Here is a 72,089-nt window from a genome sequence, read left to right as displayed (position 1 = left end):
GATTCCCATACATGATGTCTTTCAATCAATTGGCCATGGTATTGCTTTCTTCCATGCGTTTACAAGTTGTGATGTAGTGTCAGGTTTCCGGGTAAAAAGAATGTTTGGCAAACTTGGAATGTTTGTCCAGAAGTGACAGATGTCATTAAGAACATATGTGTATATTGGCCAGTGATATCTTATGAGGACAAGAGTTGGTGAGAAGGGAGGTGGGGGGGGGGGGGCTTGAAAAGCTTATCATCTTTAAGCATGACAGGTCAAGTGCTAAAGCAAATATTTATGGCGTCAGACTGGATATGTTTGCCCGAACACATAGACCATATAATGCTCTTCCCCTAACTCAAGAAGCCCTTGCCAAACACACAAAGCGTGCTGCATACCGAGCTGGTGGTATATGGGGACAGGCACTATTTTGCCAAATGGAAATCGTGAATCCTGCTGAATGTGGATGGGAGAAAGAAGATGACCTTTTGCAGATACACTAGACAACACTTCCGCCAATTGCAGATAGCTGTAAAGAACTGATCAAATGTGCATTTAAAACAGAATGTTGCGGAAGGTGTAAATGCTATTGTTTTGGACTCCCGTATACAGATGCATGCAGCTGCAAATGGGGCAACTAATTGGCCAAAATATAAAGTCTTAAGACATGCCTTCCGGATGAAACAGTTACAGTAAATCTGCATTGGTTTACTTATGACACAAAGCAGGTCTTTTATTTATCAAAATTGATATGTCTGCGTGAATCGTTACATGCAATTTAATCATAAAAATGTCCGCGGTTTATAAAGTTTGACCACAAGTTCAATCAAGCAGTGAGGGCCATAAAGGGATATACCGGTTATTAACAAAATTTCATGCAGAGACACGAAAACTTTATGTTGAAATTTCTTATTCATAAAAGGGGATAATTTTGTGAAAATTCATGTCAGAGTTATGAAACGTGTCCCGGTGCAGCGCCTAATGGCCACAAAGTCATGTGTGAAGTTTCATTCTAATAAAGTTGAATAAACGTAGTAGCTTATGAGAAAAAGACCTAATACGAAAAATTAACGTTGAAATGTCTTAGTTAAAAGGGGAATAATTTGGTAAAATGTATGTCAAAGTTATTGATCTTGGCCAGATACAGCGACTTAAAACCACAAAGGTATATGTGAAGTTTCAATCCAATAACCTTAGTAGTTTCTGATAAAAGACTTAACATGAAAACTTAACGTTGACGCCACCGCCGCTATCGTCATCGCCGTCGCTGCCTAAAAAGCTACACCTTGGTCCGCCGTCTGTTCCTTTAGTCGCATGCGAGACAAAAGCAGTCCTTCAGCACTCTAAATATGTTATTTCAAAATAACATTAACTAGGAACGTGTGTAAATGGCAAATTAGTACTTTTTACATGAAATGGCGACCATCTTGAAAAAAGACGCCATATTGGATTTTGAAACCAGTATTTTTGTGTATCAAAAATAGGTTTTTCAAACTCAAGACATCTTAAAAGATACCTTTACCTCAAAATTGACAGAAAAGACTCGATTTTGGTCTGTTCAAGTCAAAACTCAACTGCCTGTGGCGGCCATCTTGAAAAATGGCCGCCATTTTGAATTTTTTAGTGGCTAACCGGCTTTTTGTAAATAGTATGCTCAGACGAATACACATGCCAAATTTCATACTTGCATCACCAAATGCAGTATTTTCCCGAATAAACGACTTAATCTGTTTAGCTATATAAGAATATCCTTTGAAAGAATATAATGCAAGCAAGTAGAAAAATAGCAGATTTGTCGATAAAACATCACTTTTATAGTTATTGTTATGAGTCGCCACTCTTTGCTGTGTGTTACTGGAAGAAATGCGACATTAAAAATATTCATCTCTTGTATAAGTTTTATAATGTAAATGAATGTTAGAAATATCGTGGTCGGAGAGGAATATTTGGAACGAGTGTCTTTCCGAATAAGTTATACTTGTTACTAAATTAGTATTTCGACATTTATAAACACCAAGGAACGAATAGTGTAATTCATGAATTTTAACTTTTCACTTGAAAGATTAAATCACTGAAGATATGATCTTACTCCGTCGGCGTTCTTGGGGTCATATGAGGTAGAGAGCTGCTGCGGTATGTAAAAAACTTGATGGTACCTGTCAGAGTATTCAATAAATCCATTTAAGCACGTTCATTATTATTAAGGTTTTATGTTGTAGAGTATCTATTAGCCTATTTATTTTTTTATGTAAAGGTATTACTGGTCATAGATAAAATTTCTGATACGAATTCGGATGAGAAAAATATTCCATCCTCATTATGATTACTAACGATTTCATAATAATCGTAAGTAAACAATTTGAATTAAATTTGCAATAGTCTTTTAATAAATAACATTTTGGAGAACCTGAATAATGCTTTAGTTGGACAGGAGTTTTCAGCAGTTAAAACATTTAATTATACAAAGTCATATGAATTGCTACAGTTCAGTAACGTTTGATCTACCCTTTAGATATGGAACATTTTATCCTTGATACGTACATAATGTAATAAATTAGCCGACAAGATAGGGGGCTCTCTGCGTTTGACAAAAGATTGGGAAAATTTATATATACTTTGAGGACTTTGATAACACGAAGGGGAATTTATCCGATATTTAGAACAGGAAGACAATATTTGATTGGCTGAATAATCTTCATTACAGAATATTACTTTCATTGTGCACGACCTAATGGAATGTTACTGAACATAAATATTGTAACAAAACTTCGATTTTCCAATATCAATATTTACACTTTAAAAAAACTTTATGTTTAGATTTAACAATCAAATACATTATCATTTCAGGAAGACGAAAAAAAAAACAAGCAAAAAGCAGAAAGCAAAGAGTGTTGAAGTGTCCTTGTGACACCATTAATTTTATCTTACCCATCCGACAACGAATCATTAAAGATAATATCGAGGGTTCAACGCAATAACGTCGTATCTACATATAGTTATTATATGTAGATACGCCCTTATTGCGTTGAACCCTCGATATATGCACATTTTTACTACGATATTTTGAAGTTTTGGATACCGTACAAAATGTCAACACTTCTCCCAACTGCGAATGAATGAATGAGTTGGGTTTTACGGCGAATCGACACAAAAAAGGTCATATATCGCCGATAAAAAGTTAAATTGATAACGTTAATTGTAAAGCATATCTAAAACTATTAAAGTAAAAACTATATACATATATAGTGTTAAAATTCAGTAACAAACATAAAATGTTGCAAAACTTGTGAATAAAAATTGGAAAAAGGTTCAGATCTTATAATATAAGCCTATCTGTTTCAAAAATGGTCAAACAACACTTTTAATGAATCAACTTCATAGTATGAATTGCGCTGTGGACTAAAGTCTACACAGTCGATCAAAATATGTCTAATAGTAAGTGGTGTTTGGCATGGTACACATTCGGGTTGAATGAATGAATGAATGAGTTGGGTTTTACGGCGAACCGACACAAAACTTTGATATATCGCCGAGAAAAAGTTAAATGAATTACATTAATTGTAAAACATGTATAAAATTATTAAAATAAAAAGGTATACGAGGGCTCTTCAAAAATAACATATACTTTTTCTCTAGCTTTTATATACTTTAATGAAGCAAAACAAGAAATATACCATCATGATTTGCAGTCTTTCTACTAACTGCATTGCAAATTTGACGTGATTATGATCATGCATTCAGGAGTTACGCTTCCTCGAAAACAGTCACTTACACGGACCCTGCGCACGGCGATCATATTTCAACGACGTTACCGACATCGTGCCTTCATTGTGATGCTTTCATTAAGTTTGCATTAATTCATATTTATAAAAAAATTATAAATTTTCATGAGCAATACTTAAGTCAAAACAAGTTGTTTGGTTAGAATACTAAATATGTATGAACACTTACGACAAGCATCTCAGACAGTGTACTCAACGTGAGTACTTGGTCTTTATCTACGGCGTCATACATTGGCGTTAACGTCCATTCGCAGTTTTTCCGTTTTCTCCCTCGATCTCCGCTGTTTTTAAGCAATTCCGGACCATTTGAGAATCGTTTATACCACTTTAAAATAAAGACACAGATGACTGAACATTGCTGTTGCGTCTGCTTCATTGAATTATGATTTGCAGTTGCTGTTCGCGATAACTAAGCAACTGTCTTATCATCCATGTTAGTCGATGACGACATTACATGCATTATAAACAGTAATACTCACTTAGCTCAAACGTTGTTTTCTCCGTCTCCCACGTCGGAATGACGCCATACTATAAGTACATGTTGCCCTTACGTGTTGCTGCACTTTGGCGTATTTTGGGGCAAAACGTGTACTTTTAGCTGCGAACATTAGCGATCGAATTCAAATCGCGACAGATCAAAAAGCGACTGCGCCGGTAATGCATAGCTATGGTAATAAAAACGTTCGACGCGCTTCGCCTATCAGCAAAAATGTTACAAAAAATATATGACCAAATTACAGAGATTCCGAATTACAAGGATATATTTTACATTATTATTTACACAATAAGCAACATTTGACAGCAAAAGTCTACTTTATTTTTGAACAGCCCTCGTATATAGTGTAAAAAGATAGTTGCAAACATAAAAATGTAAAAAATGTGAATAAAAATCAAATAAGGTTCAGATTTTATGATATATGCCTATTTGTTTCAAAAATTGCAAACTTTTGTCGGCAGTAATTTGTTCAAACAACTCTTTTTTTACGGTTCAACATTATAGTATGAATTGCGCTGTGGATCGAAGCCAACACAGCTGATTAAAATATTTTTAATAGAAAGCGGTGTTTGACAAGGTACACATTCGGGTTGATCCTCATTGTTCAAAAGATACGAATGAGTCAACCGAGTATGACCTATTCGACAACGAGAAAGAACAACTTCTTCCCTGCGAACAGATCTATTTCCTTGATGCCATTTACCTAGAGTAGGTTTAATATCATGAAGTTTATTGAACGAAGCATTGTTCCATGATGATTGCCATATTGTTAAGATGTATTTGTTGATATTTGGTCTTAAATCAGTATAGGGTAATTTCAATTTAGATTGTTGTAATGAAAGCGATTTCTTTCCTGCAGTATCAGCATCCTCATTTCCATAAATACCAACATGACTAGGAATCCAACAAAATATGATGGATTTTTCATGAACCCTAAGAGGAATATTTTGAATGAAAGTAGTTTCCATATTTCAGTTGTGAATTGATTGTAATACTAAAAGAGAGTTGGAAAAGATGATAAACTTTTTTTCATTATATTTTGAAATAAAATTTAGGGCCATATCGATAGCTTTTGCCTCAGCTGTAAAAATTGTAGCGTTATTTCGCAACCGTAATTTTGATTGGTGTAGGTGGCTAACGCCGGCACATCCAACCTTTGAATCATCTTTTGAACCATCCGTGTAAATTTGAAAACGATCTTTGTAAGTCGACTTGATTTCATTATATTTGGATTTGAATATTTCAGGGTTTGTTTCAGACTTTTTCAAGGCGGTTTTCATATCAAAAAGACCTGTAGGAGAATTAAGAGTTTATGGTGGTTTATTCGGAACTAAATTTTCTTTTATATCATCGAATTCAAAATCAGTATCCTTCATAGAATTGTTGATGCGAAATCCAAAAGGTTTAATTTGTTTTGGTTTTCTGTCATACGAATCGTGATACTTAGGTTTGAATATGACTTTATGAGCAAGATTGGATTTGTTGGCAGCTACCCTTAGAGCATATTGCAATGACAGTTTCTCACGTCTCATGTAAAGGGAAGGTTCTTTTGCTTCAACATATAAACTTCTAACAGGCGATGTTCTGAATGCGCCAAGAGCAATACGAAGACCTTGATTATGGTTTGTATCTAACATTTGTAAATACGATTTCCTGGCGAGCCATAAACAACACAACCATAATCTAGCTTGCATCTAATCAAAGCTCTATAAAGTCTTAACAAAACCTTGCGATCTGCACCCCAATCAGTATTTGGAAATACCTTTAAAAGATTCAATGATTTCAAACATTTGGTTTTCAGGTATTTTATATGTGGTATAAAAGAAAGCATTTTATCAAAAATAACACCAAGACATTTTGCTTCCGTCAACAACTGGTATTTTTGTACCATTTAGTAAAAGCTCAGGGTCACAATGATGTTTCCGTAATTGACAAAAGTGAACACACTGAGTTTTTGATTAGGAAAATTTAAAACCATTTTCCATGGCTCAAGTTTGAACTTTATTCAAACACTGCTGTAGTTGGCGTTCAATCGTACGCATATTTTTTGAACGGTAACATATCAGAAAATCATCAACATATAATGAACAATCTGTCCAAGGTAACAAACATTTCACAATATTATTAATTTTGATGCTAAAAAGTGTAACAGATAAAATAGAACCTTGTAGAACTCCCTGTTCCTGCTAAAAAGAGTCAGAAAGGGTGGCACCAACACGTACTTTAAAATTGTGATCAGATAAAAATTGTGATATAAATATTAGAAGACGACCTTTTAAACCTCAGTCGTTAAGATCGTTCATAATACCATATTTCCATGTAGTGTCATAACCTAAAGAGTTTTCTAAATCGAAAAAGACAGACACTAGATGCTCTTTTTAACAAATGCATCACGAATAAAATTTTCCAGTCGAACAAGATGATCAGTTGTGCTGCGCTGCTTGCGAAAACCGCTTTGAAAGTTAGTAATTAGGCCTTGCGATTCAAGATAACAAACTAGCCTTCAATTGGTCATACGTTCTAGAGTTTTACATAAACAACTAGTAAGGGCAATCGGTCTATAATTACTGGGGTTCATGCTATCTTTCCCGGGTTTTGGTATTGGGATAACTATAGCTTCTCTCCAGGAATCTGGAAAAATGCCAGTTTTCCATGTAATATTGTAAATTTCAAGGAGAAGGTCTAATGATTCTTGTGGTAAATGTTTTAATAGTTGATAATGAATTTTGTCTGGACCAGCTGCAGTATCATGACATTTATCTAAAGAGTCAAGCAATTATGTGAGCGAAAAGGGTTTATTATAATCTTCATCATTATTTGAATCAAAATTTGAAGGTTTACTTTCTTTAGTCGATTTAATATTTTGAAACCTTTTATCATAATTGTTTGATGAAGAGTTGTTCGAAAAAGTTTCACCAAGTGCATTGCCAATGTCCTCCTTGGTAGACGCAATAGACTGGTCTGATTTTGTTAGATGGGAAACATTCGAAGTTTTTCCTTTTCCACTTATTTTACGAATCATTTCCCAGACCTTTTTAACCGATGACCTAGAATTAAGTTTGGAAACGTATGAATGTCAGGATCTTTTCTTAGCTTGTTTTATAGTTCTACTAGCGTTTGCTCTCAGAATCTTAACTGATTGTAAATTGTCTTTTGTGGGCCGTAGACTGAATTTTTTAATGGCTGCCCTACGTTTTCGAACAGCGGTCTTACATTCATTGTTATACCATGGCTTATTTTTATGTTTACCATTTCTTGAAGTTTTAGGAATGCACTTGTCAGCAATATCAGACAGAAGAACAGGAAACCGATCAACAGGATCATAAAAATTTGTGAAGTTCTCCAAAGTCAAATCATTTTTACATAAAGACTGATAATGTTGCCAGTCAGCTTTATTAAATTTAAAATAAGAGGGATCATCTGATGTTTGTTGGACGATACTTGATAAGATAATAGGAAAATGATCACTTCCATGTAGGCCATTTAGTACTCTCCATTCTAGGTGAAGAAAAAGGCTTGGTTGGCAAATTGATAAATCGAGAGACGAGTAGTGTCCTGTTGCAGGATGAAGGTATATTTTGGATTTATCATTTAGTAAACAGAGAGAATTTCTCTCTGTGAAGGTTTCAATAATTTGACCTCTTGTATTGCTATCAGAACAGCCCCAAAATTCATGATGACCATTGAAATCTCCCAACAGAATAAAAGGTTGCGGTAGTTGATTGATAAGGTGGTCAAGCTCTTCAAGATTAAGTTTGTATTTTGGAGGTATATATATTGAACAAAATGTAATTGGTCGATGCATTGTAACATGTAATGCAACTGACAGAATATTAGTATCCAAAAGAATTTCTCTATGCGGACATGCATTATTTATTAAAATTGATGCTCCACCAGAAGCCCTTTCTCAATTTTTATTTATAAAGTTATACATTGAATAATTTTTAAAGGAAGTGTTGTCATTTTCTTTCAAAAATGTTTCACTAAAACATATCAAAGAGGGATGTTTATACTTTGACAGAAGAAGGAAAATTTCGTTATAATTAGCTTTAAGACCACGACAGTTCTATTGGATTATCTTATTCGACATAAAATGTTTTATCTGGAAATATGGTGTTTATATTAATCCGTCTTCTCAGAAGAAGGGATCTTAGTAATCCTTTTCTCCGTCGAATGTTTGGGAGGTATGTCTGGAGGTTTGGATGAGCGTGCATCCTCCCCCCCCCCCCCCCCCCCCCCCCACCCCCTCCACACACACACACACACACACACTCCATGTCTACATCTAATGCTAGATGTTCAAACCGGTTGTAGCGGTTAATGGGATCATTAGATCCCTTCCCCACTCTACCGGTATTCAGTTCAATTTTTTGTTTAGCTGTTTTATTCACCTTTGCCGATGTTGAATTACTTGTTGAATTGTTTGTTACATTGTTTATACGTTGTGGTTGTGGCTTGTAGTTGGGAATGTTTTGTATTGCAGCTGGTGTTTTTACTTGGAGAGGTTTCTGTACATTTGTTGGTTGTTTACTGGGTACCGAAGTTCGAGTTGGATTTTGTTGGAACAGTCATTGAATCTGTTTGAGTAAAGGCATCAATGCACTGTGTTGTTTTGCAAGAGACAGATTTAGTTATTGACGAATAAGTTTGTGCGAGTGTTGGAGATGTAAATTTGCCATTGGCAATTTGTCTTGCTTCTGGAAATCCAATGCCTTGTGTGAATTTGACATGAAGAACCTTCTTTTCGATTTTCCATGTCTTCCAATCACGAGACTTGGCTGAATGTGGCTCGCTGCAGTTCACACAACGCAACGGACGACTACAGGCGACGTGGTCATGAGAATGTCCATCCTGGCCGCATTTTGGGCAAGTGTAATCGCCTTTGCAGTTTTTCTCATTGTGCCCGAACTTAAAGCAATAATAGCATTGGAGAGGATTAGGAATATATGTTGTAATTTTTGTAATGAGATATCCAACTTTTACGACTGAAGGAAGAAACGGAGTGCCAAAGGAAAGAATAATAGTGTTTGTGTGAATTTCTTTTCCTAATCGCTTGATTTTTATACGTCTAGCAGCAGTGACATGCTGATCTGAAAGGCCTTGCACAATCTCCGTCTCCGAAACTCCAGCAAGGTCAGGACAACGAATGACCCCACTTGAGGAGTTCAAAGTACGGTGTGCAATGCACTTACATGGCCGGTTGTAAAATGAAGTTAAGGAAAGTAAATTGCGAGCATGTGAGGCTTTCTCAACTTCAACAAGCAGATCACCTGTGCGCAGTTTCTTGACTGACTTCGGTACACCAGCAATACTTTCGATCATTTTTTCAATTATAAATGGAGAGAGGCTTGACATTTTGAAAATTTCGTCTGTTGATTGGATTAAAAGAAATCGTGGAAATGCCATGTTGGATGTGTATGGTCGGTGAGGATTCTCACCTTCCATGCAGTCAGAATCTGTTTCGGTATGCGGTCGTTTTTTATTTTGGTTTTCCATATTAAATGTTTAAAATTCGTCACTCGCAGCCCCCACCCGCCGCGGAGTCCAACAAGGGAACATGAAAACAGAGCGGATATCCAGCTCATACATGTTAGGGATACTGTAGTGATATACTCGGCCAGGTATTTTGCAGTCTTGTTTATGTCTCCAGCTGTATTACAAAAAAAATGCAATAGGGGACTCCAGGGATTGCTACTTTACCCAACCAATTGACCCTAAGCCACCGCCTTCTAGGAAATAGAAATTAAAATACATATTACAATGAAGTGTTCAATAACTGTGTGAACGTACTATGAAGCTTGCTGAAAGCAGTAAAATATGAAAATAGAAAGGAAGACATTAGGTTTTGTATAACGTAAATTTGCAAAAAAAAAACAAGAATATTGTGCAATATAAAAATGAAAACAAATAAATGCAGTTCTAAATGAAGAATAGAAGATGTAAGCTTAATTAAAGTGAGATTTCCTAGGGCTTGGCATGACTAGCCGATTGATCGTATCGGGCCAATACGACCGCCAAAACGTCTAGACCGAATAAGAGGCAAATGAAGTGTATTGGCACCCACATCCCGAAAAGAGGATGCACACATGTAAACAAGTATGCATCACCTCCCCGGAATGCTATGGGGGCACCTCAACATCCAGGACCCTCCTCTCCGGCTTACGGGCCGCCACCCACGGCAAACGGGCGGTTCCATTTTCGGGGGAGTCGTACCCCACTGCATGGAGATACAGCCGGCATTTTTTATCCCCCCGCCGGCAAGGGGCTTTGAATGAATGAATGACGATCTAAGTCATAATACTGATTGACAGTGAATGCTAATGACTTCGTGTGTTGCAGAAAGGTATTTAGTTTGTAACTGTAATTTCTTATCAGTTGAAATCCTCTCGAAACTTTTAAAATGATAGCTTAAGTTTGGATAAAGCTCCCTGTCTTTGCCGTTCGTTTGCAGCTGCTAAAAGGGCAAATATAAAAAAATTCGAGCAGTGTAAGATATTTTTCACTAGTAGTACCAGTTAGTAAGTTCATACTCAAAGGAACACGTCAGAGAAATTTAGGCAGTTTTGACCGATTAAAATGTTGGCAAAGTTAGATTATATTTTTTACACGAAAGTTTCCGTTATGCAACAAAGCGGATACGCCGATAATCCGGAATACACCGAACATGAATTTGTTCAAACTTGTTCCAATTCACGTAATGTAGTCAGAAAGAGAATAGGTGTGCGCTTAATCTGCCTAGCTATAGCTACTGCTGTTATAGGGAAGTGGTAGAGTGGCTGCCTTAGATGTGAGCGGTCCTGGCTTTGAGTCCCGGTCAATGTTTACACATTTTAATATTTGTCTTTTTAAACTGAAAATCTTAATTTTGAAGAAATACATTTTATTTTTCTATTCTGATTCTTTTTGTTTTTCACAATCTGTGGAGCTTTAACCTTCTTATTGCCATCGTTACTAAAGTTCTACATTCTACCTCGAAAATGTTTAAACTTTAAGTTCTTCTTTTTTTTCTTGAAAAACACCAAATGAAAGTAAAGTTCAGAGTATAATTATATCGCAAAAAGAACACAACTGATGTGTATTCGTTTTTTGTTGAATTATTTAAGAAGACATTAGCATTCATTTCATCTTGTTATTCATAATTTTCTTATGAGAGCCTTTCTATTTTCTCTGTAGAATTTAAAAAGTTATTATCATGATTAAATTTGTTCAAAGTAATTGAATAAAAGTTGTAAACTATAACAAGTCTTGAATAATTTGTTTTGTTGGGTTTAGCTTCCCACTGTCACATAGGTCATATGGTGACACCGAGCTTTTCAAGATATAATTCAAGAAATATGCAAAAAATGTGCACAATAATGCACATTCTGTGAAAAGTATGAAATTTGGCATGATTGTAGTTGGATGTATTGTGCTTCATTTAAGCCTGAGAAAAAAGCTTGTAAATATTCAAAATTGCCGCCAAAGTTCTAGAGGGCCGCCATAATTTTTGTAAAGTAATGCTCTAGCATTGTCTATGTGGTGAAAGAAAAAAGAAAGAAAGATAGCATTATAGCAGAAAATAATATAAGCTAGAAATGTGCTCTTTATGCAACCAGAAAAAAGTCCAATATGGCGGCCTAAATCCAATATGACCGCCATAAAATACTTTTACCATTCATACTGCTCGAAAATTACGAAACGTTGCATGTTAGTACATATAATTGTAAAATACAACTTTTTATTTTACACGTACGTTGGATAAATAAATTCAATATGGAAAGCAAAATTCAAACTGGCGGCCGCAAAATTTTTTTTCCATGAAAATTATGCGCCACTTAGTAATATTGTGTAAAAAGCGTTAAATGTAGCATGATGGTAAATATATTTGTAAAATATGCTCCTAAAACTCCTATGATAGTACTTACAAAGTCAGTGAATATGACCATTAAAATACAAAATGGCCAAAATCTAAAGGTATGGATTTATTTCGGAAATGCCCGCCTGATCTCGTATATCTACAACAGTTCATGAGCTGGAAGAAAGAATAAGATAAATCTTATGCACTGCAAGTGAGCTTTAACATTATCTTTGTTTTCCATTTTTATGAATCAATGGTTAGACAAAACATCCAAATGTATATATTGATTAAGACGCAGTTATGCACCAGTTGTTATTGAGCTGATGGAGAGTATACGAGAGATGTCTTTAGGAAATGTTTCAATGTGTCTATGGTAAAACACGCGCGTTTCCGGGTTAGCCGAAATGCTGGGTCCGTATACACTGACCCCCTATACAAGGACCATCCAGTGGGGCCCCGGGTTCTTCTATGGTTACGACCACCAATCTACAGCTTCAGGCAAAAAGGGTTTTGAAGTATTCCTTGCCAAACATATCAAGCCACCCTTGTTCGAAAACAAGAGGTTTCCCAGGATTGCTTATATTTGGTCGTGGATATCCGCTCGGCGCCGAATTTGATGCCCTCAGAATAATACAATAACAAATCTAAGGGATATACCCTGTAGTAATAACTTCTATTTACACTAACCTGTAACATTGAAATATTACGGAATATCAGTATTTATAGCAATGGAATGTTATTAGTTCCTTTCATTCTAACTGATATTTTTTCAAAAGGATTTAATTGTTTTCACTATCTGGAATATGATTAGATAAAGAGAAGCAATATTATCATTGATATGAGTGATATCCTTCTTGAGCTCTTGAATACTCAAGATGACCCTAAGCCATAAGCAGAAGTACCCCAGCAGAATTGAGAAGCGCCAAGAAACTTGACAGAAGATCGGAAGCCAAGGATCAACTGGCCAAAGACTTCTGACAAGCAGGCCTGGAAAGACCTAGATCCAGATTTAGATATCATTCTGACGTCAGCACTTCAGATAGCAGCAGACCGAAAGCTTATATCCAGACAATCCTAGTTTACACTGACAGCAAGGAGAGTTTCGAAATAGTCGAACAGAAACAAACCAAGACTTCGAAACAACCTAACAGACAGCCAATGATCAAGGGTATCAGGAAAGAACTACAGTCTCTCAGTAAGGCATACAAGAAGGCCGGTGAGGAGGAGAGAATCTCCAAGAACTCACAGACGTTCAGAGAAGCCAGCTGCTTTCACTAAGAATGGCAGAGCAGGCAAACAACAGAAGAAAACTGAAGGCAAGAAAGAGGGCTGCTTTTGTGGCTAACCCATGCAAGTTCTCAAAGTCACTCTTCGACAAAGAGAAATCTGGCAAGCTCCAGAGCAGTATAGAGAAGATACAGCAATACCTTAGGGGTATTCACACCGATCCTTAGAGAGAAGAACCTTTAGATCATTGCTCAAGACTAGAAGCACAACCATTACCTACCCCGCCACTAGACACCAAGGAACTGACGTTCCCAGAAGTGAAAACAGACCAGAGCCGGTTCACCACCAGGACCTAATGGAATACCGTACAAGGTGTACAAAATGTGCCCGTACCTATTGCCCAGATTGTGGTCACTACTCAGAGGCATTTGGAGAAAGGTAAAGGTTCCTGATTGTTGGCAACAAGCAAAGGGTATTTTCATACCCAAGGAGAAGGACGCCAGACAACCAGGTCAGAACAATATCACTGCTGAACGTTGAAGGATATGTTTTTGCTATCCGATCAAGACGACTGACTGCTTACCTAAACGTCAACAAGTATATTTATATGTCAGTTCAGAAAGGAGGAGTGCCAGAATTGTCCGGATCTGTTGAACATACCAGTGCTATAAACCAACTGATCCGAGAAGCAAAGGTGAACACCAGCGGCTTAACAGAGGTTTCGCGAGAACTCGCAAACGCCTATGATTGAGGAAGCCATGAAGCAGTACTACATTCCTGAACACATACAAAGAATCTTCAACGGATACTTCAATGGCGTACAGCTGCGCTTTGCAGTGGGCAGCAGAATGACATCTTGGCTTAAGCTAGACAGGTTGTACCATCTCCGTCGTCTTGTTTGTAAATAGAATTAACCTCATTATCAACACAGCCAAGAGGGAAACCCTAAAAGGTCCTAAAACTGCATCCGGGGTGTACCTACCAGTAAGCAGAGGTCACTGCGGGGAATCACATGATCAAAATAATCTCTAAACCAAAATAAAAATATGAATAATATGGGATAATATTGAAGAATCTTTTGCTGTAAATTTAAAATATAGCCTATTATATGCCAACATACATGTATCCTAAAACTACATAGATTTCAATCACAATAACCTTTTCATTTTCTGGAACACTTCAAGAAACTGATACTTATTATTTTCCTTAGTGTTTGTAATTACAGGATATCTATCTTTATTGTCACCTATATGAAAATTTAACAATTTTCATTAGGCTATGTTTAAATTTCTTATCTTATCATGACAGGAAATTTATTCATGTTCTTCAAAATATAACTTTGGTTTAGAGATTATTTTGATCATGTGATTCCCCACAGTGAGAGGTTTCATGGGTGACTTGACGATATCAACAAAGACTCATATCCAGGCGAGAGGGGAGCTATCTGCACTGGATGAGGCTGCCACATGGGCAAGAATTTCAAGGCAACGAAAACGAGGACATGTCATTAAAAGGGGCAGACCACAAAGAAGTTCAACCTCCAGGTTCAAAGAGAGGAGATACCATTCATTGTAGACAGTCCAGTTAAAATAAGTGCCTGGGCAAATGGTATGATGCAAGCATGAAGGATGCTAACAACATACAGCGCATCAAAAAACGGCAGGAAGGGTTAAATTAGATTGACCAGACTGGCCTGCCTGGGAAGTGTAAGGCATGGCTTTTCCAGCATGGGCTGCTACTAAGATTGATGTGGCCCTTAATGCTTTACAAAATAGCAACATCAACAGCAGAAGGCTTGGACGAACGGTCAGCAGATACCTGCGTCGATGGCTAGGGGTCCCACCCAGCTTCAACAACATTTGTCTCTACAATAAACTAATCAACTGCAGCTCCCACTCTCGTCATTAGTGGAGAAGTTCAGGTTGCAAAGACTAGAGGTCAACAAAGATATAATCAGAACTATTGCTGTTGGTCGTCAAGGGCTCGTTATAATATGAAGCCAGAGATGGGACTCCGCGGATGGTATCACGAGGAGGTAGATGATACAGAACGAAGTACGCTTGGTAAAGGAGGAAGAAAGAAGGACAAGAGCAGTTTCCAGGGGACCCAAGGCATTTAGACGAAGTGGTATACCACAGACAGAAAGCTGACATCGGCAGAAATCTGGTCAGACTGAGCTTCTTGCTAAGATCTGTTTATCATCTGCTTCCGTCACCTTCTAACTTACACCGATGGGAACTACAAGACAACATAAAATGTTCATTGTGCGACAAAGTAGGAACCTTGGAGCATGTGTTGCCAGCATGCGCCTCATCGCTAACCAAAGGCAGATACAGGGGGAGACACACGGCAGTGTACTCAGAGAACTTGCAGAAACCTTGAAACGCGAGAGAACCAAGAAGAGGACAAAGCAGAATCCACAGATGATACAATTCGTCAAAGAAGTCCAGACTGCATCAAAGAAGAAAGCAGCAAGAAGATCCCTCCTTGATGAATCAGACAAGTGGGGAATGGCAGTTGACCTCAGAAGGAAATTGATCTTCCTTGGCATCGTACAGACCAAACTGAGACCAGACATTGTCATCTGGTCCAGGAAGGACAAACGTCTGGCGATGATAGAGTTAACAGTTCCTTGGGAGTTCGCTGTGAAGAGGCTTATGCGGAAGCAGGCCAAGTACACAAAGCTCCAAGAGCAGTGCAGAGAACGAGGATGGTTGGCAGGGCTATTCCCTGTTGAAATTGGCAAGTCATTGTCGAGAATGTTCAGCGCCATCGACATCACAGGGGTGGATACTGAGGAAAACGCCATTGTAAGGCTTAGTCTTGCTGCTGAAAGGGCATCCAGCTGGTTGTGGCTGAAGAGATAGGAGAAGAGTTCGAAGCTAACCACTGACTCGTAGTGCATGATCAACAGTACGGACCCGTCGCCTAGAAAGTTTCCTGGGATTAAAGGGTCGAAACGCTTGACGTCGGGCGATTCCTGGCTGAGGATGTCAGTGGCTGAAGTGGTACAGAACGGTATTAAACACACGTTCTTGAGTATGCTTTGCAATTGGAATTAACTTTTAACAATTTGGAAGATACAAAAAACGTAGACTAAATGAAGAAATGAAATAATTGGTGAGATTCAAGTCGGATTTAATTTGCACTTCGATCTGAAATATATGTATTTATTATATACCTATATAAATTCTGTAAAAAAAGTCGGCTTGTATTTCACAGTTAAATATGAAGAGACAGACAAAAAACCGTATTGTACCTTTTAAATTCCGTATTGTACCTTCCGTATTGTATGCTGCCGGACTATTATCATTAGTATGCATGACCCGACACATTTCTATATATAGCGCACATAAAAACATCACTAAGTTCCATTTAATATCGATAAACATAGAAGATTTTGTTCAAGAACAAAACAAGAATCAAAATGGTAAAGGTATATAATAAAAGGGTCATTATAACAGTAGCTAGATCTGGGACTTTGTATTCGGCTCTCGTGGATTTTGCAAAGTCGGATCACACTCGGCGCTTGCGCGCCTCGTGAGATCCGATCTGACAAAATCCACTCGAGCCAAATACTGCATCCCAGATCAAGCTACTGTTATAATAACCCTATTATATAGAAATGGAATATAATATGTGATAATCGTGTTTCATTCTTATTATCAATACTAGTACGTATTCAAATAAAATTTTTAGTTGAAGACGTTTGGAATATACCTAGATTTAGTGAAAGAATGTAATAAAAAGATTTTTAAATCGGATTTATGTGCAATTTTATTTTGAACATACAAAGATACAGTATAGAAATATAGTTATTGGTGAGTACGTTTTATCCTACTTATCAGACATAAAATACCATTTATTTATCACTATCTATACATTGCATAGACGTGAATATAAAATTGCGAAAACCTTTGCGGAATTTAAGTACCGGGACAATTCTTAAAGGTAACCAACAGTCCAGAAAATATTCTGCTCGTAAAATTTTATTCTACTTAATATCTCTGCCCTAGAAAGATGGTATAACTCTTGATTTCTAGATAAATGATTAACTCTCCTTTAGGTTATGACACATAAATATACCATTCAGCTAAGCTTCAAAAATGGACCTGTTATTTCTCACTTGCATTCGCCAAAAATGCTTTAACACATGCAAGATGAATGCAAATTGACAGTATTTCTTTACTTAATTATACTATACTTAAAAACCTTAAACATTTTTTTTTTCATTTTAGCTTAAAATTATTTACTTTAGCTTGATTGTGATGAAAGTTTCAAGCTTATTTGAACCATTCTCGAGTCCGCTTTCTGGAAAAACCAGTACTGGTGTCATATGAGAAGTCATGGTCGTGTCCACAGCGGGGCTCGAACCAAAGACCCCCGATTCAGCGGCCGACACTTTATCCACTAGATCACCGCTCCTTTTTTTTATTTTTATATCACTTTCAGATTCTAAATTATAGCATTATTCATCTACTTGCCCTTGTGTATTTTACTGCTTGCACATGTTTCCGAATTAATTTTCGCCAGCTGACAAAGTCATTTCCTCGAATCAAAATCAAATCAGCTGCCATAACTAAGTGAACATGATAAAGGACTTAAATGGAAAAAAATATACAATCATGGAGACTTAGTTTAAAGTGTGTCCTAAATTACCAGAGAATGCATTTTTATGTTTTGGCTTTATACTTGGCTCGAAATATTCTGTGATTTGCATTACCTTCGAGCTTTTACTTCATATAATTCTAGACAGATTAGAAAAAAAGGTTTAAAATGTCTTTGAGCTTAAACTGGACTGCTCTAAAATGATTGACAACACGAACAGTGCTACTCTCTTTCGTATGATTAGTTACATCGTAAAAGCGTATAAAATATGTTCGCATTTTAATGTATTGAATTTGACATTAAAGATACTACGCAGTACCTATTGGCATTTTAAAAAACCGTTACACAACACTTTCATTGTTTTTATTTTAAAAGAATGCTGACTGATGAGTACTAAAAGTTTTCACTTAATTTAATAGCTATTACTTTTGACTCATTTCTACTAAAGAAAGTAAAATGTATGTATGGAAAGAGCTATGCGTTTGAAAGTATTCATCGGCAGTGTGTAAGTTTTGTATCGTGTGTATGGACACATACTAAATCAATACGCACGAACAATTGCACACTGGCCATAGCTTTATCAGATCAAGTGGTTCCTACGTTTTTTTAACGGTGAGTTTTTCAAAGAACAGATGGAGAAATATAGCCGATTGTATAAATTTCCGGTCTTGTAAGTATGATTAAAAGGAATTTTATTCCGTTGTATAACGAATTGAATGAAATACGATGGGTGCACCCGGAGTGAAAATGTCTCCGTTTCTTGCTAAATTTGTGCCGTTTATTTAAACACTTCTGTACAGTCCGGGAGGGAATGAATTTTTTGTCAGTTTTTGACAATATCGCATCATATATAGTCTCTGTCCGGAACAAGAAATTATCCAAACACTTCTTATCTAAAGGACTACCTCTTAAAACAAAGCATGTGTATTTGCATAAATTTGTTCTGGTTTGTATTAGGAAAATCGGCCAAAAACCTAACGCAACGCAGTTTCGAGTGGGTTGCTACGCAACGCAATCGAGTAGATATCGTTCTGTGTCTTACTTGCAGAGTTATCCGTCATAAAAAGTCATTAGAACCTCAACAATGAATAACGTTAGAATAGTTCTATATCATTATACTGATCCCGCCATTTCTAATATATTACACTTCTACATTTTAATGTTCGCTTAACATTAGACATATTTTTGCGGACATTGAATATCGAACAATATCATCTACTTAATATTATTTAATAAAAACAATAACAAGTTAATGAGTGTAACACCACCACGTACTCCTCGTTTAAATGGGTCAACAGTGTTATTTTACTTACAAAATAGACTGGCCCGGTTTATAGGTTAGTCAGATACGTTATGTATGTTTTCATTATTTTTTAGCATAGATCGGTGGTGTAATGCTTCTACCCTTCAGTTTAGAAGCGTTCATGTTTACAAACACGTTTGTTTATTTTATGAGGAGTATGGTACTGAACAGCGAACCAAAACAATCACAAGCGGGTTAACTCTTTAGATCAGTATAGTTACATTTCACTCATTTTACTCCCTTAAAACAATGTCTTGCTATTTCATTACTGATACATTTGCATTTAAGCTGTTCGTACAAAATAAATCAAATCTGATCAATGGTAAAAAGTATTAATCAGTTGTCGGTATATGTTTTCATTCATATGCCTGATGTAGCGTTCATCTATTTTCAGAGAGATAAATCACAGAGAAATAAAACACAAGACTTTACTTGTCCGTAATCTTACGTACTTTGCCAAAAACATGAACACAATTGCCTCGTTTCAAAAATTATTTCAAAATTGGACGCCCAAACTTTAAAAAAGAACTTATACATTTAACTATTTTTTCTGACGTCAAAGATATCAATTGAGTCGACACGACTATATATATTTTCGCTGGAGTTAAAAGTATTTTAAATAAAAACCAGGATCTGTATTTTTATCAGAAGGCGAATTATAGTTAAACATGGGTGACTGTTCTGTTATAAGATGACAAAAAGATTGATATCTTAACATTTATTTTGATTTTCTGATACTCTTGAAAAGCAAATCGGTTATTTTTGTAGCAAGCTGTCGTAAAATGTAAATTAAGAATGGAATGCTTTTTTTTTGTGTGCGTTTATATGGGTATGAACTACAATGGAAAGCTTCTTGCTAATCATCCAAGAATCGCTAGCGCAATTCATGAATTTGCAAGAAGTCCCAGTGTGGTTTATACCCGTATAAACGCACAGAAAATAGCATTAAATTCTTAAATAAAGTACACATGTGTGCATACGTGTTACAACAGAATATATGCAAACTACCTAGTAGTAAATACTCTAAACTGCATAAGAACTGATCAGACTGCTGAGGACAAACTTTGACTTATGCATAGTTTCAAAACAGACAAAATGATGCAGCTATTTCAACAGATTCTTTTTTCATTCTTCATGTACATTTCGGTAAATTCTCTTTTAAATACTGTAGTTATAGGAAAATGTTGTATTCATTATACTGATTTCTAGACCAATGTAATTGCTAATAGTCATTGTTTGCCACCTGTTGCATGTTTGCATTGTGAATGCTGTATGTTGCATTTTAATATCACAATTGTCCTTGCCATAAACATTGATTTTAAAAACTTACAATTTTCATGAATTGTATCTCTATAATCTTAGAAATCAATGAAATGAGTCGCGCCATGAGAAAACCAACATAGTGCGTTTGCGACCAGCATAGATCCAGACCAGCCTGCTTATCCGCGCAGTCTGGTCAAGATCCATGCTGTTCGCTAACGGCTTCTCTAATTGCAATAGGCTTTGAAAGCGAACAGCATGGATCCTGACCAGACTGGTCGCAAAGGCGCTATGTTGGTTTTCTCATGGCGCGGCTCAAATGATGATACAGAGACAAGTCTTGTGACAGATGTTTAGGCTGAAATATAAAATTTAAATTCAGGAAACAATAATAAAGGAAATTTGTAGACGACATCAGTAATTAAATATTTGCTGGTTATGAGCATTTATTACATATGTGGATTCTAGGTTAAGAAAAATCAAGGTACGTATATTACAGTATTTCAAGGTATTGAGGTGTAGGAAGTGTAATTATTTCGTGCGTTAAATAATTTTGATTGATGTATTTTCCGGCAATAATGTTTTTGAAATGGGTGTCAAGGCATAAGAAGAAGGTAAGTGGTGTTGAAACTTGGTTTCTTTATACTGTCAGTGAAGCGGTCTTGAGTAGGTGCCTCGCAGCAAAATGACTCGGAAAGTATGTTCATAATCGTAAGTTTTCCATGTAGAACATTTATATGACTGAAATTCAGTGTTATACTATGGCAATGCGGATGACAAAGCCTAAATATTAATTTATGAATCTGTTCTTTTCGTTCCCGTTGATTCTCTTTTGATTATGGGATAGATGATTTATTTTTGTTTGAGCGTAGCGAATAAAGAAATAATGCTTGTAACTTCGTAGTTAATACAGACAGTTGTTTATCCTTCTAAAATTTACTAGTGATGGACAATTGCCATTAAGAAGATTGTTCTTATGGTCAATAGCAGTTAGAGTACATATGCATCTGAAATCATAATTATATGTAATTAGAATTTTAAATGTATTTAGATTTAAGGTATTAGAAGCGTAATAGAGTACATCCCTTTTGAAGAGTATTCAATTCCTACCATAAACCTACTTTTACTGCAATCTCAGGGGGGGCGTAGGTTAAAGCTCTACTGGGACCAGTTTTTACTTCTTTCAAGACTTATATGCCCCTTACTATTTCCTTCCCCTCTATCAATATTTAACATAAATTAATATGTACTTGTTGGATGTTTGAAGCAACCGTCTGAAATATTTTTCCGTTACAGCTTCTTTTTGTTGTCGGCCTACTATGTAAATGCGTGGCTCTGAAGCTGTGTTTTTGGTGCCCTGTGCTTCCGAGAAATCTACCCTTACTGTACAAAAATGGAAAAAAAAAATAATTTGATAAGCGATTTCTTGCTGTTCAAGGTAAATTTACTACATAAACAGAAGGGGTAGAGTTACACATCTTTAAAAATATTGAGTTAATTGCGGTAAAGTTCTCTATTTTGCTTTCACTCTTTAGATTATATATCGTGGAAGAAATTTAGGTAGGTTTTACGTCTGACCCAAGGTTATTTTTGAATGAAGTAAGCAAAATTCAAAATAGAAACACAAGATTCGACCTTAATTTTTTAATGTTGGAGTAAGAATTCTGTCTCATTAAATCCGTTTACTTGAGGCACCCTAGAAAAAATTGTATTGACATTTTTATTTTGTGTTTTATAATTGATTACCAATAGTTAGATGGTTTTTTTTTATTAAAATTAATGGTAAAATGAGTTCCCTGCAAACGTTTCAGATAGTGGCCATCACTTTGAAATTTGTCTCTACGTGAGCTTGAGGAGATACCATACGTTATACAAAATTTATAAAAAACGGCACGGTAAAAGTTGTTTAAAAATTGCAAAACAGTGCGAAACACGGTCACCTTTAAGAATATACCAAGCAAATGCCATTTTGTAAACATTACTATTAGGGATCTAATACCTTAAATAAATATTTACAATAGCAAGAGCAAGTGAAACAAGAAAAAAAAACGACAAAATTTAGAAATTTTGATAGTGAAAAGAGCAACAGCAGTCTGCCGTCACAAAAATTATAACAAAGTCAAGGACCAAGACAACAGCATACTCATATGCTATGACATTGTCCCTACCTCCATACCCACTCCTGATCAGTATTTTTTTTCATTGCTTCTATGGAGTTTTTAGCCTTTTTTATTTTTCATTTTTAGATTTTAAATGTTACTCACCTGAGTAACCTAGCATACCACGCTACGCTACTAAATGAAGTAAACAAGATGCAAACCGAAAAGCACCAGCTCTAGGTACAACTATAAGGTTTAATTTTAGCCTTCGTAATGGTCGCTCATGAACAAATGATTCAGGAATATTTGATGTGTTACTAGAAAACGGATTTGCGCATTCTTAACAGTGTTCCAAAATTGTTCACCAGTATCATCCTTTCTATGATTTACTAGTAGGTAACAAGTCACTTGTTACCGGGTTTATCTTATGTAATAGATAATTGACTGAATGGCTTAAAACTAAAATTTGTATAGAACGTTCCAATGTTTTCGTTTATGCTGGAAAATCTCGTCTTACACCTTACGTGTAAGATGACTCATGAATGAATATATGTTACTTTAGTAAAGTAGTACCTAAAAGAAACACATTCGTTTTATTTTTTTATTCCTTTAGGTTTTCTGAAGAGTACTGCCTACAAAAAAGAAATTAATCACTGGTTGTAGGTATAGATTGCAATATCCGGCACTCGGGTAATTGTTTTGCGTTAACTCTACCCCAAACCGGATATTTCCATCTGCACATACGATCAGTAAAGGAGGCTTATAATCTGACATCAATGTGACGAATTATTCCAAGGAAAATGGAAACTCGTTCGTTCTTTTATAGCACTGTTTTTTCTTCACTATTTTGTATTAACAAACTTGGGGGCACATGAAAATGATCCAGATAATGGCATTCACAATGTCAGTTGAACGGAAAACTTGATTTTAGAATGACACAACAGAAGTGCATTCACATGAAATTAAGTGTGAATTAATGGTAGGTATGTTGCTAACGTAGATCAAGGTCGACATTCTATATGAGAGATAAGGCCTGCGAAGTAAGGCACAGAACGGTATCCACTTGATTGAGTGGCGTAAACAAAACGACATTTTTCTAATTAGCTTTAATTTAGTATTCATCGTTCAGAGATCAAAATTTATAACTATTTAATATGTAAAATGTAAACCGGGACAGAAAATTTGCAAGAAGTACACATCTGCAAAAGTCTCTAAATTGTTTGTAGCGTGTGTAAATGTTGAGTTCTGCTCAACTCGGTGCTAGAGGGCGTGGACGGTAGCATTCATTTTCACTACGCGTCCATGAACAGGCTCAATCATACCGAGCCTGCAACATTTTCGTTTTTGTCGTGTTGAGCGACCCGTGGAGTTACCATTTGTCCCATTTTGTTAAATTTTATCTTTACTGTATTAACCTTGAGCAGACCATTATAAAAATATCCCTAAAATTCAAAATAGTTCCATGTCCGTTTTCATCTTATTTGATAGCATTTGTTAGAATAGGCATAATTGTAGATCTTATGTGAAACGCATTTGTTATTTTACAATGAAAATTAGTTTGAAATGCATGAAACAAAACAAATGAGCCGCACCATGAGAAAACCAACATAGTGCTTTGCGACCAGAATGGATCCAGACCAGCCTGCGCAGCCGCGCAGTCTGGTCAGGATCCATGCTGTTCGCTAGCGGTTTCTCTAATTGCAATAGGCTTTGAAAGCGGACAGCATAGATCCTGACCAGACTGCGCGGACGTCGTCAATTCAAATAAAGTAAATCTATCTTAAGGTCAAGAAGGCGTAATTCAGTGCCATCTAGCGGAACGTTAAACATTACGCTTGACGACGCCGCGTCTTTGCTTTCTAAGCGTTGACGGTAAACAGCGTGTATGCTAAAGCATTCAATCAACATCCAGTTTTTATCATATTTAAACAATTAAATATCTACTTGTGGTTCAACAAAAGGAGATAAAACCACTGCCTACTTCAGATATATTTTATATATATTCTTTCCATCAAAGCTAGAATGAACGCCTTGAAGCCAAACAATATTTAGTTAAGTTTAGAGTAAATATATGGGTTTTTTATCAGCGTTCGACGGTATTCATATTTAACACTCAGAAAAAAAAACTTCCACCGAAATGCCTTTTTGTCATTGCAGAAAAAACAACAATTAAAGATGGAAGAAAGAATGATACTCTTCTTTAGTGTGGTATTATTTACACAGATGGCGTTCTCGGTACCAACGCCGCAGCATCACGGACCCATAGTCCCTGCCTCAGGTTTGTTGCTTCGCACTTTAGTCTTCAGTGCTATTTAATATAGCTGATAAAATTGTGCGATTCGAAATTCCCCAGTCATAAGTATCACGTAAATTTATGAATTTATGAATACTGTTACGATGCCCTAGGGTCAGAACATAACAGAACAGAACAGAACTTTTTTTATCATCCGCGGAGTGATATAGTTCCGCGGAGTGATATAGTTGTGGAGTTGTCCGTTCGTCCGTCTCTCCGTCCGTCCAAAACCATATTTATGACATGGTTTGGAATATTTAATTAAAACATGGCAGAACTGTTAACTGCTGTAGGGAAATTGCTATCTTGCAAGTTTCGGTCAGATTGCATGAGCAAGACAAGAGTTATGGCCCTTTGTATATGCATTATATAGTGGTTTATTCCATTTTTGTCTGTCCGGAATCATATCTCAGACATGGATTGATGGATTTCAATACAACTTGGCAGAAATGTTAACTACTAAAAGGCAATAAAGACCTGTAAGCTTTATTTCTGTTGGTCACAGAAGACAAGATAAACGACCCTTTGTACGTATATTATGTAGTATAGTAATAGTTCATTTTCTGTCCGTGCGGAGTCATATCTCAGACATGGTTCAATGGATATTAATAAAACATGGTAGAAATTTGAACTGCTATTGGGCAATGGGGCCCTACAAGTTTCATTTAGATTGGTGAAGGAAAACAAGATTTATGGCTCTTTGCAATTATATATAGATAATACTTCTATAGCATTTTTGTTACATTTTCTGTGTGTCTTGAGTAATATCTCAGAAATTGTTGCTTAGGTCAAGGTCAAGAACATTGTTACTAAAATAAAAATGTGGTTTTCTCACGATAACTTCAGTTAGGAATGAAGTAAACATACCAAACCTGGTAAACTGGCACCTTTCACTGAGACCTATTTTTTTTTTTGTTTTACTTTTAGATAGCTTAGGTCAAGGTCATTGTTGTAAAAGTGTCTTAAATTACGACAGCAAGGAAGATCTTTTCAAGCGTTTATTGATATACATGTATATAATAATAATGTTTTTTACGAAAATCTGTTACATATAATAGTTATTATTAAACGAAACCTTAAACTGTGATAAGCAATAAAGAGTTATCCACTCTTCTTACATCCTTCTTCAATTACAGAAATTTTCAAAAGTTAACGCGTCAGTATGAGAGATTCTTAATAGTGTTTAAACATGACGACTAGATTCATTTGAGAAATGTTCGAAAGTTCACGGGGATTATTGTGGCCCTTAAACACTCAGACTCGAATCAATTAAAAATTCAACACTGGTAATCTCTTAAGTATTTACTCTGTCGGGTTACCCTGCCGCTGCGTGTAGTTGTTACACACTGTTTTGAGTTCTGTTCAGCATCCTTAGTCATAACACTATGTTCTTGATCAATTAGCTGTTGTAGTAACAACGTTCTGTTCAGCATCCTTAGTCATAACACTATGTTTTTGATCAATTAGCTGTTGTAGTAACAACGTTCTGTTCAGCATCCTTAGTCATAACACTATGTTTTTGATCAATTAGCTGTTGTAGTAACAACGTTCTGTTCAGCATCCTTAGTCATAACACTATGTTTTTGATCAATTAGCTGTTGTAGTAACAACGGTCTGTTCAGCATCCTTAGTCATAACAATATGTTTTTGATCAATTGGCTGTTGTGGTAACAACGTTCTGTTCAGCATCCTTAGTCATAACACTATGTTTTTGATCATTTGGCTGTTGTGATACTATGGGTTGTTCTGTATGCTGACTAGACACCAACGGATTTATCACATTTTTATAAAAGGTAAGTATATTGGTTGCTCGGCTGACTTACGTAAATGTCTACGATTACGAGTAATGGAAGTTTGCGAGTCTGTTTTAACTGGGTATGAACAAATGTTCATCTTTTCTTCAACAAAGCCTTTTCGCCATGGATGTCCAGACTCATGGGGCTGAATTCTAACAGAATCACCAACTTGTAGTTCGGGCAGACTATAACTATTCCTATTGTAGTAATATTAACGCTCTTGTTTGACCTTGTGCTCATTCCTTTCCTTTATCACCGTGTCAGTGTTTGTTACGGCAGGTTTTCTTTCTGATACTGGTAAAATCGATCTTGTATGTCGGTTCATCAGCCTTTGAGCTGTTCTCTGTGTTGGTATATCTTTCCACTCTAAGAATGCAAGGTATGGGTCTGTTTTAGACTGTTTCGACTTTATCATAATGTTCTTAGCGGTTTTCACATTATTTTCCACTTTTTCGTTACTCTGAGCATAATATGGGGATGATGCTTCCTGGCGAAACATCCACTTTCTGGCGAAAGTTCTGAAGTACTCAGATGTACACTGTGGTCCATTTTCATTAAAAACACATTCTTGAATGCCATATCTACTGAACTGAATTCTTCATTTATCAACAACTGCTTAAGATGTGGTGGTTTCTAAATAGCCAATTTCAAAGAAAAGGGTAATAATCTGACATTATGAGATATGTTATCCTTTCGAAAAAAGTAAATCTATAGCCACTTTTGCAAATGGCCTCTCTGGAAATTCATTTTTCACGAATGGTTCCTTCGGTTGTGCCGCTTGATACATGTTGCAGGTCTCACATCGTGATACACAGTACTTAATTTCAGCTGTTATACCAGGCCAGAAAATGCAATCTTTGGCCCTTCTGATGCAACCTTCAATTCCAACATGTGCTTTATGGATTCGCTGAAGAATATCTTTCCGCAACATGCTTGGTATCACTATTTTTTCAACGTCTTTTCAACGTCTTTTGTGAAGACAGTTTCTTCGGTGTCCGTAAGCGGTTTATGGTCCGATTCAACGTTCACCAGGCGTCCATATGTGTACTGGAGGAATCTTTCCAAGCCAAATATCACACTCAAAAGCTCTTTCTCGATTTGCGCATATTTTCTTTCTGTCGCCGTTAAGAGTTCTACTCGCCAAAGCTATAGGTTTGCCTTTTTATGTAACTGCAACTCCTAAACTGTACTGACTACTATCAGCTTGCAAAACTAATGGCTCATTTGCATCCTAATATTGAAGAACAGGTTCACTTTTCACTAGCTCCTTGATACTTTCAAAGGCCTTCTGGTGTGATTCGGTCCAATGAAACTCAACATCTTTGCGTGTGAGATTTCTTATTGGTTCTTAGATCTCTCATAATTGCGGAAGGAATTTTACCAGGAACGAGACGAAACTTAGGAAACTTCTGACACTGGTTAAATCGAGTGGTGGTGGCATGTCCCTTATGGCAGTGCATCTTTGTGGATCTGGTTTAAGGCCCTCACTTGTGATTAAATGGCCCGTATATTTCACTTCTTTCTGCCTCGGCTTTAACTTGTCAGGATTCAGTCTCAGATTTCTGTCTCTACACTTTTGCATTAAGTTTCTACATTTCATGTCATGGTCCTTTACAGCTTCTTTCTCTGTTTCTCCCTCCCCATAAACTAATATGCCATCTGTGATGCTGACAACACCGGGAATTCCTTCAACCACTTCAGTCTGGCGTTGTTGGAATTCTTCACTAGCTGAACTGATCCCAAAAGGCATGCGTGGTCAGCGGAATCTACAGAAGGGTCTACTGAAAGTAGTCAGGTAGCTACTCTCCTCGTCAAGCTTAACTTACCAGAAAATCTTAGCATTTTTCAAGTCTGGTGAAATTTCTTCGACAGTAGGGATCGGGTAATGACTTCTCTGCAGAAGCCCATTTAAGTCCTTTGGATCAAGGCATATGCGCAACCTATCTGGCTTGTCAACAACAACCATGATGGTGTGATCATTCCGAGATTTTGCAGTCTTTCCAACTCAGATTTAAGTTTCTGTTTTATGGCAACTGGCACACTTCTAGGAGGTTGAATTGTTGGAATTGCTTACCTCAGTAGGTAAGAGCGTTGGTCTACGGATCTCGGGGTCGCGAGTTCGATCCTCGGGCGGGGCGTATGTTCTCCGTGACTATTTGATAAACGACATTGTGTCTGAAATCATTAGTCCTCCACCTCTGATTAATCATGTGGGGAAGTTGGCAGTTACTTGCGGAGAACAGGTTTGTACTGGTTCAGAATCCAGGAATACTGGTTAGGTTAACTGCCCGCCGTTACATGACTGAAATACTGTTGAAAAAACGGCGTTTAACCCAAAACAAACAAACAAACATCAGAGTCAAGTTTCATGTGATATTCACCTTTCCGGGAAATATGCCCGGATACTCAGCTGTGATGTTTTCAACACAATCCAGCTTTGTGATATTTTCGTACTTTACTTCAATTAGCTCCATTGCTTGAGCTGCCTTTGACCCTAGTGTCGGATTGCACTTTTCATTGTCTTCGACAATAAAGTCACTTTTGTATTTTTTTCCATTCTTTTGGGTTCATAATTTTCAGTCTAAATGTCCCAACTGATTCGGTTGTTTCTTTGCTGTATGTGCATAGCTTCTGCTGTGTTTCTTCCATCATCACATTTGGCAATTCTTTCAAATCTTTTAAACTTAAGACATTGCATGATGCGCCGGAATCTACCTGGAATTGTTTTGGTTGTTTGTCTACTAACATGCTGTAAAAGATGTATGACTTGTCATTGCCAGTGCTCAGCTGTTTTATTTCAAAATAATCCTCATCAGATTCTGGCTCAAAGGTTTGAATGTTTATCTCCTCAGTATCTAAGTTATGAACACTCGTTTTCTTTTTAAGGCATATGTTTTGGAAATGATTCGCAGATTTGCAGAAGTTTCACACCGCACCATAAGCTGGGCATTCTTTACAACCGAATTTATGTTTCTTTCCACAGTAATTGCATGATTTCATGTTCCGTGGATATTTCATTTTTTCCCTGTTTTAGTACTTTGACTCTAAGCTTGTGTGCTTGTTTATTTATTTTGGACGTGCCCTATTGTGTCCATCAGTGTTAACTGAAATTTGTAGTTGTTCTATGCTTTTTATGTTTTCCTTCGACATTTCAGCAGCTCGACAAATTGTCAGGCAAAGCAAAGGATTAAAATCAGTTTCCCTAAATAACCCTTCACGGAGACTCATATCATGGATTCTGCACACAATCCTATCTCTCAAAAAGGAATCTGAGTGTACCGAAATTGCATGTATGTGCCAACATTTTTAAATCATTTACATATAAATAAATGTTTTCATTTGGCATCTGATTTCTCAAGAACGATTTGTAACGTTCAACAGTCTCACTTTTTTCGGGTTACAATAAGCATCGAATTTAAATAACACATCCTTCAGTGTTCGTTTTGTTTCATCAGTTTCATCGTATGCGAGTGTCCCATATATTTCACGGCCTTTTTCACCGAAATATACTTGAACATTTTCACTTTTTGGGGTTCTTCTTTCCCCGCCATCGCCAAATCGACGTAGAGCCCAAATTCGTCTTTCCATTTTTCCCAGTGATTTGCCAAATTCTGGGCATCGAATCTAGGGGCTGCTGGTGGATTTAGGCGTTCCGAGGTTCGGCTTCTGACACCATGTACAAGTGTCTTAAATTACGACATCAAGAAAGACATTTTCAAGTGTGTATTGACATACATGTATATAATGGTAATGTTTTTACGAAAATCTGTTACAAAATAATAATTATTATTAAACGAAATCTTAAACTGTGATCAGCAATAAAGAGTTATCTACTCTTCTTACAATTGTTACTTAATATAGAAAAACATGGTTTAGAATAAATAGCTTTTAAAAAAATCTGAAATTCAATTGCATTCGAGTGCTTTTTGCAGGCAGAGGGTAAAACGTTTATTCCGTTTATTTCGTACCAATTCAAAATAACCACACCCTTCCAGGTGCTATTCGTTTCTGAGACAGCTGATCATTGGACTTGAACATTATGAAAAATGGAAACTTGTGACATTTTGTGACACATATTTTAGGGTGGGGGAAGGGGAGAGTTAGGGGGTGGGGTTAGAGAATATTCTTTAATAAATCAGCTTGTATTATATCATGTGTCGAAAAATGCTGTTGAAGAAGTTGTTAGTTTGTTAAAGATTTCAGGATGTTTTTTATTGTTTTATGCCATAATGTATGCCGCTAGCAAAAGTTTAGGGCAACTACACTTTATGTAAAGTTTTAGCTTCTCATTGAACTTTGAAATACTGTTATTATTTGCGTGTTTCATCATTTGTTAACTAAATAATCTTATGTAAGAAATAATTATATAAATAGAAGTAAATTTATCTAAGGTAACTGTCCTTATTGACATTGTACAACATAGCTTTGAATCATAAAGCCACAAGCAAGCGGCCATTGTTGACATTCGAAATATTTTTATTTATCTTCTAAGCGGTTTTAGAAGTATTTTACTTCATAGGTTGCATGTTAAAATTGAAATATCTTATAATAAATATACTGTCTGTTATGAGTGTCACTTCTGAGAGATATGACATCGGTACAGCAATACATTTCTAGCATGCCCGAAACCTCACAAGATGTTCGGTAACGGTGTAATGTCTATTGAACAGAATTGTCGGGAAAAACATCGATATTTTTAATAATCACGTTTCGTCGAGCTATTTTTATGCGTCGCGTCTTAAAATTTCTCACGTAAATTGTTCAATATTGCATAAAGTAGCGCTCACAAATTACATAAAAGAGTGCTTATGAATGACCGACGAGAAGACATATAGTTGTGATCTAGGACTGATCAGTGGTTCATAACAATAATAGTGTCAGGTGTGCATTTTCTGGGTTGATTATGACGTTAATTATAAATTACAAATTTGTATTGCTTTCTGATCATACACAATAACATTAAGTCAAAATGGGAAGTCATTAATTATACCATACTAGAATCAACGTCAAGTTAGAATAAACTAACTAAAAGAGCAACAAACTAAGAGACATATTCTAAAAGCTTCTCTGATGGAAACGGTGACATGTAAACCAATATTTTCCAAAATTTTCATTTTTTTAAAGATAAAACTTTAAAAAACTATTGTTGTGTGTGATGAAATGTCTTTAATGCACACGTATAAAAACTTTCTCTTTTGAAAATGCATGTGTACTGTGGTGTTAGTATCCGAAAAGTAGTATATTTCAATGTAATAATGGCAAAAAATGTTTAAAGTTGTATCTGAAAATGTTGCATATATATATTACATGCACCTTTATATTAGATAATGTATTTCTAATCACAACCATTTTAGTTGCCGCTTTCTATATCGACACAATATCTTTGCTTATAACAACAACAAAAATATATCATATGCGAAGCTAATACCCATGTCAATCTGCTTCTGAACCATAATCAACCAGATAAGATGAAAGTTCAGGAGTCTTAATTTAAATAATACTAACATTTTCAACTCTGTGGTACATTTTGCCGTAACTGCTCTCATTTCATAATGTACATAAATAGTATATGTATACCATCACTTCTTCAAAGTGGTCACCATTTCCCTTATTACACAACATTCTCAGTAAATCAACCTAAGCGAACGGGTTTCGTCCTGCACCCAAAGAAAACAATACTCCCTGAAAATCGAGTATATTTTAGTTTTTTCCGGTATTGTCCGCACTGTGAGGATCGTTCTGTATATCATTGTTATCTCACGTATTCCTATTCATTTTACAGAAGCAGTTGCTTCCAATCCCAAGCAAGTTCTTAAGTTGAAGACGTTTGTTAAGAGGTCGCTCTCCAAACTGAATGTCGTCTACAGTAAGTATAACGTCTACCCGGAGTATCACGTCTATAACCGGTTCAATGTTACTTCGTTCGGATGTTTATTTCAGCTAGCTTATCGTTATTTGATATCGTAGTCATTTCACGATAGTTTCAGCGTGCCGCTACTTCCATCCCTTAAGAATGGCAAATTTAACCAAGATCCACGGAGTATCGGAAGTATGCGTACAGCTACGTGCAAAAATAAGCGCGTCTCGATAATAAGGCACAAAATACTTACGAAAATTTACAATAAGCCGCGACTTATTTTCGGGATTTCAGATACTAAGACAAAATGCATGTGCACTTATCGGCATGGCTATGTTAAGCTGCTTTCATATCCATCAGAGTTGAAAAAAACACTCTTGGATCGGAACAATTTTGACTCACCTCTGCATGTATGATTAGTCAGTTTCCAAAAAGTAGTCCTTTCTTTCCAATTTGAGTATGTTTTAGAAAGCGTAAACTTTAAACTGCAAAGGTCACTTTTAACAGTATGTTGTTGTTTTTATTTGTCCGCAGCTGCAGTCCTCCCCCAAACATACCTTACGCAATTCTGGAACATTCTGGGGATAATTTGCTGGGAAGTGTAAGAAGATATAAGTGTTTGGATACACACATAGCCACTGGACCTATAGAAATTATCTGTGTTCAAGGCACAGGGGGCCCCTTGTGGACATCATCAGAGTCCAAGTGTATCAGTGAGTATAAATAAATATTATATTTTTGTAATAGAATATATGAGTCAAAGGTACTATATAGTTTCAATGAGGTCGGATTGAGAGGTAAGGCAAATAATTTAGCATTTTGGTACTAAGTAATATTACAATGCTCATGAACCAACTGTATAATTACAGCAAAATTATAGTGCCAAAATACAGCTACAGTTTCCTAAAATGGTTCCATCAATCAACAGTTTAAGAGTAGTATAAGAAATAAGGTACCTGGCCTGATTATGAAATTTAATTAAAAAAAATAATTTATAAAAATTTTTATAAATTATTTAATTAAAACGTATATTTTTTTTAAAACAACTTTCTAATTTAAAATCAACAATTTTTAAAAATTATATTTTTTTTAAAACAACTTTTTTAATTTAAAATCAACAATTTTTATAAATTATATTTTTTTTAAAAAACAACTTTTTAATTTAAAATCAACAATTTTTATAAATTATATTTTTTTTAAAAACAACTTTTTAATTTAAATTTCTATGTATTACGTCACTTCCGTGTACAATGTTCACGTTTATTTTTAGATTTAGTTACTACATCACTTCCGTGTACAATGTTCACGTTTATTTTTAGTTACTACGCACTTCCATGTACAATGTTCACGTCTATTTTTAGAATTAATAGAATTCCCATGTATTATTACCACTTCCGTGTACAATGTTCACGTTTATTTTTAGATTTAGTTACTACGCTACTTCCACACATTTTGAAAGTAGTATAGGAGTCGTTTTAGGTACATTTTCATATTATTTATTAAAATAGTTCGTAATTGTTTGTTCGTTTTGATTTACATTCTTAATATTTAAAACCTTATACAATATGTCGTACAGCGATACTTTGTTTTGTAACATCTTTATGAAAAATAAACAATAGTAACCACAGAGCGCACTTGATTTGTCTTGATATTGTATAGTTTAAATTAAAATACATATAATATAGATGAGTTTACAAAATAAAATATATTGTTTGAAAGAAAGAAGATTTACTGATAATATAAACCCCCATTATGTTATAACAAAAAACGGGAGAAAAATGATAAAAGCTACTTGTTCTCTCTTGTGGGAAAATGAAAGCAAAATTTGTTAAAAGTACCATCAAAGCAGGTAATTTAGATATACATAAAGCAATGTTACCTTTACTACCTAAGAAAGGGTTAACACTTCCAGGATATAACTATTGTGGACCAGGAAATTCTTTAGATAATGGACCTCCTGTCAACGAACTGGACGCAGTATGTAAGACCCACGACTTTTGCTATGACAGCGGTGTAAAAAAGGGTATATGTGACAAACAAATGCTTTCCAACTTAAATAACACTAAATCAAAAACATTTGGAGAAAAGATTGCAAAACATTTAGTTGTGAAACCAGCAATTATATGAATATAAACTTGGTCTTGGACAAACGAAAGTCAAAAAACGGGAAAAGGGGGTATACTCTGCCCCCGAAATAAATTGGAGTGATGAATTAGCAGAAGAATTACACAAACCAATTAAAAGAAAATTTGGGAAAACGAAGAGTGATTGTCAATGTATTGATGATACTTGGTCTGCCGATTTAGTTGATATGCAAGCTTTTTCAAAATATAATAAAGGAGTAAAGTACTTGTTAACCGTTATTGATATATTCAGTAAATATGCTTGGGTTATTCCATTAAAGAATAAAACTGGAGAATCTGTTACTGAAGCATTTGAAAAAATAATTTCTGGAGCTTCAGCTCCTGATGAACTTCACGCTCGGCCTGAAGATAGAATTCAGGGACAAAAGTCCCCGAAGACTGCAAGGATTCCACAAAATTTATGGGTAGATGAAGGAAAAGAATTTTATAATAAAAAGTTTGAATCATTTTTGAATAAAAATAAGATTAATATGTACCATACATTTAATGAAGGAAAGGCTGTAGTAATAGAAAGATTTAATAGAAGTTTAAAAAGAATAATGTGGAAATATTTTACAGCAAACAATACTTATACTTATTTAGATGGTTGGTAAATATAACAAAACAAAACACTCTAGTTTTAAAAAATGACACACACCAAAGCCAGTAAAAACTTAATAAAGGTACTGTTTACTTTAACTTATATTGGTAATTTAAAGGTACCAAAGAGCAAAGCAAAATTTAAAATTGGTGATCGAGTTCGTTTAAGCAAAACTTAAAAGACATTTTGAAAAGGATATACACCAAACTGGACAGAGGAAATATTTATAATTTATAAATTAATAACACAAATCCAAGAACATACTCTATTAAAGATTTAAATAATGAAATAGTTCAAGGTTCATTTTACGAACAAGAACTTTTACCTACTACACAAGAAGTTTTTAGAATAGAAAAAGTTATCAGACGAGACTATAAGAAAAAACAAGCTTTAGTAAAATGGAAAGGTTACAATGAAAAATTTAATAGCTGGGTTCCATTTAGTGAATTGGAAGAAATTTAAATTGAAAAAATATATTATATAAATGAGTAATAAAAATTTAATTTCTAATAATGAGGGACTCGGTAGCCCCCGCGCTGCCGCTGGAATAGAAACAATAGATCAATTAATTATTCACCTAACTAAAATAGCCGCTGCTTACAGAAAAAGTTATAAATTTTGCGGGAGAGTAAGTACTGGGTTATATATTACAACAAATATCTTTAGTTGTTCAGCTGCATTAGCGCTTGTTCCAGCTATTCCTGTATTTGTAGCAGCTATTGGTGTTGTTCCATCAGTAATTACCATATTTATTAATAGACTAAAACTTAACGACAAGAAAGCTATTTTAAAATTACATCACCACAAAATAAAACAACTAATAACAAAAGCATGGATTGCGGCTTTAGCTGTTCATAATCCTAATGATCCTAGAAAAGAAGAAGAGAAAAAAGTTATTCAAGATATTTTTACAATACTGTTAGAAATGCAGAAAGAAAAAAATTATTTAATACCCTTTGAAAGATATATGAAAGAATTTAAACTTAACGGATATAAAGGCAAAGAGGAATAATATTTTTTCAATGTGCGTTTTTTTGTGTAAAGATTTTTTCTATAAGTATTATATTTATTTTTTTTTTATTTTGTTGGGTTTAACGTCGCACCGACACAATTTAAGGTCATATGGCGACTTTCCAGCTTTATTGGTGGAGGAAGACCCCAGGTGCCCCTCCGTGCACTATTTCATCACGAGCGGGCACCTGGGTAGAACCACCGACCTTCCGTAAGCCAGCTGGATGGCTATAAGTATTATATAAATGGTTAATAGAAAGATAGATAGAATGATTATGCCAAAATTATCTAGCACTTTAGGAGAAATAATGAATCCAGACAAAGATTCATATAAAAAGTTCTTAAAAGAAGAAATGTTATTAAATCAAAACTTAATCAAATTTAGTTAACGATGAATATAAGAATCATGTCATTGAAAAAATTACAAAATGTTATTGATCCTTATCTATCAGAAAAAATAAATTATTTGAATGGAAATGTGGTTGTCTATTAACTGAAGAAGAAAATACCGAAAGGTTATGTGATTGCCCCAGACCAAATAATTATCGAAACAATCCTAAAAAAGTTATTGCAATAAATTGTAGTACAAACGATGAAAAAATATATAAAACTATTTATCAAACATCTAGAGATCTTAATATTAATTCTAGAACGATAGCAAATTGTTGTGAAGGTAGAGGTAGGGTAAAATTTGGAATATCAAAAAACAATGGAGAAAGATATAAATTGAAATATTTTTAATATATAATTTTTAGAAATGATTTTTTTATCGTTTGTGCGTTTTGTTCAAAGAATTTTTTTCTAAATATAATATATAGATGGAAATTGAGAGATCAAAAAAACAATATTATAAGAAATTTGAAATTAAAATTGAATATAAACAAGATCCAAAGAATCAATTATATTTAACTATAAACGACTCTTATGAAATACTTAAATCTGAACTTAAAACTTTAAAAGGTATAAAAATAAACGTTGTTTTAAAGAACTTTGTAAAAATAAGTGCAACTGATACAATATATAAATCAGCCTATTTCCAATCAAAAGCTTCAGAAGTTATTAACAAAAACGAAATAAAAAAAACTTTGCGTCAAGCCTTTGACGAAATAATAAATAGAATTGGTAACTGGATTTCAGAAGGAAGCGGCTGGCGAATAGAGTCAGTTGATGCTCATTATATAAATAGATATAAATATAATCCTTTAGCAGCTTCAAGCTATCTGGAATTACCTAAATCGCTACAAAATCCAATGAAAGGATTAATTAACATAAAAAACAATGATAATGAATGTTTCAGGTGGTGCCATTTGGCACATAAATTTCCTGTTAAAAAAAATCCTCAAGAAGTTTCAAAATATAAAAAACATATTAATAATGTTGATTACACAGGAATAAAGTTTCCAGTGACATTGAATCAAATACATAAAATAGAAAATTTAAATAACATTTCATTTAATGTATTTGGTTATGAAGAACCCAATGGTGTTTACCCGTTATATATATCTAAAAATAATTATTCTGAACATTGTGATTTATTATTAATTAATAACGATGAGAAAAATCATTATGTCTGGATTAAAGATTTTAACAGACTAATGTTTAAAAAAACAAAATGTAAAAATAAAAAACATTTTTGTAAATCTTGCCTTCAGCATTTCACAAAAGAAGAAATACTGAATAGACATAAAGAAAATTGTTTATCTATTAACGGTGTCCAGGCTATTAAAATGCCTCCTGTTGGTAGCAAAGTACAATTTGAAAATTTTCAAAAACAGTTAGAAGCACCTTTTGTGATATATGCTGATTTTGAAGCATTAACTGAAAAGGTATCTAGCAGTCAACCAAATCCAGATTCTTCCTTTACAGAAGAATACCAAAAGCATACAGATTGTGGTTATGGGTATAAAGTCGTCTGTTGCTACGACGATAAATATACCAAACCAACCCAGGTTTATAGAGGACCTGATGCTGTATATAAATTTATAGAAAAAATGCTTGAAGAAGAAAGCGTTGTAATGGGATATATTAAAAAATAATTTTAATAAAGATTTAATAAGGTCTATAAAAGACGAAAAGAATTTAAAAAACAAAAGTTTTGTCATATCTGTGAAAAAGAATATATAGAAGATTCAATCAAAGTAAGAGACCACTGTCATATAACAGGAAAATTCAGAGGAAGCGCTCACTCAGAGTGTAATATTAATTTTAGATTAACACATAAAATCCCTGTTGTATTCCATAATTTGAGAGGTTATGACTCTCATTTTATAATGCAGCAAATAGGGAAATTTAAAAAAGAAGTAAATGTTATTCCTAATAATATGGAAAAATATATGGCTTTTATGATTAGCGACTTAGTATTTATTGATTCGTTTCAATTTATGTCTCAGTCGTTAGATAACTTAGGAAAAAACATTCCAGAATTTAAATATCTTCTGGAAGAATTTCCCAAAAGTGCACTTAATTTATTAAAAACAAAGGGTGTTTATCCGTATGATTATATGGATTCATTCGATAAATTTAATAATACAAAATTACCTTCCAAAGAAGAATTTTATTCTGCGTTGAATGAAACACATATTTCTGACGAAGAATATGAACATGCAAAAAATATCTGGAAAAAATTTAAAATAAAAACAATGGGCGAATACCATGATTTATATTTAAAAACTGATGTCTTACTTTTGACTGACGTTTTTGAAAATTTTAGGAAAATATGCCTAGAATATTACAAATTAGACCCCTGTCATTATTTTAGTAGTCCTGGATTAGCCTGGGATGCTATGTTAAAAATGACAAAAATTAAATTAGATTTGATAACAGATATTGATATGTATCTATTCATTGAAAAAGGTCTTAGAGGCGGTATTAGTTATATAGCCAACCGCTATAGCAAAGCTAATAATAAATATATGAAAAATTATAATCCCAAAGATGAAAAAAAATATATTATGTATCTCGATGCTAATAATTTATATGGTTGGGCCATGTCTCAGTCTTTACCCACAGGTAACTTTAAAATGGACACCCGAAAAAACAATTTAAGAAATTAATAGCAAAGGGTTAAAAGTAATTTATGTTGAGTGTGATTTAGATATCCAGAGGAATTATGGGATTTCATAATGATTACCCATTAGCCCTGAAAAATTAAAATACCAGATGAATGGTGTCCGGTTACAGTAAAAATATTAAAGAAAAATTTAAAATTGGGAAATAGTGATGTAAAAAAACTATTTCCCAAATTTTAAGAAAAAAAAATAATTACGTGTTACATTATAGAAACCTAGAACTGTATACTCAGTTGGGTTTAAAAGTAACAAAAATACATAAAATATTAACCTTTGATTCATCTCCTTGGTTAAAAAAATATATAAATTTTAATACTCAAAAAAGATCTGAGTCAAAAAATTCTTTTGAAAAGGATTTTTTTAAGTTAATGAACAACTCTGTATTCGGTAAGACGATGGAGAATTTAAGAAAAAGGGTTAACATTAAATTAACCCATAATGAAAATATTTTATTAAAATATGTTGCCAAACCATCATTTGTTAGTGCAACAAAATTTAATGATAATCTATTTGGAATAAATAGAATAAAAGAAAGTTTATTATTGAATAGACCTTCTTATGTTGGAATGTGCATTCTAGATTTGTCAAAGTATTTAATGTACGATTTCCACTACAATTATATAAAAGAAAAATATGGAGATTCGGCGAAGTTATTATTTACTGACACTGATTCTCTTTGTTATGAAATAAAAACAAAAGATGTCTATAAAGACTTCTATAAAGATAAAGAATTATTCGATAATAGCGATTATAAAAATAATTCAAACTTTTATTTCAATGAAAATAAAAAAATCATTGGAAAATTTAAAGATGAGGCTGCCGGTACTCCAATAACCGAATTTGTTGGATTACGGAGTAAAATGTATTCTTATTTATTAGAGGACTCATGTGAGCATAAAGCTCAGATTAATATTAAAAAATGTAAAGGAATTAAAAAGAGTGTTGTGAAAAACACACTTACCCACAAAAATTATAAAGATACTTTGTTTAACTCAACACAAAGTATGCATATATTTAAAGTTATAACATCAAAAAAACATAATGTTTCTAGTTATGTTATAAATAAAACGTCGTTATCATGTTATGACGATAAAAGATTTATTCTTAAGGATGGGATTACTACCCAAGCCTACAAATAAAAAAAAAGATTTATACATCATTACGATGTAATTTTTTTAAAACATCTTTATGATGTGATTTTTGATTTTTTAAGCATCTTTATGATTTAATTTTAATTTAGAAAGAACATAGTTTCTTATTTTTTAAAACATCTTTTTGATGTGATTTTTTTGATTTTTTAAACATCTTTATGGTGTGATTTTAGAAAGAACATAGTTTCTTATTTTTTAAAACATCTTTATGATGTGATTTTTGATTTTTTAAGCATCTTTATGATTTAATTTTAATTTTAGAAAGAACATAGTTTCTTATTTTTTAAGCATCTTTTTGATGTGATTTTTTATAATTGTTTTAGGAGAAACATAAGTTTCTACTTAAATAATAGAACCATAAATTGTTAATTGAATATTTTTAACGTTCAAAGAATTAATAGAAATAATATCATTCATTTTAAATTTATTAGCATAATTAATAGAAATACATTCATTTTTCTCTTTGTGTTTGTATCATAACTTTGAAGAATTACATTTTCTTTATTTTTTAGTTGTTGATTTAGCTTCTCCTTTATCTATTTAATTGCATCAACAAGAATAATTAAAATACAATTAAAAATTTAATTCTTACATTATTACCATTTTGAACTAAACCAGGACTAGCATTTACAGTTTTCCATTGAAATAATCCACTATCAGTATCTTCGGTATAACATGTTAAGAACAACGGAGGTTTTCTTATTATTTGTCTTTCTATTTTACTTACTTTTTCATTTATATTATTGAATATTCCCATTATATTAATTATTCCAGTTAAATAAAAATACAGTAATTAATTAAAGTTTTTTATTTCAAAAGTTTACTTTCTTTATAATTTATATATTCCTCCAATATGTAGAATTTGGCATAACTCTCCATCATAAGATTAAATGATACTTCTGTAGATGATGAATCGTCATAAGGATGAATGTCAAACATTGTCCTTTCTGTTAAATAAATTTTAATTTTTTTTTATATCTACATAAAATGTGTAGGGGGGGATTTCTTGCAACTATCTCGGGTGTTATATTTACACTCCCACCGGGAAATTTACCTGTAAAACCATCTTGCCACCACCTAAAAAGAAAATGTGATATTTGACATTTTTTCATATCATCAAACGACGTTAAATAAAACTTAATATCTATTATATAAATTCCAGCCTTTTTGGTTGAAAACACATTTTTTAATAGCACATCCGGTACAGCTAGTTTATATTCTTGGTTTATGTTTATAAAATCTTTATAATCTACGACATTACCAGGTTTCAAAATAAATGGATCAAAGTAATCCTCACCAAAATCAATTACATTTTCATATAATGAATATATCCAGACACCGTGGCGATCAAAATACTTTTTCATTTTTATATATGAATATATTGTAAAGTAACCTGGTGTGTCTCCTTCAGTCATAATATTTAAATCGCTGCTATATTCAAAAAGAAACACTTCACGTCTTACTTTTTCCAGTTCAGATTTATATTCTGTAAATTTATTTTCATGTTCAAGAATTACTTCTGCTAAATCATCAACTCGTTTTGTTGTAGCAACTTCAGAAGCAGACAAATTGTCAACAACAACTTTTGTTCTAGCTAATTGTGTTTCTTGTTTTAAGAAAACATTTTTTACTTCTGTAATTTTTTCCCAATTAGTAGAAATTGATTGAGTATTAGTGGTTATTGTTTTAGTATTAGCAGTAATTGATTCTCCTTGTTTAGCTGATATTTCAACTACAGAGTCCAGATCATTTTTATTTTTTTCAACTTTAGCATTAAATTCGTTGATATCTTCTTGTAATAAACCTGTAAGTGTACTTAATTCCGCGTACTTTAAATTATGACTGTTGTCAATAGTACTAATCAAGATCTGGAGCTGTTTCTTTAAATTTTCTAGCTGACCATTAATTGTGTTAATTGCTTCTCCTTGTTTAGTTGATTTTTCAACTACAAGGTCCAGTTCATTTTTATGTTCTTCAACTTTAGCATTAAACTGCGTTATATCTTCTTGCAATTTTTTTGTAATATTACTTAAGTCTACATACTTTAAATTATGACGGTTGTCAACAGTACTAATCCAAATTCGATTTGTTTCTTAAAGTCTTCTATTTTAGAATTAAGCTCTTTTTTAGGTTATTTTAATGCTGTGTCGTGATCATCACTCTTTGTGAAGCTGCCTTTTCCAATTCAGATTTATATTCTGCAAATTTATTTGAAAATGTATCGAGTAAATCTTGGTGTTTTTTTGTAAAGCCAGTATTTAGTTTATTTATTTCTGTTCTGATTTCTAACTGATACATATTTTGTAACTTTTTCTCGGCTTTAATAATCTTGTCTTTTAGTTCTTCATGTTTAATCATACTATCTTTTAATTCTTGAATTTGAGTGAATAAAATGTTTAAATTGGCTCGAAATACTTCTTTTATGTTTTCGTCTGTCAAATCAGATTTCTCTTCAAGTTCTTTAATAGAATCAACCATAGCTTTCATTTCTTCTTCAATTTTACCTTGTAATTGATTAATTAATAATGAATTCTTTTTAAAATCTTTTGTTAAATCTTCAATATTCTTTACTTCTGCTTCTAGTGTCTGTTTTATACTTTTGATATCTTCAAGATTATAATCATCTATTACACCTTGAACTTTTCTAAACATAAATCGTCTCGAAATTGCATCATTGGGTTTATCTGGATTTCCTAGGTTTATAAGGTTATTACCTCCCATATCTAATGCTCTGTTCATTGTGTTATCAAGTTCCTTATTTCTGTGAAGATATGATTCCGATTCTTTTTTAAGTTTTTTGAATTGTTTTTTAGTAGCATAATCACTTAAATCAATATCAAATTTAACTTTACTTACGCTGCCAGGTTTACTTCTTTCTTTTGTGTTATTAAACATTCCCATCTATATAATTCCTGTAAAGTTTTTTTTTAAAAATTTTCTCGGTTTGTCTATATACAAAAAATCATATTTTTGATTTGTTGCATTAGCAAAAGAGTTAGGGTTAATATTTTGTTCATTACAAATCATATCATTTTCTCGTTTACCTGGACTTTCAAATAAAATATAATGTGAACAATTAATTCTAATATCTTTTGGTGTTTTATAGTAAGACTGACTTTTAAAAAAATAGCACAACAGTTTTGTGACGTCCTTGAATGAAGTATTTTGTTATTTCATTCTGTACCTTTTTATCTTCACATACAAAATCATCAAATATTACTACTTTTTGTTTTTCTGATTCAAGATTCTCACAAGGTTCAATTTGGTTGGGATCAGCTGAATATTCAAGTATTTCATTTGGATCCATTTTATTTTTTTCTGCAATTCCATTTAAAAGTTTAATTAAATCCTGATATTTAGATTGTTCTAGGTTTTTAGCATACAAGTATAATTTATCATAATATATAAGAGGTTTTCGAAGTATATGCATTAGTGTATTTGTTTTTCCAGATCCAGAAGATCCACATATTAACATTCTAAAACATGAATCCGGCATAAAAGGATAATGTTGTTTAAAGTTATTGGATTTATTACTTTTTGTATCATAATTTGGAATTTCCATTTATATATAATAATACATTATCTTACATTATCATACATTATTTTACATTATTTTACATTATCTTACATTATTTTACATTATCTTACATTATTATATAAATGCAATCAAAACTTAATGAAATAAGAATAAGAAAAAACTTAATCGGGCAAAAGATGAGGGCTCTTAGAGAAGAAATAATGAAAGAAAAAATTAGAAAAGCTACAAATCGTGATATGTACACTGAAATTTATAAACCAATTACTGAAGGAATAGAAAGTCAAAAAGAAGAATTATCAAGTCAGTTAAAAGCATTACCTGGAATTAAGGAACAATTAGCGTTACTGGGTGATGAAATAAAAGATATAGAAACATATCGGGGTTTACCGGAGTTATTCCAAGAACAGCAACAAGCTCTAAAACCAGCTCCTTTAACACCAATAGATTTGGGGGATGAATTAGAAGATTATGGGAGAAAAAGGTCAGGAATAACTGAAGAAAGGTATTTTCCACCACCAGCAGATCGTGTGATGAGTAAAGAAGAGTATGAAAAATTACCAACAGAAGTAAAAAAAAATTACCAACCACCAATATATGAGATGGGGGCTATTAGACTTATGCCCACACCAGAATATACAGAAAGAGTAACAAGACCGGTGTCACCAGAAAATAAAGAAATATTAACAAATCCATTAGGAAGAAATTGGACGAAAAGAGAGTTTAGAGGTTTATCAGAAAAATCAGTTAATATTTTAAATAAAGATTACGGTCTAGAAGAAATGGAAGACGGGACTATTAAATTATATCTTAAAGAATCTAGGAGTGAGATGTTTGATCCGCCTGAAGAAGATGAAATTAAAGAATATGTTGAAAGATTAAAAAGAAAAAGAGAGCCAAAAATACCAAATTTTGATATTGGTATAAATCTTGGTGTTGTAAAAAAATATGGATATAAAACCCCGAACGAAATGTCTCATTTATTTAATTTAGATAATGACTATCCAGAAAAAATATATGAAGAAGATTTTAGAGCAGATATAAAAAATGTTAACAAGGATGTTCAAAGTTTAAATGGTACAATAGCCGGTAAAAAAGGAAATAATAAAAAACCCCAAATGATATAGCAGAAATAAAAGAGTTAGAAAATGATCGTAGAGAACTTATAAAGCACAGAATGCAGTTAGAATATATTATTGGTTTAGCTCCTACGGTTGGACAAGGAATAAGATATTATAAAGTTTCACCAAGCGGCCATTATGGTAATTTGTTTATTAATTTAAATAAACTTTATGGCCAAAACAGATTAATCGCTAAAAATAAAATAACAGGAAAGGAAGTAATTAACACTAAGGTAGATAATGATTTAATTGATTTGATTAATAAAAGATATAATAAAAATAAAAAACACTCAATCCATTCGGTAAAAATATTTAAGAAACTAACAGAAAAATCAGGATTACCTATCAATAAAAGATCTATGAAATTTAAAAAAATAATTAGGGGTGATTCCATCAATGCCTCCGGCAATCAAGGTTATGGTATTTGTCCGTGTAATCCAGAAGAATTAGTTAATGATTTAGAGTTAATTTGTGGTTCAATTGATGCTGGGAATAATAATGAAGAACTAAAAAATAAAGGTATTATGGTAATAGATCAATTATTAAAAATGGATAAATTATTACCAAAACAACATGAAATGTTATATAAAAAATATTTTTCTTGAATTTACACTTTTATTAAAAAAAATATGTTTAATAATTATATAAATGGAACAAAAAAATTGTGTTAAGTTCTGAAACAGTTAAAAACAATAATAAAAATACTCCGAGTGATTTTACAATCAGATTTGGTCGTTCTTTAATTTTAGATAAAAATAAAACTTATGTTGTTGGTTTGGATAGTATTAACACTATGACTTATTCTTGGCATAATGTTAGTGATGAATATGATAATAAAAGAATTCGTTATAATAATGGTAAGGATTGGAAAGATATTATATTTACAAATGGTTCTTACAGTTATACTGATATTAATAATTACATAAGGGAAACATTAATAAGTAATGATGATTATGAATTTGATAAATCAGACATTGCTCCAATAAGTTTGGAATTTGATTTAAGTAGTTTTAAGATTTTGATTTCAATTAAAGATAATTTTATGTTGGATTTAAGAATGTCAAATTTTCATACATTGCTTGGATTTGAGAAAAAAGCATTGAGAAATACTGAATGGGGAACTACAACACCAAATATAACTAACTCTGTGGATACAATTTATATTCATTGTGATCTTATTGATAATTCACTTGTTGATGGTAATTTCAGTGATATTATCTATGCTTTAAGTACTGCAGATCTTACAAGATCTTATCCATTTAGAATAGAACCCCGAAGAGTTGGATATTCTGAAGTTAATAAAACTATGATAGATTCAATAAAATACATATTACAGACATATTTGGTAGAATAATTAATTTTAATGAGGTTGAAACAAGTTTTACACTAATTTTAAAGAAATATAAATTTTTTAGTTTTATATATGTACAAAAAAGTTTATGACAAAAAAAAGGAATATTTATTTATGTTGATGCTCACACGGGAGAAGAAATTATACGCGGAACAGGTATCTTTGACACTTTAACAAAATTGTTTTCAAGTGCTGGAAAAAAAGCTCTGGAAACAGCAGGAAAAGCTGCGTTAGAAAGTGGAACAAAAAAGGTTGGAACAGAAGTTGGAAATTTAGCTGCTAATAAAATTATTGAAAAATTTAAAAAGAAACCTGCTCCGGCAGTTGGTGATTTAATTGTTAAGGAATTACAAGAAAAGAATAACAGTAAAAATAGTAAGGAGGAGGAGGATATTAATATAAGACTAAATAGATTATTGTCAGGATCTGGAGCTTCAGCTCTTCATGAGCTTCAGGCTCGTGCTGGAACACATAAACGTATTAATAAATTAATTTATAAAAACTAAAGTTTTAACTTTGATAAAAAATAAAATAATATATAATATATACATGTTTAGAACAAAACAATATTGTGAAAGATACGAACTAACTCCTATTCAATTAGATACAGCCTTAATTTCTGTCTTGGGAAATAATGTTAAGCAAGAAAAAAAGGGATATCACTTTACAATTAATGATAGAAGCTCATACTTTGATTGGTTTAATGGTTATTTTGAAGTAAGTTTTAAAGTAAATAAGCTTGGTGGTGGTAATTATGCTGATGGAGATCAAATTGCTTTAATTAATAATGCAGCTTCATTAATTGATCAGTTAGTGGTTAGACAAAATGGAAAAATTGTTTATGATTGTTACAATTTATATAAGGTAGTAAATGTAAAGAATCTGGTTGAACTATCTAATGATTATGTAGAATCAACTGGAACAAACGAATATATTTATTTAGATACTACTGCTACTGCTGCTGTTGGTAATAATAAAGGTTTTGCTTTTAGGGAAGGATTAATCACGGGTACTAAAGAGGTAAATGTTAAAATTCCATTAAATAATTATTCATTTTTTCAGGGTTTAGAAACTAATATTATACCTCCAAGTCAAATTCAAATAACACTGCGGTTGACAGATGATGATGAATTAATTTTTAGAGCTGGTGGAGACCCAGGTAGGGTAATTGTAACAAAATTAATTCTATGGGTTCCACGTTTAATTTTCAATGAATTTGGACTTAATTTAATTTCTGAAAGATTTATAAAAGCAAGATGGTCATACCTCCGGGAAATGATAACACAATCAGCTGATACACAACAGATTAATACAATTTTTAGAATAACGGCTGGTGTAATAAAACCACAACATGTATTTGTTTATTTACAACGACCTGACAAAAGTAATAATCAAGAAAAGAATCCGCTTTTATTAGATACATTTAAAATTAATGCAACAGATAATGATTGCACTTTAAGCTCTTGTCGTCTTGAAGTTGGTAATGAGAATACACAAGTATATCAAGAATATATGACGATGTAATTAATTATTATTATAAACAAAATAACAAAACTACTGGAAGTCTCTTAAATAGATTTAATTTTCAAAGTTTGTTTGGATTTGTTCATTTTAACTTGGAATATAAAAAGGAAGTAATAACAGAAGATCCTAAACAAATTACATTAACAGTTAAAATAAATACACTTCCCACTGCAAGATATCGTATTTACGCAATTGTATTGTATGAGGAAACAGTTGAAATAAATACTATTGGAAATGAACTTGTTACTTTTTAAATAAAATAAAATTAAAATAAATATAAAGTATATAATGTCATCAAATTATATTGAATATAAAGTTAACCTTACAGATGGACAAAAGAAAAATTTAGCAAAAGCTTATAGTAATAAAACTCCATATAATTTTAGATTAAAATATGAACAACTGTATGGAAACTTTCCTTTACTTTTAACAAAGACACAGATTAATCAAATTAAAAAAGCTGTTGTAAATAAGAAGGGATTAGAAATTACGATTTCAAAAAAAAACAAATGTCCAGTCAAGGTCAAAATGGTGGATTTTTAGGAGCTTTAGCTGGTTTGTTAGGAAAAACAATTCTTCCAATGGCAGCAAAAATAGCTCCAAAAATATTAGCCCCTCTAGGTATCGGTGCTTTATCAGGACTTGCCAGTACTGGTGTTAGTAAGTTACTTGGGAATGGCATGATTTCAGTAGCTAATGATAAGAGAAATATGATAATACCATATGTTACACCTAATCAAAAAAGACAATTAATGGGTTATGGTATAATTAAATTAACACAAAAACAAAAACAAGACGGCGGGTTTTTAGGCATGTTGGCTGCTAGTCTTGGAATACCTTTAATTACATCTTTATTAACTGGTAAAGGTAAAGGCCGTGGTATACAGATTGATTCTCAACGTAGACCATATAGACGAATTCCAATATTAAAAAAAAAAAATAAAATTTTTAAACAAACCAATTTCTAACTTTGAAATAGAACAATGGGTTAAACAATTAAAAATTAAAAACTTTAAAGGTATATTTATTAGAAATAATTTATTAGGTAATATAAAAATAAAAAACGAATGTGGAATAATCAATTTAGACGACTCTGTTGGACCTGGAACACATTGGGTTTGTTATTTAAAAAATATGTATTTCGACCCATTTGGACTTCCTCCACCAAAAGAGGTAATTGAATATATAAAAAATATAAAATATAATAATGCTCAATATCAAGACAAATTAAGTGTCCTTTGTGGTTATTATTGTTTATTTTTTATTAAAATGTTACAAGACAAAGTACCGTTGTATGATTTATTGTATAAAATACTAAAAGTTAATAATGTAAAACAAAATGAAGAAACAATTATAAATTATTTTAATAGGTTTTAAATTGTTGTTTAAAAAAATATATGTTTTAATAAAAAAGTTGTTGTTTAAAAAAATATAATTTATAAAAATTGTTGATTTTAAATTAAAAAGTTGTTTTTTAAAAAAAATATAATTTATAAAAATTGTTGATTTTAAATTAAAAAAGTTGTTTTAAAAAAAATATAATTTTTAAAAATTGTTGATTTTAAATTAGAAAGTTGTTTTAAAAAAAAAATATACGTTTTAATTAAATAATTTATAAAAAATTTTATAAATTATTTTTTTTAATTAAATTTCATAATCAGGCCAGGTACCTTATTTCTTATACTACTTTTAAGGATTGAATTAATTAAGCATTATATGCTTATTGACCGGCAATCCATGCAATTAGTGTTTTACTAGATTACATCAGAAATAAGCTGATTTTTTAACAAAATTTAGAGACGAACTATAGACCGCTCAATAATGGTTCAGCGAAGAGCTGCTAGATTTGTGTTCAACAACTATGCTAGGACTAGCAGTGTCACCGGCATGTTACAAGACATGAAACGGGACACACAACACGAAACACTGCAAGGACAACTATGTTCTTCAAAATCTTGCACAACTTAGTGGACATCGCGCCGGACCCACCACTTGTTCCTGCCCGGTCCACAAGAGGGCACAACCAACGTCTTTGCCAAATCCGAGCTCGCACATCGACCTACCAGCAAAGTTTCTATCCCGCTACAGTCATTCTTTGGAACTCGCTCAAGTCGCTGCACGGACCAAGCCAGTCCAGCTGTACATAGAGACACTTTTACTCCGGGCCAAAGTCAGTCCTGTCTGCTGCGCATGTGTTCAAAATTTTAACCAGATTGCGAGTACTCAAGCAGAGTGAGGCAATTATTGAAGATGTTGATGACGATGATGATTATAATGAATAACACAACTATGGAGAGGAATTCACGTCATAGGGGATATGAGGCGTGTTGCACTAGCGCTTTACAACGATAACCGTTATTTGTTAATCTCTGCACTGTATGGTGTCATTTATTTTTATTTAAACAAAATACAGTTGCCAGCGAGCATGTTCTGGTAATTACGGTACCATTTATACAAAATTGCACGAAAAAGGTAGACATCCAATTATTTAATGGATAACCCTCATACATCACGTATTATAATGCTCAGTTAAGTTCTTTGTAAGTGTAAAATTGCTTTTAAATCTTTGGTGTCCGCAAATAAACTGATAATCTTATTGCGTGTTCAATAGAATAATACAAATTATAAAAAGATTGTAAACATTGTTAAACACTGTCAAAACTTCAATCGCTCGGACTCCACGGGACCGACAAACATTTGTCCGACTTATCCGTAGTTCGCGCCATCTACGTTCAGGGGCATCACATCTAAATTCGTACCTGGTTACTCTTCTACTTGCTTATTATACTGCATGCGTTGAAGCTGCCTTCAAGTAAAAGCAGTAAATGGTACATGTGTTTCAAACAAAAATTGTATTCAATGATAACAGATACTATTTTCTTAATATCAGAAAACAGCAGTATGCAATAGTCAATACACAACCTACTTTTAGCACATTAGTCGTTTGAAATTGTCGTAAACGAACTACATTTTACTTTGCATAATTTTACTTAGATTGATCTGTACACTTTAACATTATTACGCAATTCCGTTGCATGGTATCTCAGGCACTTTTAAAAAGTCACTAATGGTGGTTTGTTTACCTGCTAATAATTGACATTATAAGAAGGGGTTTTAAACTGAATAAATTCAAATATTCATTTGCTTGAAACAACAATTACCATTAAAGATAACGACATAGCCGAGAACGAAGATCAAATCGTTCATGCAGTGAAAAGGCTATAAAAAGACGCTTATGTATTATCATCTATTCATCATGTACATCATATACAAGTCAAGTTTCAAATTGTCTACTTAGTAAGTATGTCGGGTTTTTACTTGCAAAGTAAGACGAATAAATTCTACGTAAATAAAGTAAGCAACGTAGAAGCAGGAAATTGACAGCTTAGCGGCGTAGCAGTGTGAAGGCAGTACACTAACAACATAACAGCCTAGGCTAGCGGGGTAAAAGTGTAGCAGCCTAGCAGTTAACATATGATATTCTCAAGTATTTGAAGTCATTAGCGCGTCAGCGATGTATAAGCAAACGTATGGTTTCAGGCTGGTTTCGCACAGCAGGAATAATTTCGACCAGTAATCAAAAAAATATATATCTAAAATTTTAAAATGTCAAAATAAGTACTTTTATGACGAGATATACACATAAAAAAAACAGACAAAATAACTTCCTGGAATCGTATTCCCACGAGTATATGCAAAACAGAGTGTCTTTCCTTGTTTAAGATCTTGAAATAATAGGCACATTTTCCGTTGAAAATGGTTCGGCACATTATGATACATGTATACAGATTTTGCCAGGTTATTGTTTTAAATTTCACTAACACCTGAATTCGAACAAATATAATATAATAAACAGCCAGAAGTCTTTTCAAAATATATTTCAATAAAGATATAAATATACGATGTACGTGCTTATTACATGTTTTTCAGTGAAATATCGAAAAACTAGAATAAAAAATATATGGTATATTCGCAGTAAAAAAAAATGTCAAACATATTTTTCACTGGTAAGAATCTATAAAATTTTGTCAAAACATAAAATGAGCCGCACCATGAGAAAACCAACATTAGTGCATTTGCGACCAGCATGGATCCACACCAGCCTGCACATGTATCCGTGCAGTCTGGTCAGGATTCATGCTGTTCGTTTTCAAAGCCTATTGGAATTAGAGAAGAGCTAAGCGAACATCATGGATCCTGAGCAGACTGCACGGATGCGCAGGCTAGTCTGGATCCATGCTGGTCGCAAATGCACTATGTTGGTTTTCTCATGGTGCGGCTCAAATAAAAATAATATTTGTTTGTTTTACATGTAAGATCAAAATATCTTTCATTCATGATTTAATAAGTACAAGACATATTTCATTGATATTTGTATAAGCACTTGAACAAGATGATTTTATTTCAGGCCGAGGAGTGAAAACAGTTTCTTTACAGTCTACAAACCTTACGTTAGATAGATAGACCAGGATCAAACCCGCTGTCTTGATGAAAATTTCAACTGAAAGCTGAAAAGACGATGGGTTTTCAGCCAAGGAAACACAACGTGACTACTTATTTGAACTGTACAGTTGTTTGACATTTTTTGACATGCTAAATGATTTGCCCGCAATAAAGTACACAGTTTGAAAAAATAATTAGATATCATTTTCTGAAGAGTTTTTTTTTTTATCTGATAAAAATGATCCTGGGTAAAGTATTTGGTAAAAAATGGAGACAACTCCGCTAAGACTTTATTGTAAACATCAGTACCTCATACAAACAATGCATTTTTACCCCAAGGCATGAAGAAAATCATGCATAATTACTACACTACAAGTCAATTACTGCTTTCTGAAATCGAAGTAGGGTCTTCCTGTAATCCGAAAGCAGTATATTATATACAGAATTAAGATATATCAAAATATTTTCACTTGATTTGTGCTAACTTGATACGAAGCTAATATGACATCTGCAGAATCGTGAGGGATTTGTTGGTGCCCGAGCCCAATCGGGATTCTAAGGATGTTTTAACACGAAATGAACATGCGCTTACGCTATTCTAGCATAAATACCTATAAATTAATATATTGTCCCTAAACGTCTTAAATATTATACATGATATTACTCGAACTTAGCTTATTCTTGTTAGGATGTAGAAGGTACATAGTGCAAAGTGAAAATGAGATTGTAACAAGCCTGTATTTTACTGACACATATACTGTACCACTGCGCATGACCACCGGAAGGTGATGGTACGATGGTGATAACGCGATGGTACGGTGGTGAAAACACGATGGTACGATGGTGATAACGTGGCGGTACGATGGTGAAAATGCGGTTACACGATGGTGAAAATACGATGGTACGATGGTGATAATGCGATGGTACGATGATGAAAACGCGATGGCACGATGGTGAAAGCGCAATGGTACGATGCTGAAAACGCGATGGTACGATGATACGATGGTGAAAACGCCATTGGTCGATGAAGAAAACGCGATATTACATCGACATTTCACCATCGTACCATCGCATCATCGCGATTTCATCATCGTGCCATCGCGTTTTCACTATCGTACTATCGTTGTTTAATCATCGTGCCATCGCACCATCGCGTTTTTGTCATCGTACCATTGTATATCGCGGTTTAGGATTCAATAAAATGTTACGATTGTCCAAACGGAACACCGTATCTCAATGTATTTTGTGAGAAGAAAGCTGTTTTGCAAAATGTTTTACAAAATGTTCAGTGCTCAGTTCATTAAAACTGTAAAATCTTCAAGGCCACGTCCTTTGTATTTTTATGTATGCATGAAAGTAAATAAAAAGCTGGGTGTAATAGTCACATGGTATTATTCAAACTCAGCTTATTCTTATTAGGATGTAGAAGGTACATAGTGCAATGACTACCGGAAGGCAATGGTACGATGGTGAAAATGCGATGGTACGATGGTGATAACGCGATGGTACGATGGTGAAAATGCGATGGTACGACGATGAAAATACAATGACACGATGATGAAAACGCGATATTGCATCGACATTTCACCATCGTACCATGACACCATCGCGGTTTCATCATTGTGCCTTCGCGTTTTTACCATCGTACCATCGTTGTTTCATCATCATGCCATCGCGCCATCTCGTTTTCGTCAACGTACCATCGTACATCGCTGTTTAGGATTCAATAAAAAGTCACGACTGTCCAAACGGAATACTGTAGTATGCGTTAGAAATATGTTTTGTGGATGACTTAAATAAAGGTAATTGTTGTTATTGTTGTTAAAAACAACAATATTTTTAACTTTAAAGTCACTGTTCATAGGTAATAGATGGTTAAACTGACAGACGGATGGACGGACGAAAATCCGTTCATTATGTCTGTATTGCTATACAATAAAATTTATAAAAATATCATTTTGGAAGCACAGAATGCAACCAATCAGAATGATAGCAGACTCTGTTTAACCGAGTCTGTTCATGAGAGGTAATGAAATGTGCCCCCTTACATCGGCTTAAGCGGAAACTTCGTAAAACAAAACATATTTTAAAGGTATCTGGTGATCCAACATTTGTAACTGACGGATGGACACACAGGTGGAGACGGAAAAATAAATCGCATTTTCTTCATACTTGTTTAATATTAGTATCAAAATAGTTCTCCTAATTTTCATAGAAAGACAAACAGACGAACAGCAAATTGTAGTACTTAAAAACGACCACGTTTTCTACATTGCCTACACTCTTTTTCACCATATTTCATTAAAAATATATCTTAAACCTTTTAATAAATCGTAGGGTCCGCTCTGCTTGATATTTTGTCAATGTACCAAAATTATCTATTTAACAATTGATTTGTAAAGTGCATGTTTTCCAAATTGTCCTCAGTCTACAAAAATAACAAAGTTTCAAAGATGATGGCAAACAATAAGTATATTCCAGTAAAAAAACAGGTAGGGGAATAATAAATTGAGCCGTGCCATGAGAAAACTAACATAGAGGGTTTGCGACCAGCATGGATCCAGACCAGCCTGCGCATCCGCGCAGTCTGGTCAGGATCCATGCTGTTCGCTAATGGTTTATCTAATTGAAATAGGCTTTGAAAGCGAACAACATGGATCCTGACCAGACACCGCGGATGCACAGGCTGGTCTGGATCCATGCTTGTCGCAAACGCACTATGTTGGTTGCCTCATGGCGCGGCTCAATTGTGTTTTTGATATTCTCTGAAACTTTATATATCAGGTCTACAAAATTGAAAAAAAAGTTTAACTGAATACTTCACGCCAAGTGTCAGTTTAGCTATAGATACTATCTGTACATGTCTTAAAGGTAACACAAATGTTTTAAAGGCGCTCGCGGTAGTTTTTTCGGACGGGTCGATATTTACCCCAACACCGTGCCAATTTGGTTGTTTCTAATCTAATACTTCAGAAAACGTTAAAATCCGCTTATTAAGATGGCAAACAATAAGTATATTCCAGTGAAAAACAGGTAGGGGAATAATAAATTGAGCCGTGCCATGGGAAATCCAACATAGCGCGTTTGCGACCAGCATGGATCCAGAAATCTGCCGTTTGATAATTTGATATATCTCTAGGCCACTTGCTCAAACACTGAAAAAGTTTCTGCAGCATTTGTCGAGAAGCCTTTAACCTGCACTCTTCAAACTTAGTGGGGTGATTGGCTAAATGGAGTAGATAACCCCTATTACTTTCAAGATCAATATGTTAAAGGTAAAGGATGCAGCAGCCGATATGATTTCTTCCTGTAGAAATACAGAAAAAAACAACAGTTTCTTCAGTCACACTTCCAGCGAGTTTATTCCAGATGTTCCTCAGGTGAGCGACCTAGGGCCATTTGATCCTCTTGTTAACCCTGGCTTAAGCTGTGGACAAATACAGAATACTGTCAAGAGTTTGGCTGAATATATGTCCTTGCTTGAAATAAAAATTGATTACGTATTTCGTACCAACCGGCGTTTTATAATTTTTCGTTTGTTTTAGATTAGGTAGACATAACCAAATGTATTTGCAGAGTTTGATTTAATTCTATTATGTGAAACTCGATAAAATAGCAGAAATACCAACTTAAGGTCAACAAAAATATGAAAAAATAGCACTCGGGTCAGCTGAACAAGTATTATTTTTTTTTACAAAATCAATTTCTTTTGATCTCTCTGAGCATGTTTCCATTAGATATATTGTTTTCCGTTATAAAAATGCTTAGATATCCAATTTATGCTGGTTATTTTACTTTACTGAAATATATTATAGGAGTAAGAAAATTTTGAAAAATGTTAAAGATAGCATCATATCTAGGGGCAAATAAAATTGAAACAGTGCTGGTGACCTAGTATTTTTATTTCATTTTTCAATACATTAACAGAACATGGTCTTGTAATACAGAACATTTCATCAAAATCTATTACCGGTATTGGGGAAAAAATACGAAACTGCAGCTAGCGTTTTTAATATAATCCGCACGAGCGTTTTCTTGAGTTTTAATCAGTATTAACATTAAAAACCGACAATTTAACGTACGTGTCATTCATTGAATTGTCGCCTTCTTAAATGGTCTTTATCAATTTGAAAAACAGTTCACTCAAAGTTCCCGTGCACGTAGCCAAGTATAAAATCTTTACCCTGAGATCAGTCAGTTCAGTGCCAGTCACTACCGTAACGTTTGTTACCAAAGACATAGTTCGTGTTGATATACACTGTAATCGCAAGAATACACTTCCACGATTCTTCTTAGAGATGGAATCTATCAGAGCAGTTCAGCAAGCTGTAAGTACCTCGACATTTATTTTCTGTTCCAAAATTGTTTGGTTTTTTGTTTAGATCATTGTTTTGAGGCAGAAACAATTAGACAAGGACCTCACGAATCTCTGCACAGATGTAGGGTGTTTCATGTTCCTCAACTGGTTCTAGCCTTGCACCTCTATTGCTTCAATCCCTGCTCGGATCGTCATGTGAGGAAGGCCATCTAGAATGTCTTGCAATAGGTCGGTGGTTAGATCCAAGTGCACAGTCGTGACCAAAACAATGCCCGGATGTAGCACCTCACATTTTCTTCCTCTGTTAACAGCTGGAAATATAATAGATGGCATAAAAAATAAAATTAGTCGGTTTTACTATAAAACAAAAACGCAACGAGCTTGATCTCGTTTTATCCAACGCTCTCACCTCTTCATGTGGAACCGGTGCTGCTTTGTTTACAAGATGCTAATTTGAACACTATTAAATCCTGTTAAACAATAAATTTGTAATGTTTCATACAGTTGCAGAAGGGAAGGTCCACCAGTATTTATTGCATACATTTTTAGCTCGACTTTTCGAAGAAAAAGTAGAGCTATTGCACTCGCCCCGGCGTCGGCGTCGGCGTCGGCGTCGCCGTTGGTTGAAGTTTTTGATAAAGTCAAATATCTCTGTTACTACCAAAGCTATTGACTTGAAACTTAAAATATTTATCTACTATCAAAGTCTACACCAGGAGAAACAATCCCCACAACTCTGCTTTGAATTTTGACAGAATTATGCCCCTTTTTAACTTAGAAATTTTGGTTAAAGTTTTTGATGAAGTCAAATATCTCTTACTATCAAAACTTTTGACTTGAAACTTTAAATAGTTATTTACCATCAAAGTCTACACCAGGAGAAACAATCCCCATAACTCTGATTTGAATTTTGACAGAATCATGCCCCTTTTTAACTTAGATTTTTTTTTAAATTTGATAAAGTCAAATATCTCTGTTACTATTAAAGCTTTTTACTTGAAACTCAAAATAATTGTTTACAATCAAAGTCTACATCAGGCGACACAATTCCCATTACTATGATTTGAATTTTATGCCCCTTTTCAACTTAGTATTTTTGGTTAAAGATTTCGATAAAGTCAAATATCTCTGTTACTATCAAAGCTTTTGACTTGAAACTTAAAACACTTATTTACCATCACAATCTACATCAGGAAAAATAATCCTCATAACTCTGATTGAATTTTGACAGAATTATGCCTCTTTTTAACTTAGAATTTTTTGTTAAAAGTCAAATATTTCTGTTACTATTAAAGCTTTTTACTTGAAACTCAAAATAATTGTTTACAATCAAAGTCTACATCAGGCGACACAATTCCCATAGCTCTGATTATAATTTTGACAGAGTTATGTCCCTTTTTAACTTGGATTTTTTTTTTACTGGCAAAGCTCTAATTCAGAGTCAAGCACTGAGAAAAGTCGAGCGTGCTGTCTTACGGACAGCTCTTGTTTACAGATTTTCTACATGAAAACTACACTCTTCGTGTATTTAGTAGATGTTGTTTGAGATTTATACACGTAAAATATACACTATTTTCCGTGTATTTAGTAGATCTAGTTTGAGATTTATACACGTAAAATATACACTATTTTCCGTGTATTTAGTAGATTTAGTTTGAGATTTTTACACGTAAAATATACACTATTTTTCGTGTATTTAGTAGATCTAGTTTGAGATTTATACACGAAAGATATACACTATTCTCGTGTATTTAGTAGATCTAATTTGAGATTTATACGCGAAAATTATCCGGTTTCGTGTTTTTAATAGATCTAGTTTGAGATTTATACAAGAAAAATATACACTATATTTCATTTATTTTATGCTCTTCGGTGAAATACTGAAATTTATCAGTGAAATAAGATTGATATTTTCACTGTTTCAAACAGTGAAAATATCATTTTTATTTTTCACTGGTACGGAACTACACTTGAATGCGAAAGAACATGAATTATAAATAATAGAAAATTCCATGCAAAATATACTTCAGTAAAGATATTGATGTATAGGAATACTAACAGGATCATAAATATATACATTCTGTCAAAACAAAGTGTAAAAGAAATCAGGAAACGTAATAGAACTATTTACAGTTTTTCTACAAAGATATCCTGACTTCACGACATTATGACGTAATGATGCGATGCACGTGGCGTTGTGCGGATAAACTGGATATTATTTGGATTAAAACCATTAAAAATACATAAAATAAATAGAAAATGTGTTTGTTTCAGTATAAGATTTTTTTTTTTAATCGTAGTTATATAACTATATCTCGTAAATAACATATCTAAATGTCCACAGCATCAAGCTGCGTTATGATTTAATTTTATTCATGTTACGACTTCAGCCTATTTGAATATTGAACTTCAATCTAAAAAAAGAAATCCAATCCTTAAGTGAACACATTCTCATAAAACACATTACTTGAAGCCCTTCAAAACGATTTAGAACTAGTTTTAGCTGTTGTTTATTTTGGAAGTTAGCTACCTGGCTGCTTAACATAAGTGGCTGCTTATAACAGGTGGCTTTTAAGGCAGGTTATACGTATCTGTTTAAAACCGTTATGTAACTGAAACTTATTTGTTGAAATATTATTTGAATTTGGGCATACTATGTATTCATAAAATGTATAAGTAGTTGCTAATCGTTAACTTTTTGTATTTCGTCTCGAAATACATAAAAATATTCAATTGCTGAGTGAAAAAAAATTAACTTTTTTATACATTCATACAGTCATACGTCTTTTTGATGTTTTAACAGGATGAGTATTGTTTTATCATGATGAATGTATGTAGAAACAAATTAAACTATTTTAATTAACTTGACTTGATTTGCAATAATATGTGTAAGCAAGTTTTTAAGGTTTCATAAGAAGCTGCTGTCAAAATGTGAGTTAAGCATGAATACATGGTTAAAATATCACTACGTTCAATCCTGCGCGTGAACTTATACCGTAAGTGATAAAGGGAGGTAATAAATAAATACACATTTGGTTCAACTAGATTTGTATGTGCGTTAATCACTACTCAGATTTATAACAAATATTAGAGAAAACATTTACAGAAAAGAGAATTTAACGAAAAACAAATGATTCTATTTTATGCTCATAACAAAAATGTGGCTGTCACATTATAAGCCTTTAAACATTATTGAATGTATCCATCCCAGCCAGACAATCTCAGCTAACTTGGTTATTGTTGCTCATTTCGCATTTAATACCAATCGAGTACGACTGAATATCGTTTTTACTTTAGGTTAAAACACTATCAACAATATATGATTATTTTCGCCGAAATTAAAATTACAAAACTGTTGTCTGATTCTGGTGTATATTTCTCGGCGTGTTATTTCTCAATAATAAGTTTGATAAGTTTGATAAGTTTATTTCAAATATTCCATTAGGCCAAAAGGCCCATGAGGATTTACAATCAATATAATGACGAGACAAATAATACATTGATATACAAAACATTTAAACGGAGAAGGTTGTATGGTACTAAATCACTATACATACAATTACGTATTACATTTGTCTAGTGAAGATTTACTGAATTACAGAAACGGCATAATAGCTTAACTAGCAACTGGTGTTACGTAGCATACCATGTTTACATGATACTATTGTCAAATGCTTATTCAACTAATTTAAATAATTATCACAGTGCGTATGTCAAAAACGACAACGATTAAGACAATTTTATCTTGAATCCATATAACAAATAATAGAAATACATTCTGTACCAAGCTACGTTAAAAAAACGCTTTACACTGAAATGTAGAATGTTAGAACGTTTGTTAAAGTCATGATAAAACTTTGATTTGTTTTCATTTTTTGCTACCAGAAGATAAGCAGCTGTCCATATAAAGAACATGTACACAGACGTAACAAAAATCACTACGTTTAGCCCTTACCCTGCTAACTTCTACGTCTTACAATTTGGACAGTATCAAAAAATGTTAATAGGGGGACTTACCAAAACGATACTGAGAATTTCAGGCTATATATAGCAATAAAAGAAATTGTTCTTTGTTTTCATATAAAATTCAGCTTCTTCAGAACAATTTTGTTACAGTTTCTAGATTTTTACTCCGTCGTAGACCTATTTTTCACAAGATATCTATACATTTACACCACGGAAGCACATTTTTAACCGAATTACTGCAATATAACCTGAATGAATTGCGAACAGTTCAGACTAACTGATGTGCAGGCTGATCATGATCTACACTGGTCGCAAGAGCAGAATCATTCGTGTCCAGCATAAGGGCTAAATATTCAGAGTTGTATATGGAAGTAATAAAAAACGTTAGATTCAATGGTTATTTCCACTGATTTTTTTTTCCGAATGCCCAAATTTATGAGTGAGAGAACAATTATCGGAAATAAGAGTTTGAAAAAGAATTGAATTATTTTGTATATTTCATCTCAATAAAAACTATCGCAACCATATATCCCTAAAAGCAAAGCCGTTATAACTCTTTAAATTTAACGAAGAAAATCACTAATTTCGATGTTAAGCATGCACTTATTCAGGTAAAGTGATAAAGGGGGTAATAATAAACAATCGATTCACTAATATTTTCTCTCAAAATTCCATAAAAGTGAGAATTCTGAATGTGGCGAGTGACGCAAACTTATATATTCACAATTTATAAGACTTTTGTAAGATATTCTTATTAATAATAAAAAAGTATTGTGCAGAAGCAAAGAGCTATAAAATTAATTTACTTCTTCGACATACAGAAAGTAAACTCTCTTTTTTTCATTGTTTAACAATATCAAACTGTTTTTTTAACCCACTTTATCTTTTTAAGCAGTGTCATATCTAAATTTTAGCCACACTTGGTGGATATGAACATGCTGAAAATGTCCACCCAAACTGTGGACAAGTAACTTTAAAAGCAATTAGTGTTGTTCTCATGAAACATGATCTCGGTGACAGATATTTCCGCATATTTTCCAGTTTGGTCCGATTTGCTTTTGTTAAGGTAACTCTAAAGCAACGCCTTTTCGGTAATTAATAACCTAATCAACCTTGTATGTGGAGTGTGTGTGTGTTCGGGTTTAACGTCTTTTTCAACATTTTTTCAGTTATATAAACAACGGTGTCTTGTTGTAGCAGTGTGCACAATGCCCAACTTTATAGAGCTGCCTCACTGGAATGTTACGCCGTAGACATGTGACAAAATACCCCACCCAGTCACATTATACTGGCACCGGGCTGACCAGTCCTAGCACTGCCCTCTTAATACTGAGCGCCAAGCGTATGTGGAGTCTGACATGATACTAGTACAGTAAATGTTAGACTAGCCACTAGACTGATAATAATATATTTCTACATTTTTCCTTTTTTGATGAATTTAATTTCATAGAGACAAAAGCCAGTCTATTTTAGAGATTTTCACAGAGGAATGATGTTGAAATTGATATTGGACATTGGATATAGACTGGCTTAGTTCACTACATTTAATCTTAAAAATGTAAAAAAAAAAGATATATCATAGTCTAGGTGCTAGTCTAAGTAAATATGTACAGTGCATAAAAATGAAAGCTGCGAGAGTCTTTCACAGTATTTGTCATGTCTTAAAGGACATATTATTGTACCCCTCGACTACAAAGTTGTAACGGGGGGTATACTGGTTTCAAGTTGTCTGTCTGTCTGCCTGTCCGTTCGTCCGTACTTCCGTCTGTCCGTCTGTCGGTAGACATAATCTTGTGCGTACCAGCTCTCCTCATCCCATTGACGCAGTTTAATGAAATTTCACATTAAGTGATCAGTAACAACAGTAGTTGTGCATGGGGCATGTTAGGTTATTTCAACAATAAAAATAGAGTTATGTGACTTTGTTTCTTATTAACATACTATGTACATACAGTCTGCATATGCAATCTTGTGCGCGCCTAATCTTCCGAACCCTTGCACACAATTTAATGAAACTTCACACAAGTGAACAGTACCAACCCTAGTTGTGCATGGTGCATGTTACGTTCTGTTTGATAAATATTCTGCATAGTTATGGGACTTTGTTTTTTGTTACTATACTGTATATATACAGTCTATATACATACAGTCCACATAATTATGCAATCTTGTGTGCGTCAAATTGCATTGTACTGTGTCAGTGCATGCGGGGGTTACATTCATCACCTTTAGTGATAGCTCTAGTTATAACTTGCAATTATTTCCTAAAGCAAATTTGCATTAAGATACTTTCAAATTGAATGTTCTTGAAACATGGAAAGGAATGATGTCCGTCTACTTATTATATATCTGAATGTGAAAAAAATAGTTGTGAAATGATTATTTAAAGTCACAACACTCGTGGTACATTTAAATAGAACATCCGTACTTTCTCTGTGTGCATACATGTAGAATTTCATTATTAATGCATTTCAGTTGTTACTTTTAACGCAGTTTGTGACATTGACCTTTGACCTACAGAGCCGTTACAAGTGCTCTGCACATCACCTCATCGCCATTTTCCTATGCCAAGTCTAAAGTTAATACCTTTATTTATAAAGTAACGCTCTGTACACGAATTTTGACGGGGGAACAGACGGACGAACAAAACGACGGACAGACGCACCATTACATGAAACGTCCGTTTTGGTAAAAACACACTAAATAGTTGTTATTCTTTATGAAAATGACATATTTCCAATGGCCGCAACACGCATCTGGACCCATTCTAAATGTCTGTAACCTATATTTTCTTGAAGAATAATCTCAGTGCTAAACGAAAATAAAAAGAAAAGTGGGGGTCATGTTTGATGCAAGAAAAATAATTTCAGTCAAACACACAAACTGCAAAATCAGCTAAAAAATGAGACCCCAAATTCACCGTTGAAATTATACTGGTGGTGTATGATCTAAGTTTCCATGAAAAAAATTGTCATGTTGTGATTTCATTATGAAAATGCTACCTACTTGTTAAGCATACATTTGTCATGTGAATGTAGTAAAAACAAAGTACAAAGAAAATAAGAAAAATAAAGGAAAATAGCTTTACAGAGCAAAAAGAAAACACAAAAAACTGAGGACTATTTGTATCCGCTAATTTGCGATACCATTTTTTCGCGCCATTTTTCTATTTAGTGTCTGTATGACACCGTACTCTCCTTAAGTTTATTGCTAGTGTTTATTCTACAAAATCCTTAACCCTTACCTTGCTAAATTTCTATAATGAACTTGTCCGCCTTTCAATTTGGACAATACCATTAACTGTTAAAAGGGTAGCTTACCTAAAAGATACTGACTGAATGGGGAAACAGTGCAGATCTTGATCAGGCTACACGGATGTGCAGGCTGATCATGATCTACACTGGTCGCAAAGGCAGAATCATTCGTGTCCAGCATGATAAGGCTTACCTTTGCTAGAATCAGATCTGTATTATTAGATACAGTTCCCTGAATGGTAGGATAGAACATTTTGGTACTTCTTTTTTCATCTCGTGGATTTGCATCCTAATAAACTCCCTTAATTGCGTTTCAACTAATAGTGCAACTTTTTATGGAACATTTCTGAGTCTACCCACAAAAGTATTGTAATCAGGGAAGTCAAAAATACGACATGAAAGTTAAAATACGATAAGAAATCGAAACAGGGAAACCGTTATGAAATCGAAATAAAAAAATTTGAAGGTCGTTTTATAAATTAACCAATTCGGGTTTAAACTTTCATCATCGTGATCACTTTTTTTTTTTATCGGACACTTTCCCTTTTTTTACTTTTTAATTAAAAAGTTATTTTTTTGTTTATATAAAATTTATTTGTAAATTGGCAGATGTAAGAGATCGGCACAGTATACTTTAGACCTTTTAAAGATATAAATATATTTTAAAGAAATAGGGGGAGAATGAGACAAAAAATAGCTCATTTTTTTTTTTGAAAATTCATTAAAAATTTTTTAAATATTTTTTTAATCAAACTTATGTTTAAATTTCAAAAATTCCATTTGTTTAACTAAAAATTAGTAAAGATACATGTAAATTTTCCACAAAGATTTAGAACATTGTTTAGTCTAATGATAAAATCATGTCCCCATCTTAAGAAAATTTTTATAATAACAAACTTTAATCTGTATTCTTTTTAAAAAAAAAACAGTAAAGTCCGAAAGCATCAGTGCTCGAAAATTTCGAAGCATTCCCCCAGAAGCGGGGAATATTACCCTAATTTAAAAATTTTGTATAGAATTTTAGTCCAGACGATTTTTTTTTTGGTAGTAATTGCATGATACCTTTAACCAAAATTTTTGTTTTAAAAAAAGAGGACAAAATTTTAGCCAAAATACTGCGAGATAGGACTTGCACGTAAGGTTGGAACCGTTTTAGAAAAATAAAAGTAATTTTTAAAATCTGCATGCCGTTAAGAAATAGTATAAGTACTTGACGCAAAACAAAACCCGGTTTTCCCTTTGTCCGAAAGGGACGATTTGGGCCAAAATGCTTTTCAGGAATATCCGTGCAAAAGGGTTTTCATTACCCCGAAGGAACTGTGAAATTTTTAAATTCAATATCTGATATTTGGAGATAGTAAAAAATATTTATATTTCCTTGCGCTTACTTTTTGCGGGTTTCCCCCTGCGCAGAACCTGACGATCGACCAAGAAAATGCGACTTTTTTTTCAAGTTAACCTGTTAACTTATTTTTTATTTCCCGGGAAAAAGGTGAGGGTGTCTGACGGCTTTCGTGTTGTAAAAAAACAAAAGTATTGCTGGCGGATTGTATAAAAATTAGGAAATGAAGTTTTTCCAAAAAAACAAAATAAGTAAAAGCACATATTTTCGTGGGTAAAAATTTCGCGAGTTTGAAATTTTTGAGTATGTTCCGAAGTTTAATTTTCGCATTTGTCTGTAGAATTTGATTTCCCCTGTTTTCCCCCAAAAATTCAAATTACTAGAAAAAAAAAGAAAAAAATAAAAACGCTAGTGTCTTGTCCCTAATTTCTTCTAGACTATGTGGGAAAAGAAACGAATTTCACGAAATTGCATAAAAAAAACGTCTATAAAATCACATTTTTTATATAAACTTCTCGCAAAAATTTTAAAATGTATTGTTTAATGAAACTTCTCACGTCGAAAAAAAAATTGGCCCTATACGGGTGATATATGTATTTTATTTTGTTTTTTGAGATATTTGCCAATGTTTAAAGCCCTGCTCCGGGCTATTCAAATTCAAATTGTGTGTTTCAACCAATGATTACAATAGGTAACAGTTAACGGCCATGCGCCCCCCTGTACACCAAAACGAAGGGTATTTTATAAGAATTTATAAAAAAAAGAATATATAAAAAAAAACTCTATTTTAAAGGTGTCACTGCGCAGCAGGATTTCATGCTTTTTCAGTGAAGGTATAGGACGGGCAGGTCTTTAAAGAGTTTGCTATTCAAGCTTTTTTTAAAAGATTTTTTTGGCCTTATAAACTTTTTTAAAAATGTTTTAATTCATATTTAGTGCCGGAGCATAACTAAAAAAAAGAAAGGGTTTTTGACTTCAAACTTGACTGTCTTGGGTAGCAAAAAGACAATGAAAGGGGAGAAATTTTAACCCGGCTCCGAAGATCAAGGTCAAGGTCACAAATTTAGGCTGATTTAAAAATAAAATTTAATTTTAAATTTCGGCCCGAAAAATAACTTATTAACCAACAAGGTTTTGATTTAAAATTTGGGGTGTAGTAGTAAAATAAACCTTGTAGAATGCTAAAAAACAGCATTGGGGTTAAAAATAAGATATTATGATATGTTAAGCAAATTAAAAATCACCCCCTCACATGCCCTCCAAAAATCTTGGGAAAATTTCTTTTTTTTTTAAATTTTGCTTTCCTTACCCTCTAAAAACCTTTCAGGGATATTGCCCGCTGGCGAAACTCTTTTTGGGTTTTTTTGTCCTCGGTGATAGACTACCCCATTTGACTTTTATACTGATGAAATCAAATAACAAAAATAATGTCTAAAAATTTTTTAAACTATAAGATAAAAAAAATCGCGCGTTGGTCGCAGTTGGCCGAAAAATTTGGCCGCAGGGCCGCAAAATGGATGTCCGCAAAATAAAAACCCCAAAATTTTTTCGAAAAAATATTTGAAGTAGAAAATGAATTTATTTTTTACACAAAATTATAATCGTTGCATCAAACAGGTTTTTTTTTTTGTGGGAATTAAACAAATAATTGAAAACTTTGAAAAAATATTTTGTCACTTTCAGATTTTCCCTTTTTTTACAAAAAATTTTTTTCAAAATTAAAAAAAGATATAAAACATGAAAAAAAAATTTTTTTAAAACATTAAAATGAATTAAAAGTAGACAGTTAATAATTATAGAAGATATAATATTGCAACCCCATTACACGCCAAATACGCATTGTGTCTGAAACTTTTAGTCCCCCACCTCGAAAAATTCTGTGGGGAAGTAGGCATTTTACTTGCGGGAACAGGTTTGTACTGGTCGAACCAGGAACACATTTTGGTAACTGCCCGACGTTCTGACTAAAATACTGTTGAAAAAAGGGGTTTAAAAAACCAAAAAAAACAAACACGCATAAAAAAGAAGAAATTATCCGCCGTCGCGAAAAAAAAAAAAAAGATAATGCAAAGTAAAGAAATTGTAGCTTCTTTCGCCGCTCCGAACGAGCGGTGCTAACTGTTTTCGTATTTTTTTGTAACATCCGAATGAATTTTTTACGCTTGCGAAAAAGATCGGACTTTTTATTCCTTAATTTTTAAAATAATAATTTTTCCCATGAAAAGGTCCGCACGTGGGGTGGGGCACTCTTCGAAAACAAAAACAAAAAACTTTTTGAATTATGTTAAGGCCCGGGAAACCCTCTTTAGTGATTGTTCACTTCAATCCATGATTCGTAATTTTGAAAGGATATAGTGAAGCAATGTTATAGGTATTAGCATTGTTCGGGAAATAGCAGGGTTTCTTCAGCGAAAAATTGCGCGACTTTAGGCGAAATTATTCTTCCCCCCAAAACATCTATTTCCCAGGCAAAGATAAAACCCTTTTTTTTAATACTCTTTAAAATGAAATTTAATTTAGACCATAAATTTGTTCAATAGCTTGAATAGGATTGAAAATATGAACACATAGAAAAATATGAAACAGCACCACTGAATTACGTCACGCACGGTTTGAAATTCAGGTCTTTATGGAAAAATTGACGTTTCCTTACCTGTGTAACATAACGGAGAATAAAAACGGTATGTTTAATAAAAGAGTACAATTAAATTATGTTTTTAATTTACCTGATAATTTATGCTTTATTTTTTTTTCTAAAAATTTTTTAAAACGAATTTATTTATTTAAACTTTTTTACGATCTAGATTTCGATTTAGTTTGCAAGAATATTTTAAATAGAAAATAATACTTTCATCTAAAATTTTTAAAAATACCGTGATGAAAAATGGCAGTTTTATAAGAGAAGGTTTAAACCTTTTATATTTTATTTTAGGGATCGGTCTAGGGGAAAAAGGGTGGGCCCGCTCAATCTAGGGTCGTGGGGTCCACCAGACTTTCTATGACACCGTACGGTTTTTCCAGGAAGCGGACTCGAGGGGGTTTCAAAGTTTTAAGATTTCATTCAATCGAGCTAAAAAATTGTATAAAAAAACCCTATTTGACCTGTTATAGCATGGGCTAGTCCTTGCACAAGGCTGTAGGTATAAAAAAATTTTGCTAAAGTTCTTTACAAAATTAAAAATCTTCGACATTTGAAACACAAGACAGCCCCATTAAACGTTACAAGCCTTATGTTTTTAAAATGACTATATACCCCCAAAAACACCGTAAAGTGGGGGACAGCTTTCAGAAAAAGGTTGTTGTTGTTGTTTGTCAACGTTCAACATTTGGGTAACCTTTAAAACTGCGCCGGAAAAAAGGGGGATGAAACACACAGAGTAATAAGTTGTTTACATTTTTATTAATGTGAAGAATTCCTTGAAATAGTTTTAAAGATGTCAATTTTTAGCCCCAAAATGAAAAAAAAACTAGAACTGACAACATAAAAAAAAAATTTGGGAAAACGTACTTTAGCTGGGAAAAAAAAAATGAGGATTTTTTTTTTCCCGCCTTAGGGTCCGGAAATGTGAAGTGGTTTTACCTATTACACTATTTTTTTAAATTTCTGCAGTTATGGGTAACTGATTTTATCAAACCTCCACCCAAAAACGAAAAAAAGGGCCCTTTTTTCACTTGTTTTTAGCTTTGTGACTGCCGAGCGCATAACAATAGTTTTTTTTAAGTTGCTTAATTTAAAAAAAAGACTGCAAACGTCGAGCCCCTAAACCGTTAGCCCGGTTCCCTGATTTCAGGCATGCCCTTTGAACGGTTGAGGCAAAACATACAAAAAAAAATTTTGTGGCCGCCGACTAAAAACCCTTCCAAGGCAAATAATTTTTTTTTCAATACGGTGACCTATGTATTTAGCTGACTATTCGAAAAATTGGGGGGTATCCTATTGCCCCGGCGTCGGCGTGAGCTTTAGCGTTAGCCAAAAAAGTTAAATTTTCGTACTACCCCCAAATATTTTCGAAGTCCTTGGGAAAAATATTGTTGATATTTTGCATATTGTTTACCATCATGTCCCCTTTGTGAAAGGAGAGGCGACTCTATCAAGCTTTTTGATTGTTTTATGGCCCCTTTGACTTAAAATAGCTACTGTATGTTTAATTTTTGCGACCACCCCAAATATTTTCAAAGTCTTTTGAGATTTTGCTTCATATTTTGCTACTTTTTTTACCATCATTACCCAGTCTTTTTAAAAAGGAGGAGGCAACTCATCAAGCACTTGGTTGAATTATGGCCCCTTTTTCGACTTAGAATAGGAGTGAAGTATTGTAATTTAGTTTTTCTAGTTTTAACATAATCAAAACGAAAACAGGCGAGCGCAAATAACTGACCCCTTTGTTATGCATATTTTTTTTTTTTTTTTTTTTTTTTTGTTATAGATGATTCTCCTTCAGTATCTATTTGAAGAACTTCTATAACTCAAAAAATTTCGCGATTATATGTTACGGAATTTTAGCGTAGCCTTTACGATACGCAACTGTTTAAAAATGTGTTTATGACACGTAACTTATGAAGGGGAAAAATAACTTTTTCAAGTCTAAAAGTGTGCTTATTTTAAATTTTGTCGAATGCCTGTCTGGTCGGGGGAAAAACTGTCAGTTTGGTTTGGGTTTTGGTTGGGTTTGAACCCTTTTTTAACGTATTTCAAATATTAATGGCGGAAAAATTAACCAAATGGGTTTTTCGGGATTCTGACCTGATCAAACCTATTCCCCGCATTAACTGCCAAATTCTCCCAGAATTAGAGGGGAGGCAAATGATTTCAGGCAAAATGCTGTTTTAAAACTCACGGAGAACGAACCCCTCCCCCAGGGCTTCAAGTTCGCCCCCGGAAATCGAGATCAGCGCTCCTTGTAGAATAGGCGCAATGTTTTAGTGGGGGGAATGCAATACCTCAAGTCAAGTGAAGGATCTTACGAATTTTTCCCTTACATTGCATTATTTGATTGTCGGGAATTAGTAAATATGATATAGTAAATTGATTGTTCACATATGAAAGGCTTTGTTTATTTGCAATCCGTGTTGTTTTTATTTTTGGGGTTTTGTTGTGTTGCTTTTCTTAACAAGTTTAACATTTGTAAGCAATAAAGAAGTCTTGAAGGACCTTTGCGTGTCGCCTTTGATTTTCGTAGGCTACGGACGGTAACGGTTGTTTTTTTGAAATAAAAAAATTGTAGTTTTTTGTTTAGGAGCATATTTTGATTTGTTTTTTTGAAAATAAAATTTAATTCCTGAATTTGTAGTTTAAAAACATGGTTAAGATATATTTTTTTTGTACGGGTAGGGCATGTAGTTCCACCCCCTTTCTTTCCCTTGGGGGAAAAAATAAATTGGAATCCCCCAAACGGCGGCTTCAAAAAAAAAATAACAAAAAGTTTTTAAATTTTCAAAAAAGCATGGGGAAATTATATTTTTTCATCGGCAAAACAAATACTGACGGGTTTGGTTTTTTGTGTTTTTCTTCGGACAAAGGTGTCACCCTCTTGCACTAAAGTTACAGTTTTGCAATATTTCTGTTACTTAAGTACTTTTTCAATTAACTACATAAAAAATTTATGGTTATTTTGTTTTTTTATGATATGAAAATTTTATATAAATTGCAAAGCTGTAAAATAATTCATTTAAATTTTTTTCTTTCGTTTTGTCACGACTTTAAAGTTTTAATGGGGGAGGAACCCCCCTGGTGCCCCCCCGGCATTTTTGCATCAGAGGGGGGAAAACTGGTAGAACCCCCGACCTTCCGTAAGCCGCTGGATGGCTTTTTAAATGAAAATTCAAGCCCCGAGTGGGCCGGACCCTTTTCGATGAGGCAAGTGATTGAATTTCAGCGCCTTATCCATCGGCCACAGAGACCCCATTTGTCAATTAAGTCCTAAATGCCCTTCATAATCCGGGGGACAGCTGGGTAAAATAAATGTCCTTTCGTGAGGCAATGGCTTCCTCGCATGAAAAATTAAAAAGCGCCGGAGAAGGAACCCATACATGTGAGGAGCAGTGATTCGATGTCGGACCATAACCCCTCGGTCCGAAGGGTTTGGGGGGGTGTGGGCTAACCTGGTGTCCCCAGTTTGAACGTCCTTGACAAAAGCCCCTCTGCACTGGTCCCACTTCAGTAATCGAACTTTTTGAAAAACTAAAAAAAAAATAAAAATAATTTTTTTGAAAATAGATAATTTGTGTAATTTAAAGGTAGAGCATTTTGTCAAGAAAGGACACACTTGTGTGCTATGGGTTGTCCTGGAAAAATTTCCGTTCATAAAGGGACTTTTTAGTAAAAAGGGATACAATTAAAAGTCAGAATTTGGTAAGGTACAAAAGCACACGTCACGCACAATGTGTAAAATGATTGCAGGTGGAGCGGTCTTTGCGCTTGCCCGGAAGGATTTTTAAATTTGGGGCGCACGGAAAAAAAAAAAAGCATTTATTTTGCATGTCTGCACGCATTTGGGGTTTTAAAAAAGTAAAATTACTGACAAAAAGTTGGGTTAGTGTTTTCCCAAAGGTTTCAAAATATAACTTTAAGAAACTTTTTTGTTTCAAATTGCTGGAAACCGGATTACCGGAAACTGTTTTATACAGCGCTCCAGGTCTGCATTGAGTCACAGCACGTAAAATAAATTCGAATCTGTTTTAAAGCCCAGTCTTTGATAACAAAAAAGCTAGCATTTGATTTGGGCATTCTAAGTTTGCGTG

The 72,089-nt window shown here is 33.5% G+C and overlaps 2 long non-coding RNA genes across 2 annotated transcripts; both read left to right on the top strand.

Moving 5' to 3' along the window:
* Window positions 1-20,846: 20,846 nt before the first annotated feature.
* LOC128550845 (uncharacterized) lies at window positions 20,847-32,549 on the top strand. Its single transcript, XR_008368501.1, has 3 exons — window positions 20,847-20,979; window positions 24,752-24,872; window positions 32,466-32,549. It is a non-coding gene; the product is annotated as an uncharacterized LOC128550845 (long non-coding RNA).
* Window positions 32,550-33,072: 523 nt separating this feature from the next.
* Window positions 33,073-52,662, top strand: LOC128550743 (uncharacterized). The gene is made up of 2 exons (XR_008368416.1): window positions 33,073-33,253; window positions 52,434-52,662. It is a non-coding gene; the product is annotated as an uncharacterized LOC128550743 (long non-coding RNA).
* The last annotated feature ends 19,427 nt before the right edge of the window (window positions 52,663-72,089 follow it).

This window comes from Mercenaria mercenaria, chromosome 18 (assembly GCF_021730395.1).
Source record: "Mercenaria mercenaria strain notata chromosome 18, MADL_Memer_1, whole genome shotgun sequence".
In the NCBI taxonomy this organism is placed as follows: domain Eukaryota; kingdom Metazoa; phylum Mollusca; class Bivalvia; order Venerida; family Veneridae; genus Mercenaria; species Mercenaria mercenaria.
Note: the sequence above shows the minus strand (reverse complement) of the source record. Positions and strands in the feature narration are given on the sequence as shown.